This window comes from Hesperophylax consimilis, chromosome 17 (genome assembly GCF_061612785.1).
Source record: "Hesperophylax consimilis isolate HC1 chromosome 17, BYU_Hcon_1.0, whole genome shotgun sequence".
In the NCBI taxonomy this organism is placed as follows: domain Eukaryota; kingdom Metazoa; phylum Arthropoda; class Insecta; order Trichoptera; family Limnephilidae; genus Hesperophylax; species Hesperophylax consimilis.
Genome location: NC_142852.1, coordinates 3974323 through 4035270, shown reverse-complemented (window position 1 = coordinate 4035270; position 60948 = coordinate 3974323). Strand labels below are relative to the sequence as shown.

The 60948-nt window shown below is 33.7% G+C and overlaps 2 protein-coding genes and 1 long non-coding RNA gene across 4 annotated transcripts; 1 reads left to right on the top strand and 2 right to left on the bottom strand.

The window, feature by feature from the left end:
• The first annotated feature begins 22125 nt into the window (after positions 1 to 22125).
• Positions 22126 to 27354, top strand: LOC149415798 (uncharacterized). Of its 2 annotated transcripts, none has more exons than XM_089641796.1 (3): positions 22126 to 22393; positions 23552 to 23697; positions 25241 to 27354. In XM_089641796.1, exons 2-3 carry the CDS (start codon positions 23568 to 23570, stop codon positions 25645 to 25647), a joined length of 537 nt encoding a protein of 178 aa, XP_089497922.1. In that variant the 5' UTR covers positions 22126 to 22393; positions 23552 to 23567; the 3' UTR covers positions 25648 to 27354. The 2 variants fall into 2 exon arrangements, with proteins under 2 accessions (XP_089497922.1, XP_089497921.1); XM_089641795.1 differs by having other exon boundaries at positions 22126 to 22751; positions 23118 to 23697.
• On the bottom strand, positions 23711 to 28075 carry LOC149415797 (uncharacterized). Its single transcript, XM_089641793.1, has 3 exons — positions 27723 to 28075; positions 25092 to 25212; positions 23711 to 24928 (listed from the first exon to the last, which is right to left on the bottom strand). Exons 1-3 carry the CDS (start codon positions 28043 to 28045, stop codon positions 24134 to 24136), a joined length of 1239 nt encoding a protein of 412 aa, XP_089497919.1. The 5' UTR covers positions 28046 to 28075; the 3' UTR covers positions 23711 to 24133.
• Positions 28076 to 35290: 7215 nt separating this feature from the next.
• LOC149415796 (uncharacterized) lies at positions 35291 to 48824 on the bottom strand. Its single transcript, XR_016303586.1, has 3 exons — positions 48707 to 48824; positions 35542 to 35694; positions 35291 to 35388 (listed from the first exon to the last, which is right to left on the bottom strand). It is a non-coding gene; the product is annotated as an uncharacterized LOC149415796 (long non-coding RNA).
• Positions 48825 to 60948: the final 12124 nt, after the last annotated feature.

Here is a 60948-nt window from a genome sequence, read left to right as displayed (position 1 = left end):
AATGGTTTTTCTCCACTGTGAGTCATCATATGGCACTTCAATTGACCCTTTCTATAACATGCATATTTGCAAGCGGAACATGAAAAAGGTTTTTCTCCACTGTGAGTCAGCACATGGCTCTTCAGTTGACCCCTTTGGTTACATGCATAGTTGCAAGCGGAACATGAAAAAAGTTTTTCTCTACTGTGAGTCAGCATGTGCCCCTTCAGCTGACCCTTTCGACAACACGCATAGTTGCACATGGAACATGAAAATGGTTTTTCTCCACTGTGATTCATCATATGGCTTTTAAGTTGATCCTTTCTATAACATGCATAGTTGCAAGCGGAACATGAAAAAGGTTTTTCTCCACTGTGAGTCAGCATGTGGCTCTTTAAATGACCCTTATGATTACATGCATAGTTGCACAAGGAACATGAAAAAGGTTTTTCTCCCGTGTGAATAAGCATGTGGCTCTTTAAATCTCTGTAAAAATATTTTTCTCTTTCATGGGTGCGTTCGTTTATTGCAAAATTTGACTTAGGAGAGGAGGAGTAGTTGCTATGTGGAGGAGTGAATCCTTTTTCGACAAAATGCGTCTGAAGATCTGTCGACAAATTTGAAAAATAACATGGGTGAAAATGACTCAGTTAAATACACTTTTTATAAACTTAGAGTAAATAAGCGAAGTAAGTACGTAGAAAGGTTAAAAAAAAATAGGAGAGTCAGAATCGTTCAAGTTTACAGTGAAAAATTGGTTTTACCTGTTGCCTTGGTAATTCTTCCAAAGCGTTCTAAGCATTCCTCTTTTACATCCGGCAGATCTATGTCAATTTTCATATAAGTAAGTCCCGCTTCATCTTGCCGGGGTCCAAGATCCGCGTTTACGGTAACTTTCTCCACATAAATGCTTCCTGTAATAAAAAGGACGATAAATATAATGTATCTTTGCATGGCCAGCCCTGAACCAAACGGCGCCAGGTGCGAGTTGACTGCCCTAACAGTCTCAATCAGTACACGCCAAAGCAGGATATCACTGTAATCAATAAAATTATGATTTGTTTTTTTTTTGTAGCGCGGTATTTATCAAAAAAATAATATCAAAGGCGATGTGTTAGGTTGAGCACTCGACGCCCGGAGCGAACTGCTCCAATTGCACCAGAATAGGGCCAGCCCTGTATCTTCGTAAAATTGATATAAACGAGAATTTTTTTTAAATTGGAAAACAATAAACTATTTTTTTACGAATAAAGAAACCATTGATCAACGAGGTCAATGTCAGATAAAGAATGACCTCAGATGTCCGCTTCAGGGACCAATTCTTCAAAAAACAGAAACTTTCTCTAGAGCACCCGTAGTAGAGAGTTTGATTTTTTTCAGTCAATGGGATATTGTTTTACCAATCAATATTTATGTATTTTAACGTATAATAAATACGTGTTATTTACATCCTGTCCCAAATGAAATTAAGTGAAAATCGAGGAACTGAGAACTTATTGTGAATAATATAATAAAGTTTTATGAGTGCTGTATTTTGGTATTTTCCGGCAAGGACGCATATTAAGATAAATACCCAATACACCTTATGTATTATAAGAAAGGATGTTGTGAACAAGTATGTGTCCTGTTTGCACGACATTTCAAAAGAGATATTGATTCCGGACATCCGAATTTAAAGTTCTATATTTTACACGTATGCAATGCAACAAACTGACTGTCTGAGTACTATCCGCATATTGCAAGCATTCCTTCGTTACAACTAGGTGGTCGAAATCTTAATCTGAAAATGCAATTTCACCTCCATCTTCTTCCCGGAGACCTGGTTCCGTCTTGATGGATATAGTATCTGACTTCAGTAGATCCATGGTCTGCTTTGATAGAGTTTGGTTATTGGTTTAACACCAAAAATATATCTGAAACAGAACGTTGTTAAAATAAAATAAAATGATAAAAATCGAAAAGTAAAATTAAAACAGGATACACGATTTTAAGCTCAACTCGTTAAATTATTCCTCCTCATGTACACTTAAAAATTGAATATAACAACCTGCAAATCCTGATACATTGATAAACACCTAACTTTTAAACAGCATATTCAAGATATTAAAGATAAAATCAACCCTTTAATTAGCCTATTTAGCCTGATATCATATCTGTTACCAAATAAAATTAAAAAAGGTCTATATTATAGCCTCATACATTCACATTTAGACTACTTGATTGAAAGCTGGGGAAATACATCTGAAACATATATAAATGAACTACACGTAAAACAAAACAAAGTAATCAAAAAGCTGTTTCACTTCAAACCTAAAACTTTAACAGAAATATTATGCATGGAAACAAAACTATTAACATTAAGAAACTTTTTATGAATATAATACATGTCTCCTTATATGAAAAATAAATAATAAACTCATACATCCAAATACAGAAATCATTAAAACGTACCAAGTAAACACACACTTTACACGGCAACAAGATAAAATACATTTAAACACCATACTTACTCATTACGGTAAGCAATCCATTGGTTACGAGGGGAGCAACATACATAATTGCCTCCCAGATGAAATTAAAAATGATAAAAGTGTAGATAAATTTTTAAAAAAGTTGTTCAGTTTTATGATCGATCAACGAAACAATGATCGTGAATAAAATCGTAATGTAATATATTAATATGTAATCTATTTGTTTTTCTAGTTAAATAAGTGAATATGTAATTTTCTTTTATCTAGAATAAAAAAAAACATTAAAAAAATAAAATGTGGTTTCGCTTGGAATATCCTGTCAAAATAACGAAGTCGTGGCCAAAACACATATTTGAAAACCTTGAAGATATGACAACGGTTAAGAGAAACGTTGTTCATCGTGGAAAAACTATATTTATATATTTACAATGTTTACCGCCATTCCGCTTTTAACAAAATATCTGTTAACCATATGTTTTTTGTTGTGTAATTGTAAATGCCTTCTAAATACTAATCTAATAATCGATAGACGTCAAATTGACAGTTTAAACATTCTACTGTGACAAAACGCCTAATGATTCCCTAACTAAACTGGAATAACGGCAGCTACCAAATAAATAGCGATGAATATAAGTATGAGTACTTACTTTAACAATAACCATCACAGGCGTAGGATAGTGTGTTTAACGGGAAGAAACGGCTCTCGGAGAAGAAAGCACTTATTAGCACTTGTCAAAAAGATTTATAGGTTATGCATAGACAAGAATGAAGTCATAGACAATTATTATAATTTTCATGGCGACTCAAAGAAAAAAACATTTTCATCATGTGACTTTTGAACACATACATATTGTTAACATACATATTCATCATATGATAATTAATCACGGTAATTAATAAGAACGGTTATTATTAAGAACGATCGTTACTAAGAATAATGATTTTTAAGAACATTTCATATTCATCGCAAGTTGCGAGTCATTCCACGCGAGTGGTAACTTCTACCAATATATAGGAGGGAAAGCAAATTTAGCTATTATGTCTTTCAAAATTAGGAACAATTTTACCGATAGCCCATTTCTCTTGGGATATTAGGATATTAAACGAACTTTCAAAGAATTTGGATGTAAGTGACTGTTCTCTAAATGACTTAAAACAATTATTGAATAGTCACCTAGCTAAATGCTGAAAAATGTAAAATTGTACTGTAATTGAAAAAAAAATTCTGTTGCACAATAAAAAAAATATATAAAAAATATGCCAAACAACACTAAACCAACTGTCACCTTGTTCATGGTCACCGTCATGCCTCCGACTTCGTCCGACTAAAGCCTTTTACCCAAAATATGTTCTTCAATCAATTAATATTCTAATTTATTTAATAAAATGCTTAATTGGGACGATTCGATATTTTTGGCGCAATATAGGGGTATGTCAATAAAAATAAACAACAATGCAATCCGAAGACGAAGAGCGCTTTAAAATGAAAGAACAGTCGTCCCTTTCCCAGAGAGTTCTACAACAATTATTATAAAATAAATGTTTTATATGTGTCCAGTGTACCACTGCACAAACAAGCGTTTTTTTTAAATGCCTTACCTTTTAGTACAAAGTACCAACCTAAGTAGCAATCGCACTGGTCGGATGTCAGTGGCTTCACTACAGATATTATCAAAACTTATATTAAAAAGATTTTAAAGAAATTTTCGAAAAAATAAGATTATTCATTATTTTTAACATGTTTAATGATTCCTTATGAGCCCATGACTATTTGCGATTGGAACATGAAAAAGGTTTTTCTCCACTGTGGGTCAGCATGCGTTTCCTTTAATCTCCCATTCGAGAACATGAATTTTTGCAGTCGTCATATGAAAACGGTTTTTCTTTAATGTGATTCAGCATGTGGTTCTTTAAATATACCTTCTGAGAACATGAAAAATTGCAGTCTGAACATGATAAAGCTATGTATGCTCAAATGCGGTTCTACCATTGCCTTATAATTGGACGAATAGTTACAATTGGGACAAGCTAATCGTTTTTTCGTATCATGCTTGTCCAAGAAGCTGAATTAGTACAGATACTTACAAAGTAAATCGGCTTTACTTTGTAAAGCTTCCTCTTCTTCTCGGGGTCCTGGTTCCTTCTTGATGGTAACAGCCTCCACATTAATGCTACCTGGAAAAACAAAACAACAGTGTAGGTACAGTGATCATTTGCATGCCAATATGAAGAATTCACCTCCAATAACTTAACAAAATACATTTCAAATTATTATGATTGCTCTCTTCCAGAGATCCTGAACATGACTTAATTTTTATTTTTAGAGAAAAGATTTACAATAAAAATATCATTAAATAACCATGTATATGTGTGAATTTGGATAAGACACTAAAGAAATAAGAAGAACCCCAGATGTCCGCTTCAGGGACCAATGTCCCGAGAAGGAAAACCATTAGCTCTTGATATAAATTTTGAAATTTTGTTGTTTATGGCAGATGGAACAATGTTTTCTTGCAACACTGTTATGTGTATTTTCAATGTATAATACATGTAACTTATATCACGTCCAAATAAGTTTAGTAATTTTCTGTAAGATAAGTAAAAACGAATAATACCAAACGACCTTACGTATGGCGAAAGAGGTTCTGAATAAGCGTATTATGTATGCACTGCCTGCGATACATCTAAAAAAATAAATGGATTCCAAACATCGGAATTGAACATTTAGATTTTTGTACATATACAACCGAACTTACTGGCTGTGCGAGTATTCTCAGCACACCGCAAGCATTCCTTCTTTACATCTGGGAGGTCGACATCTCTATCCGTATAGGGTATTTCACCGCCGACTCCTTCCTGGTGCCCTGGTTCCGACTTGATGGAAACAGTATCTGAATATAATAGATCCATGACACTGCTGGGGTGAAGATCGGTAATTGGTTAAAGGCCAAAGAAACATACCTGAAAAGGAATATTGTGATGAAGGAACTTAAAATTGCGTGAGCTTTGCATATTTTGTATCGGTTGGAACATTCGGTCAAAAACTGTGAAGGCGTATGCATTAAAAACATTTGTCCTTATTGAAATTGTGACCTTGAAGTTAAATCTTTTGAGAACGGTTAAGACAGTAGTCGGATTACACTAAATGAGCAGGTATTGCAGTGAATTGGATCCGCCATACCATTTTTAATTAAAAATCTGCAATCCATATGCGTTATAATTTGAATCAAAGCCTTGAAAATACTAATCTAAAAATAAGTAGACGTCAAATTGACAATACGTTCCGCAAACAAAAAGCTAAGTGAATTCCCTTGGGCCAAACTTGCCGATTGGCACAAGTTAAGCTAGTTTACATTTAAAACGCTGCAATTTTCAACAGTGCAGCATTTGAGCAAACCGTAGTCTAAATTAAAGAAGAGTGGCCGCTTGGTTTGATTTGGAATAAGAGCCGCTGTCAAAATGAATACCTACCGTGATTAATACTCGTGTAGAAAAAGTCAGCATTAAAACTTACCAGTAACTATCACAAGCTAGTGATGAAACATATAACTGCCAGGGTAAAAATAGTGCAAGATTATTTTACTATAAATGGAAACAGGGTGAAACTATTTGCAGTGAAGTACAATGCATCAACCAGTTTAATATAAAAATGTATAGTCAGTGTTGCCCATTAGATTGTTAAAAATCCTTAATCGGGTACCTTGGTACGAACTACATGGAATTTCACAATTTCTAAACGGGCAAGCACTTCTGGGCATTCCGAAATTTGTTTTTTTAATTACATCAGTGAATATAATATGGCAAATAGTCAGTGCTGTTTTGTAACAGCTTTTTTTATGTGTCTGCTGTCAAATGTGTAAAGTAAGTTGTGCGTTTTTTTACCTCGATTAAAGTGAAGTCCTGCAAAAAGTTTGGTTATTACTAAGTTTCCAAGATTGATTTGTTAAACATTTTCGAAGGTTATTTTCACTGTTTTTTTTCCGGAAAAAATACTGTAATGTAGGAATTTTTATTTTAAACTTAAATTGTTAGAACTACTTTGCAATTAACTGCTGACAGAAAATCGATCGCTCATATAACGTAACTATTTTCGCAGCTTTTTTGGTTGGTAGATAATATTTTTAGTAATCATTTTACAATTACCAAAGAATAATTGCGTATTCTCAGTTTCCGTTGGATTTAAAATCAAAGGCAGTAGGTAACACAATGTACTACGGGAATAATATTAGGTTTTTCAAGCAATTCGAGTTATTTTTGACGTTTCTCCGAATTGGGAATCGATTTACGTTTTCGAGTGAATTTTGATTGTCTCGGACTGTGTGATGATTTTTGACAGAATCGTGTTTTACGTCGTATGAATCGAAATTTTACGATGGTCAAAAACATCGAGTTAATTAATCATCGATGATTCTTCGATTGTGCCCTACGCTGTACTGGAATCAAATAATAGAAATAAGCTTCATAATCTATGACTAATTATTATCTTTTTTACTTACATAACATATATTTGACGTATACCTAACCTTATATTTGGAGACAGTAGACACGTGCTCACGTGAGTGATTTATTTATATATGCATATGCTATGCTATCGTCACCTGCCAATCGTATCGTCCTGTTTTTCTGAACTATAATTATACATAATTTTTCTTTCACTGTTTAACCCACGCAGTTAAATTTATAATTCCATCCTTTGACAGTTATTGGTAAGTTCTAATGCTGATATTTTCTACCCAAGTATTCAGCATAATCAAATGCGGAACTGCGCTGTGTCTGACGCGACCATGCTTAACTTACATGACTTACACCAATCGGTACACGTAAGTTAGGAAATCCATTATTTTACATTCTGTTTGAGAAACTTTTAAATGTCAATTTGACGTAGAAGTACCTTTTTATTGATTTGTATTTCGAAGGATTCGATTAAAATTATCACAATTTCAAAAAAATACGGAATACTTGGTTGTACCGACATTTATTAAAAGCCGGTCGAATATACCGATTGTGTCATTTTGTATAGAGATGTAGAGCAAGACGGCATCAGATTACTTTAATAATAATAATAATATTTATATGATTTGTATAGCGCCGTTTTTGCGCAAAATCACCTCAAGGGCGCTGTACAATTATATAATACATTTATACAATGATCTATGTTATTACTAACTGTATATGAAGATAATATACAATACCATACTTGCCTGGTAGGTCACTTAAGATTAACACTTAATTAACATTAATAAATTGTTTATCAGCGAAATTTAGATACAGGATTTAGGACATTATTGGGCATTTGGATATAATTGGACTTTCTATCGGGAATGATAAATATATTTTAAGGGAAAGACAGCTATAAAATGTTAGTTTTTAGTTTAGTCCTGAATTCTGTTGGACGTGTTATGGTTCTTTGTTCCGGAGGAGATGCTCCGAAAGCGCGATCACCAAACTTAGTATTTGGTTGCGCTTAGGTTCCATCAGTCTGCCTACAGCTGCTGATGTTGCTGATCTAAGAGTTGACTGCCTCAGACCAGTGTTTTCCGGGACGCATAGATCAGAGATGTAGGGTGGGGCCATTTTATTGATGGATTTAATCTTACGATTGACGACGATTCTGTCAACCATTTTCAATTGTCTTAACTTGAATGTCTACTTAGTCAAACTTAAAACCTCTATTCCAATTATTTACTTACACTTATTATTTGTTTATACAAAATATTCTAACCTACATAAAATTTTCAAAGGTCATCAAATAAGAGTTGCGTTGTTGATACAACATTCTTTTTCCTGCAGTTTCAGGTGTATTTTTGGGATTAAACCTATTCCATAACCGTAACACAGTCTTGCCATGGATCTACTAAATCCAGAGAGTGTTTCCATCAAGATGGAACCAGGGCCCCAGGAAGAAGACGGAGGTGAAATGCCGAGTATGGATTGTGGCCTCCCAGATGTAAAGAAGGAATGTTTACAGTACGCGGAGTGTACTCTCACAGCCAGTAAGTTGCATTGCATAAGGGTGGATCGCCATTGTATGGAATTTTTTTTTTTATAAATCAGATTTCGCGGGGTGCGGAATAGATGCTCTAGGTACATACAATTAAGCATACAAAATATCAATTTAAAATTTTGATAGCAAGTACTGCCCCAAAGCAGTTGAATTATTTAAAATCTGGTAAAAAATTGTCCCTTTATAAAACAGTTTTGTGTCAATATTAATACTTTAATTTTTTCTTTTACATTTCATAATGAATAAAAATTGCCGCGCCTTAAATAATAATATTAAAAAAATGTGATAATATTTATTTTCCTGCGAAAATTTGACAAATTGCTGAGTCCACTTTCGTGCCTCGCTCGCGCACCGCGCATTTCCGCGCGCAGTGACGCGGGGCCGCGGGGGTGTTGCATGCGTTATTGCAATCATCAGTAAACAATTGTAATTAGCAGCTTGTATGTTACCAAGTTATGAAGACATGATGAAATATTTTATTCACGTCTCGCAAAGCACAGAAAAACGATTCCAGGATTTGGTAAGAGATACTGGTGAAATTGTTGCTACTAAAATAGAAAATATTTGGAAACGAGTTTCACTACCAATCGTGGAACATCTCACAATTTTGGCGCGAATAAAGGACTACGGTAGAAAGCATAGTGAGAGTTACCTTAAAAAACTGGATGATTTCAAAAGACGCAGCCAGACGTTATTTGATATCGCTGCTTGCAAATGAGGACCACGCTAGGACCACACTGAATGCCATCAATCAGCCCCATTTTGATTCGTGCATTTGCATATCGTTTGACGGTCGAAAGGATAAAACATTGATCATGGAGGATGGATGCAGAAAAGTTGTGATAGAAGAACATATCAGTCTTTTGAAAGAACCTGGCTCACAATACATTGACCACATAGGCGTTTAGTTTGGTGATGATAAAACAATAGCTCACAAATTGTTTGCATATTTTGTGGCAAAATTCATTGTTTTAGCGTGCATCGTGGAGAACGGGTGTGACGGAACAGCAGTTAATACTGGAACTAAGTCTGGCATTATTCAGTTACTTATCAAGAGAATAAACAAACTTATGGTTCTCTCAATCACAAGGAAACCAACAACAAATATTAGTGAAAAAGTGAATACATCACATAAGTGAAACTTTGTGCTTAATTCTATTTCTAAAGAATATCACCTTCCGGCATTATCTGCATTTAAAAATATACATTCAGTGACAAAACAGAGTGATTGTTCAATCTTATAATTCTACAAAAAACAATTTAACTCATATCAGTGAAGTACCTAGTGGACATACCATTTCAGTTGAACACATAATTCAAAAAAGAGTGCTCAAATCGATAAAATAATAAAAATAACAAACATTTAAATTTCGAAGCGTATCAAAGCGTCATTGTTTTTGTCAACACGCAAAGTACCTAGGTATATACTTATTTCCAGGCTGACCGACAAGTTAGCCATATTGCCTACTTGCCAGTTGACAGGCGCAAAATTTCTAAATCTAAGTGTGATTACAGTGCATTACTCCACAATCTATTGGAATTATTTAATTGTGTCATTACAAACATCATGTCAGCAACAAGATCCGCCATTGAACTTCAAAAAATCATGGACTCGCTCACCGAATACATTGATCGTAAACTGGGTGAGTTGAAATCACAATTGTTTACAAAATTAGAGACGGAATTAACCGATCTAAAAAAATCAACTCAATTTGTGAGCGATAGATATGATGACATAAATGAAAAATTAAATAAAATTCTCGACCTTCCGAAACAACACCAAAAAATAATGGAAGATTTGGAAAACAAAGAAAAAAGAATAGTTGCTCTTGAAACGAAAATATCTGAATCTGAACAAAGGGAATTAAAAACTTGTGTAGAAGTCAACGGATTCAGAGTATCGCCGAACGAACCACCACAAGAAATAGCCAACAGAATTAGCTCAGCCTTTGGAATTAATTTAGAAACAGTGGACCAATACAAATATATAAAACCTACTGAAATAAAACCACCACGTCTAATATTTACCTTCAAAGATGACACAAAAAAAATAACCATGATGAATGCCAGAAAAAATAACAATGTCTCCCTTCTTTTAGCAGATGTCAATAAAAAGGTTTACGTAAATGAAGCCCTGACGCCATACTACAAAAATCTTCTATGGAACACTAAAATAAGGGCAAAAGAAAAAAAATTCAAATTCATTTGGTTTAAAAATGGAAAATTACTCGCACGAAAATCCGAAGACTCTCCAATTTTTGAAATAAAAAATCATTACGACCTCGAAAATAAAATAATGTAAACAAACAATAAATTCCATAACCATCTATAATATATTGAACACTTATACCAAAAATGGATCCATTAACGGAGATTGAATTCGATTACCCTTCTCCCGAAACCATCACAACTTCAACAATACGAGAAATTAATGACTACATACAAAACAAAAAAACAAAAACATTAAAAATACTCCACCAGAATATTAGAAGCATCAACAAAAATTTCGTAGAGTTGACAGTGATGCTAGAGCAACTTGATGAGGAAATCGACATTATCATACTCACAGAATGTCGTATAAAAAAAGAAACATATTCACCAAAACATCTGGACAAATATAAGGTATATAACTCCACGCAACATAAAAGTCAGAATGACGGAGTGATAATTTATCTTAAAAATGAGATCCAAGGAATTGTAAAGGAAATTCAACTCAGAGACGCAAACTGTCTACTGATAAACATTAATAATGACATCTCAATATTCGGGATATACAGATCACCGTCAACAAGAGACATATCTCCCTTTCTTAATTCCCTGGATGATGAGCTAACCCTACTACGAGATGTTCGGAACGTGTACTTAATTGGGGACATTAATATTAATCTACTAAATACAGGACAGAAACACCCGCAGTGTGATGACTACCAACTACTTTTGCTGCATCATGGACTGATCAGTGCAGTTAATGTACCAACAAGATTAGGATATAACGAAAACGCTCAAACTGTATCTGCCTCCTGTATTGACCACATTATGGTAAAAACAAATAAACCATACTGTACCGCCGTTCACCAATCCAATATTACTGACCACTTTACACTACTACTCACCATTCAACTTCAAAATACACAAACATATATTAAAAACACACTTGTTAAAAAAAGAATTAATGTTAACAAATTAAAGGATTTACTAAAATCGGAAGATTGGGGAGAATTACTTAAAATTAAAGATTTTCAAGATTGCTGGCACTCATTTACAAACATTGTTCAAACAAATATTCATAAATGTTCAGAATCATTCACAACACAGACTTCACACAAACGTAAAATAAAAAAACCTTGGATTACTCAAGGACTTCTAAAAAGTATAAGAATTAGAGACAAATTACACTTGAAAACTAAAAAAAACCCACTTGATCTTTCATTACTAAATCTTTATAAACATTATAGAAATATGTGTTCCAAACTTCTGAAATATGCCAGAGGTAACTATTATAAAACTCAGATTCAAGACTGTAATAACGACCCTAAACTTGTCTGGAAAATTATTAGGGAGATGACATATACTAACAACAATACAAACAGTGATATTTCCGAACTGGATACACCAAAACAAAAATTAAATATGAAAGAACATCCAAGGGAAATAGTCCAATTTGTAAATGAATATTTCTCCAATGTCGGTTCTAATTTAGCTAAAAAAATCATTAAACCTCTTCGTACTGCTAATGAGAATAACAACGCACTTACTAATAATATCACCTTTAAATTAAATACAGTTACGGCAGATGACATTAAAATCATTATAGATTCATTGAAACCAACACTCACTTCCGGATCAGATGGCATTTCAATGAGAATAATTAAATCAACTAGAGATGAACTAATCCAACCACTTCTCCACCTTGTGAACAGATGTATCAAGGATGGTATCTTTCCTGCATCGCTTAAATTGGGTTCTGTTATACCAATCTTTAAAGCCGGAAATAAAGCGGATATAAGTAACTATAGACCGATAACAATATTGAATAATCTTTCAAAAATAGTAGAGAAAGTTATTAAGAAACAGCTCACTCAATATCTTGAAAAAAACCGCATACTATCTGAAAATCAATACGGCTTTAGAAAAAATATGGGAACTTCCGATGCCATCGCCTCTATTGTAAAAAGTATAAAACATAGTCTCGATAATGGTAATAAGTGTATCGGAATATTTTTAGATCTATGTAAAGCTTTCGATACAATTGATCATACATATCTTCTAGAAAAACTCAAAAAGATTGGAATCGTAGGTCGTGAACTGAATCTCATTCAAAGCTATATGTCAGAAAGGTCACAACTAGTCAGGATTAAAAATGAATCAAGTCAACCAATACCAATTCAATACGGAGTTCCACAAGGCAGTGTCTTAGGGCCGATTTTATTCCTGATATATATAAATGATCTATGTAATCTAAACTGTCACGGCTCAGTAATTAGTTTCGCAGACGACACAGTTCTTCTCTTCCATGGAAAGTCGTGGGAGACAGTATTCGTAAAAGCTGAAGAAGGGATGAATCAGGTAAAACAATGGCTTGATACAAATTCACTAACATTAAATGATACAAAAACTAAACATATTAAATTCAAAATTTACAACAAACAGACAGATAAAGTCAATTCAAACCTAAACATAAAAATTCATAAAAATTGTTTAACCGCGAACCATGAAATTCCTTGCAACTGCCCAAAATTGATTGAAATTCAAACAATAAAATACCTTGGGATAATTATTGATCAAAACTTAAATTGGAACTCCCAAATAGAAAATGTGAGCAACAAATTAAAAAAACTTACCTATTTCTTCAAAACAATAAGAAACATTTTAGATAAAGAACAATTAATTCAAATCTACTACGCATTAGCCCAATCTCAACTACAATATGGTCTTATCGGATGGGGAAGCTCATGCGATTCCACTATAAAACCAGTCCTCGTAACACAAAAGGCAATTCTAAAAATTATACTTAGGATCCCCATCAGAACTCCTACCGACTATGTTTTTAAAACCCTGAATGTAATGACACCAAAACAATTATACGCAAAAGATATACTAATTTACGCATTCAAAAACCAGGACAACTTTACACAGACAAACTCAGACAGACTCACAAGATCCACATTACAACACATGTTACACCAACCTACAACTAAAACAACTTTTGGACAAAGAAATATGCAGTATTATTCTATAAAATTATTTAATGTCCTCCCTTTTGAAATAAAAAACATTAAAAAAATAACTGACTTCAAAAGAAACATTAAGAAATGGATTATGTATAAGGGAAGGAAGAATATAGATATAATTTTGCAACCCAACAAAGACTAAAGCTTGTATTATGTTTTATTTTTTCTCTAAATATTGTTTTTTAATTTTCTATGTAGTATTTTAGCATATGTACTTATAATATTTCAAACATATAACCATGTACAATGTGACCTTAGAACGGGGTACCCCAGTAAGGACACATTATCTTATATAAAAAATTGTTAAATAAAAAAAAATAAAAATAAAATATTATTTGTAAATGAAATGTTAATTTTTTAAATATTTTAACTACTTTTATTGAGCAAAGATTAAACCCTTCTTTTTCTAGTTTCTCGCTGTTTTTTTTTTAATTTAAATTGACTTGGGGCAGTACTTGCACTCGAAATATCTTAATGCTGTCATAATGACTTTTAAAGGTATCCCCATAGAGCACCCATTCCACACCCCGCTACTAAGAAAAACAAAAAAACAAAAAATCGATCCACCCTGATGCATATGTAAAAATGTAGAATAAAAAAAAGTTGTATTCAAAATCCATTGTGATTGTTTCCCAGGAACGGCGTGATTTTTCAGTTTTGCATTTATTAATATTTTATTTTCTTTGCAATCTGACGATTTTAAGTAAAACAATAAATTGTGCAAGACAATCAATTGTTTTGAATACGTATAAAAGAACAATAACAGAATGTGATCCGTGGTTAATTTGGAAATAAATAAATAAACTTGAATTTACTTCGAAAGTGTTAATTAGTGTAGGTCATAAATTTACTTTTCTACATATTGTGAAATCATGAAAACTATTTTTTTCAACGAAAATAGGCAAGCAAATGTTTTTTAGACTGTAAAATAAATCGGTTTAAAGTTTGGAAGGGCCAAGACAGCTATTTCAAATAATATTTTTGAATCTTGTGATATATTTTACAACATTTTTTTATTTATTTTTTTTTTTTTTTTATTATGTCCATCTATATAAAAATGTTTACATATTTTTTTTTTTTACTTTGCCTGTCTCACTAGGAAATCCTGTGCCGAGACAGACTAGTTTACAAATATTTTATAATATTAAAGTATAGTACATTTTTCAATAAAGCAAAAATATTTGCCAAAAATTTTCAGGTTGGTAGGTAGTGGTAACAATAATGAGATAGAGGATTATATTTGGGTGAGGTGACTAATTATTGCACGACCTTTTTCGATGATCCATTGTTTGATAAGGATTTTGTATTTGTTAATATTATTCGATTTTCTTATTTTTTCAGGTAGGTTATTGTATATTTTTGACGCAATGTATTTGAAATTTCTTTGACCAAATGTTGTGTTTGTTTTAGGTGTTTGTATAAGTTCTTTGGTTTTGTGCCTCGTGTTTACAATATTTTGGGTATTTTCATAAAATGGATGTGTTTTATTTTGTAAGGCATAAGGCAACTTCTCGGTCACTGAACCAATGTCTAGTCTGTACTCGTTTGTTTTAATGTTGCAAACAAAACACCGCCGGTACGATGTTTGTCTCTTTGAGTTAAAAACAATAATATAAATAATAAAGTTCACATATCAAAGCATGACGAATTCTTTCAAATCTGAATGTTTAAAAACATAAAATAAAATCAAATTGTAAACAATCTCCGGTTACTGGCGCCCTAAAACTAGATCAAGATAATGGGTTCCCTGTGGTGTAAACAAACACACATCAAATGCGTGTAGCGACAAGCGACCGCGACGTGACCAATACACAGGCAAGCTCAAACGCAACTGTTGTGTGGCATATCTTCCGTTAAGAGATTTCTGTGAGATACTTGTTACAAAAAAAGCTTGTTTTTGAACAAAAACAAAAACACATTTTCTTCAGGGCCTCCTGTGTGGAGTTAATATAAAAATTAAAAAAAGTAAAGTTTAAAACCCTCAAGTAAGTGTTGACAAAGCATCAGGTAAATGGGAAATCCTTTTACTTTGGTCTTCAATCAGCAAATAAGAGTTAAACATAAAGACATCCACGCTCCGGGCCTGCGAATGTAGCCAGCCGTCCACTAGGCCAGAATTCTCTGATATAATGTAAGATGCATTAAAAACACATAAAATATCGATTAAAACATTATTTCTCTAGATTTATAAAACTCCGTACAGAATAAGCTCAAGAGTAGCTAGTACTTCCTTCCTGAAGCGGACATCGGGGGTCTTTGTTATTTCCTAAATTAAGCTGTTTGCCTTTTATCCAAATTCCCGCCTCTGCAGGGTAAATCAATGGTATCTTCAATCAATGCACTTTTTTTTAAATAAGAAAAGATTTTATCTTTTTTTTGTTATTTGTTTTTGGGGTATTATGCCGTGTTGCGCTAACTCCTTCTTTAGCCAACGTTTCGGACAGCATTGCAGTGTCCATCATCAGGGCAGATGTGTTATTTGAGGTTGTGTTAAAATGTGAGCTTATGTATGAGGTTGTGATACCGTGTTGCCAGCTCCAACCCTCTGAGCTAAACATTAACGTATCATTTTTTATTTAAAGTGGTTTTCTTCGTTTAGCTCTGGTGTATCCGTCAATTACCGGATACCAAGAACTATTAAGCGGAGCGGAACTTACGAAGCTGACCGATGCACTGGAGCGTAACGGCTACCCAGCAAGTCAGACAAGGCAAATCATAAGAGCCAAATCTGCACCAAACGAAGACAGAATTGAACAAGAGTCGAAAGGCTGTGCCTTCCTGCCTTATGTGCACAATGTGACAGACAGAATTGCCAGGCTATTGAGAAAGGAAAATATCAAGACTGTCTTCGGAACAACAACAAAGATACAGGACTTACTGAGGTCTGCAAAGACTAAGTTTCCTCTGGAAACAGATGGAGTGTATAAACTCAGCTGTTCCGGATGTGACAAGGTCTATGTAGGCCAGACAGAGCGGACTATCTCCAAAAGGATTTCAGAACATTTCAGAGCTTGTAAACTCGGCCACCCTGACAAATCGGCAATTGCCGAGCATTTGATTGACACCGGGCATTACTTTGGATTTGTTCCTGAAATCCTGGGGAGACCGAAAACTTATAGAGCACGGCTGATTACGGAGGCCATTGAAATTCATAAAAATCCCGTAAACATTAATAGAGACGATGGAGCTAAGCTTAATAGTTCTTGGTATCCGGTAATTGACGGATACACCAGAGCTAAACGAAGAAAACCACTTTAAATAAAAAAATGATACGTTAATGTTTAGCTCAGAGGGTTGGAGCTGGCAACACGGTATCACAACCTCATACATAAGCTCACATTTTAACACAACCTCAAATAACACATCTGCCCTGATGATGGACACTGCAATGCTGTCCGAAACGTTGGCTAAAGAAGGAGTTAGCGCAACACGGCATAATACCCCAAAAACAAATAACAAAAATACTTTTGGCCGTGAAAATCTTAAATCATATTTAAAGATTTTATCATTCACTCTTTCGTATGACTGTTATTTCGTTGCAAGCTGGGCATATCGATGTACGTATTGTTGTTTGGTTTTACTAGGTGACGTAAAAGTGGAGACTGTTACCTGCAATGTAGAACCAATACCACGAGAAGAAGGTGGAGAGGGAATTCCCTATGTGGAAACTCACAAAGAACTTACAGAAAAATAATGCCTAAAACACGTTCAAAGAATTACCCAGACAACAGGTAAATAACGAATCGTGCTATCTTTTTTTTTGTTTTTGTGAACGGTGCATAAACTTAGAGATTTACCTATTCGTTAACTTTTTCAGATTCATTTACAGTTCTAACGACACATCCTGAAAAACTATTATCTTGTCCCCATTGTAACTTAATCAAAATCTCTCGGAGAGGGCGATCGTAACAATTCAAAATGTATTTTGTAAATTTATTCGAGTTGTATTGTTCGTCTTGGAATGCAAATGATCACTGTACCTACTGTTGTTTTGTTTTCCCAGGTAGTACTAATGTGGAAACTGTTACCATCAAGAAGGAACCAGGAATTACTTACACAACAGGTATTAGGTTTATTTATTACATTTTTATGAACCAACGGTACTTTCAATTATACCTTTATTCGTTATCTTTTGCAGACACATTGACCGATTCGAAGACACATTCTGCGGAAAAACCATTATTTTGTCCCCATTGTAACTACGCCTGCTCTTATAAATCTAAGTTAGAACGTCACTTGCGCACCCATACTGGAGAAAAACCTTTTTCATGTTCTGACTGCAACTTTTCATGTTCTCAAAATGGAGCTTTGACAAGACACATGCTGATTCACAGTGGAAAAAAACTTTTTTCATGTTCCGACTGTAAATATTCATGCTCTCTAAAGGGATATTTGGCGAGACACAAACTGAATCACACAAAAGAAAAACGTTTTTCATGTTCCGATTGCAGCTATTAATGTTCTCAAAAGGGCAATTTGACGAGACACATGCTGACCCACAGTGGAGAAAAACCTTTTTCATGTTCTGATTGCAGTTATGCATGTTCTCAAAAGGAACAATTGACGAGTCACATGCTGACTCACAGTGGAGGAAAACCTTTTTCATGTTTTGACTGCAACTATATATGTTCACGAAGGGGACAATTGAAAAGACACATAATGTCTCACAGTAGAGAAAAACCTTTTTCATGTTCCAACTGCAGTTATGCATGTTCTCAAAAAGAACATTTGACGAGACACATGCTAACTCACAGAGGAAAACCTTTTTTACGTTAGAAATCCGGTTATTCAAGTTTTCATGAGAGCGATTTGACGAAATGCATGCATGCAACACATATACATATGCTGTCTCACAGTGGAGAAAAACATATTTCTCGTTCCGTGTGTTAGTATACATTTGCATAAAAGTGTGCCTTAGCAAGACACAACGGACCCATTTAAAGAATATACTTGCTCAAAACTAGCGATTATAAATTTTGTCTGTCGTAACACCAGGGATTCTCAAGTATTCAAATTTAATTTTTTGCTCTGCAGGTAAAGTGATAATGAATATATTTCAGTCATGCATTAATCAGCTGGATTCATCCGAATTATATTATTTGACGAAAGAGGGCACCACTATTCCTGTTTGGTCGATTTAAGACTAAAGGATTAAAATATTTTTGTCACAATAATGTGGCAGTACTTTTGGAATTACAATGTGCTAATTCAAGATTATTCTAAATTCTACTCTCTTGAGAGCTGTTCGTGATAGATTATAAGTTTTTGGTGCGAATGCAAGTTATTATTGTGCCGATTGCCGTCCGCTGCCGAATTTGGAGATTTAAGGAATCGCTGTAAACTCAATGCGAGTGATATTTTCGGTGAGTCTTCTGTTTTAATGTATTTGGTGGCTGGATTATAATTTATTATTTTTCCTGCAGAGTGAATTTTGTAATCAACCAATTTTTTCATGGGGAATTAATTATTCCCTGATGGTCTGTATGACTTACAAGCCAGATCAACACCAGAAACCATTATTTTCTAGTTTTTCTACGTCACAGTTCTAACATGAACCTTAAATATTTTGATTATATAATTATTATTATTTTATGGCACTTCTGAATTGAGTGTTATTTGTTTATGCTATAAGACCTAGTTCCATAGTTTGCAATTAATTATTTCCATAAAATATTCAATGTGTACGTGGATTGCTGACTTTTTAAGGGATATGTCGATTCAGGCGGTTGCTGATGGTTTCATCTCTTCCTCGCACTCCATAAATGCTGGCGTCCCACAGGGATCGGTTCTGTCTCCGACTTTGTTTTTGTTGCACATCAATGACTTTTTGACATATGCACCGATTCATTGTTACGCGGATGACAGTACAGTTCATGATAGCTTTTTGTTTGACAAGCCCCCAAAGGGCACACAAACTCCAACGGCTCGGAGGGCTTTGAAGCAGAGAATGGACGGTTATCTCGAGATTATTTCCTCCTGGGGTAAAAATAATCTCGTCGAATTTAATTTTTCAAAGACCCAATCCTGTCTGATTACGTCTAAAAGGGATTCAAATGATAATCTTGTCTCCTTCAACGGAAGCAATCTTCCGAACAGGCCTTCCATTGATATGCTTGGTGTAACTATAAGTGACCAGCTCAGGTACGGGGGCTCCATTGAAGCCAGAGTAAAGTTGGCCTCTCAGAAGCTGGGCGTACTGTACAGGGCCCGCAGATACTTTAATAATACACAACTACTGACCCTGTACAAATCGCAAGTGCGCCCTACTGTCGAATTTGGCAGCTATCTCTGGTCCGGAGCCCCTAAATACCTGGAAAAAAACCCTTGACTCTGTGCAAAAACGGGCGGTCCGTTTGATAGATTCCCCAATCTTAACAAACGGACTGCAATCTTTAGAGCACAGGCGTCAGGTAGGTATGCTGTCCTTGTTCTATCGGTATTACAATGGAAGATGCTCTGAGGAACTAGGGTCATTGATCCCTTCGGCACCGGTGCGTAGTCGGGATACACGCCAAACGCGCGCCCAACATTTGTACACAGTTGACACTTGTCACATGAGAACGGGTCGCTTCTACGATTCGTTCTTAAGTTCAACAGCTCGGCTGTGGAACGAACTGCCGGCCTCCGTGTTTCCTCCTTCCTACAACATGGGACTCTTCAAGACCCATGTTCACTCCTTCCTCTCCACAAAAAGACCCTCCACACAGCATCCCCAAAGATGACATAGGCCCTGAGGGAAATTATTTTCTTCAGGGCCTCCTGTGTGGAGTTAATATAAAAAAAAACAAAAATTCAACATATTTTCTATTTCTTTTAGATTTTTTTTGTGTATTTATATAGTATTACTTTATGTTTGTGATTACTCTATGTTTGCTTCACTCAAATGTAAATTATTATCCTCGATACAGGCTATGTTCTAGTGAAGTTGATTTTTGTGAGAAAAAAACAAGATTTTTCTATATTGAGATACAATTGTGGGGGCAAGAACTGTCTGCCAGCCTAAATTAATATTTTAATACGGAAACACTGTTTCACGGATGGCAACCCGACGTGAAACAGAGCTCGCTGCCAATTCATTACCGACGAGCATTCCTGTTTCTCTGATCTACCTTGGCGGTCGACATTTCTTGATTCCTACTAAATCCTTCTGATATTCAAATCGTGTAATAGTGTAACGTGTTTGCAATAAACTTAAATTATCAATTACATCTGTTTCACTTTATCACAACCTACACTATACACATTTATTGGCCGTTATACAGGTAAGTATAACACACACACACGCTAGCCAAATTGGTGACCCTTCGACTCAGAACAATATATCGACTTTAGTATTTTAAAATCATTTTGCAACATTCCGTCACTGCCAAGGATCAGAAAAGAGAAACAGCAATCCCGGGCAAGATCAGTAAGTAAAATCCAATTCATATATCTCTTACAAATCAATTTTTTAATATAAATGCTAGTAAATGTCCCGGTAATTTAAGGAAATATACACGTGGTATAGTTCCCATCAATACCCTATTTTGTCAATCAATCCCTAGCTTGAAATGTTTTACTATTTTTATGAAAATTAAGTGCGTGTTAAAATTAATTTCAGTGAGAACGATCCTGAAATCAGGCTGTCAACAACGTGGCTAACCATGGCATCATAATCTTGCGATGAATTACAACCTACCCACTACAACGGCAGCATCTACTCCCCGGACAAGGAAGATGACGCAACAATCCACGTGGACAACCTGCAGTTGAACAAGCCAACCTACCCACATATCTCAATCAAGTAACCTATATCACGATTTCTTATTGCCATTTCGCAAAACAATGAATTGTTCAGCATACCTACATAATCATGTTTTAGATGTACATTATTGTAGTGATATCAAGGTTATTGTCCAATAATTGCCAAACCTTACTTTGAGGTAATTTAACATCATACTATTTTGTAATAACAAATTTAAATTATTATTGCACTATATAATAATAGCGCCATATTTGCATATCGGTATTTCACAATAAAGTCTGGTACACACGCAAAGCTCACATCAACAGATAATATAAAGCACAATAGCGCTCGCCATACAATCCCATACAGACCCGACACACGTAAAAAGATAACGCGCTATAAGTGTGGTTCTGAACTTCGCTAACCGAATTTATTTTACGTATCCGCTCCCGAAGCGATATTTGAAAAGTTATGCGTCCCCCTCTCCGCCGTAAAAAGGAGAGGGGGTCATTTTAATTACGGAGCTACCAACTAAGTTCCGTGTTCCGTTTGACAGCCATGACCATTGGTTTATTTATGGCCATGACATAAGCAGCCTAATAATGCATTTCTTATTTATTATGTTAGCTCATATCGTCATGTGTGCTAGTAAATTTAGAAACATTAAAAAAACTTTATTTGGCAAACATACTTAACATATATTTAAAATATAATCAATATTTGAATTTGAAGTAAACAAATTTTCGCCCTTTCAAAATTAATCATATTTTTAATCTCAGTATGTTTATATGGTAATATCATTCGGTTTTTTTATAAAGTTGGACGGCCTGATACCTACATAGAGAAGCTTCTAGTTTGTTCGATTGTTGATTGTTTTCCTGGGTAATCTGGTTTGCTCTCGTCAGTTCTCGTGCTCTCTTCTCGTTCCCTGCCCTGGTGTTAGTCTTTGCCGCCTTTGCCTTCGACATTTTTGAAAATCGACGTGAGCTTATTTTACAATAATTTATTATATGTCGCTTTCGTCGATCGGCGTGCGAACTGCGAATTTCCTGATTCGACGGAGAGGTTATGTCAGGTTATGTGAAAATGCGCTATTTACGCGCAGATTGTTTAAAATCTAAAAAGTTTATAAATAGCATTTATAATTATATAGTTAATGTGCAGAAGTGTTCATCACGTAAAAATGGTAAATTACACGGTCTTCAATTGCAACATTTCGTTACGTGATTGTACCTAGGTAATGTCGAACAACGACGTACATAATATCGTTTCTCAAAACCTAATATTGCGTTGAAAATGGAAAGTACTGACGTTGACTTTACACCAACTAATATGCAAAGGTAAGTTCAATGTTTATGCAAATGAATGTATCAATTTTTAAGCAAATATCAATAACATTGGGGATTTTGTCCATAACCTCAATGTTTATTGACAGTGATTTTATAACTGTAATGTGATTATAGCACTCGTATTCATATTAATACGATTTTACAACGTCTAATTTCATAGTCTAGGTTTATTGTTTTTTATAGCTTTTTGCTAATAAGATAATACGTAGCCAAAACAATATAAATGCAATGTTTTGAATTAATTATTTGTTGTAAATACATTCACAGCGTGGACATCCGTTTGACTTTCTATGCCGATGTGGTTATAAATTTAATGCCAGATCTAGTGTGTATTACTAAAAGTTATTTTATTTTCAGGTCCATTTTACCTGAACCCCACCCATTATCCAGCCCAGCAGCTGATCTCTTTCCAGCAACTACATGACCCAGAACATATAATACGTAGCTACTTCAATATCAATATAATAATGTGAACATTAAATATGATCTATTCTAAATATTGTTGTGTGTGTTGCCGTAGAAATCTGTGTTCGGGTAGAAATCTTCTGCCATAGTTTTATAAGTTCCTACATGCTGTACTTACAATGTTGCATTTCAATAAAACTAAATAAATTTGTACTGAGAAACTTTCTTTTATTTTTATACATAGATACAATTTTCCCTATTTCTGTTTTATCATTTCACTCTGGTACTTGCTTAGTATTTAGTATAATATAATCTGTTGAAGTTACCGGCTGCTGTGTTTTTGTTTTTGGAAAGAAAATACATTATTTTTAATCATCCATATTCAGCGTTCCAGCCAACACCATGGAGCACCTCATTGAGAGTGTACGAAAATTCCCATGTTTATGGAGGATGGACTCTAATGAATACCGAAATAATGAATTGAAGGAAGAAGCATGGAGGAAGGTCGTCAAAGAGTGTGATTTGCCAGACGGTATGTAGTTTATTTTTAAAAAAAATTTTTAGACTGAATACAAGTTCGATAGGAACTGAAGAATTTTTTTTGACTCCCATTTTCCAATCGACTTTGTGAGGAAACCAAAAGAAATATGTATAACTCGTCATACATAATTATCAGATAGCATTTTTTAATAATGTTTCTGACTTCGTTCTGCCTAAATTTAGTAACAATTTTGTTAATTTTGGATACAAGTAAAACAATATAAAGGAAAAAGAAAAAGAGAGTAAAATTTTGGAACAAATGAAATAAAGGTGCTCGTAATACATAATTATCAGATAACATTTTTAAATGCAAGGTTTTAGATCTGAGAACTCTTATGGAGATTCAGATTTTCTCCGAAGAGTAACTGCTGACGGTGCTGACCCCAGGCGGAGTCCAAATGCCTCATGTTGTTGTGGGCGATAAGTACTCACTCTCTATCCAACCTTTCCTGAATGCGAGTCGCTTGCCATGGCACACTTCCCACAGTATTGAAATACCTGCAGAACTCTTCTCTTATGAAGAAGTTCTCATTCGAACTTCTATATCCCCTGTGCGTTAACTCAGTGAGTTGATTATCGCCTTCGACTGCAATTGTGTCATCACTAATGTTGTATTGCATATTGTTGTTATCTATCAGAAAATTATGTAACACACATGTGGCTTTGACAATTTTGTCGACCAGTTCAATCTTGCACTCGAATGGTCTCCTATACACCCTCCATCGTGCTGACAATATTCCAAAAGCGTTCTCAACTACTCTGCGTGCTCTACAGAGTCTATAATTAAAAATTTTGCGACTCTCTGTTAATCTTACTTTTGGATAAGCTCGCATTAAGTTAGTCATTAAAGGAAAGGCTTCATCACCCACAAAAACATAGGGCATTTGGACTCCGCCTGGGATCAGTGGTTCCTCTTCAGGCAATTGTAGATTACCGCTCTTTAGTTGTTGTCCAAAGTTGCTATCATTAAGAATTCCCCCATCGCTGAATTTTCCCATGGATCCAGTATCTATCATGATAAATTTTCTTCTCGCATCAGCCACTGCTAGTAAAACAGTTGAAAAGGCATGCTTGTAATTGTGGAAATCTGACCCCGAATTAGGTGGAGCCTTTATGACCACATGTTTTCCATCAATGGCTCCGACACAATGGTCAAATTGGCAAATTTCCTTGAAGTCTGCAGCGATTCTTTTCCACTCATCTCGGGTTGGTTCTGCCATTACCTGAAATCATCTCTAATTATTTATTTTCATTCTGCCTGACAAGAGAATTATTTCAGACTTGGAAGAGATTATTACAAACATAGAGTCCTAATCAACATATATTCTCTTCTTATAATCTATGTAAAAACCAAGATGGGCATAAAATCAAAATTTAAAAAATTACCGTTGGTTGGAGGTGCTTCCAAATAGCATCACATACCTCATCTACAATTTCTGAAACGGTTGATCTACCAATCCTATAATTGTATGCAATGGTCGTGAAACTATCGCCTGTTGCCAAGTACCTGTAAATCAATAAAAAATTTGTTTCAGTCAAAGAAGCCAAGAACCTCTGGAAGAAACTGAGGGATGGGTACCGGCAGGCAGCTGCCAGAAACAAAACATCCACCGGACAAGCGGCAACTTCCAATATCAAGTGGAGGTATTTTGACCTCATGGAATTTCTTCTCCCGACCGCCACTAACAGACCCCGTGAAACAAACTTCACACCCACACCCACGGAGGATACTGACACTGAAGAAATTGCAGTGCCTGCAAGAAAGCAGTCGGTTAGGACGCTTTTAGAAAATGAGAGAAGAAGACGGGAGAAGAGGTCGGAGGAGAGGGATCTTTTTAGAATGGAAATTTTAAATAGGTCTTCCGAGGAGGAGTCCTCTCTTAAAATTTTTTTAACAGCATGTACAAAGCGACAAGCGAGCTTAGAGAAGACCTTCAGATGAGGGTCCAGCATGATCTTTTTAGTACTGTTATGGAGGCTCGAAAAGAAAATGCTTGTCCGAATTATTTAGACCCAAGCACAGTAGTAACAACGGTGAGAGGCGATGTGCCGTTTCGGCTGCCAAAGCCAACTCCCCGTCCATCACGTGACCTGGATGAAATATTGCCGTTTTATTCTCCGGAAGAGCTAGAAGGCGATAGCCAGCATAGTGAAGCTGAAGTTGACTTGCGTACATATGTTGCACAAGTCAACTTCAGCGAATAGTTTTTTTTTTGTTTTAGTTTTTAGTTTAGTTTTAGGTATTCCCATATTCGACGTTGGGAAGTAAAAATGGCCAAAGCGCCATACAGCTGTGACAATAAATGAACCAACAAAATAAGCTATATTGTTTGTTTGTACTTGTGTTCATCTTTAATGTCAGAGCTGGATGGCGCTTTAGCCATTTTTACTTTCCAGCGTTGATATGATTATTTTGATCTTGCATCTGGATAATTTCTAGTACATTTTCTTTTCGAGCCTTCATAACTTCATAATATTAGTTTACATTTTGTTTTCTCTGGCCTCATTATAAATGTTGCTTAGTTTGAATAATATTCATATGTTTACAGTTGTTTAGTAATCTTCTTTTAATTATTTATTTTGTGTAATTAAAGGTACATACATACATGTACCGTACATAGATAAATAATATTTTTTGCTGAACTCTGATCTGAAGACTTAAAAAATATATATTTCTTATAGTATTTACCGTTAAGACAGAAATTGTGATCCGAAGACTGAAATAGATATATTTTTCTTATAGTATATTTACTGACAGAATTTGTGATCTGAAGACTGAAATTTTCTTCCTGAGCGTTCATAATTACCTAATATTAGTTAACATTTTGTTTTCTAAAGCCTCATTATAAATGTGGCTTAATTTTAATAATTTTCATATGTTTACAGTTGTTTAGTAATCTTCTTTTAATTATTTATTTTGTGTAATTAAAGGTACATACATACATGTACCGTACATAGATAAATAATATTTTTTGCTGAACTCTGATCTGAAGACTTATATATATATGCATGTCTTCCCCATCTTAACTATATTTTTGTTTTTTGGGTGTAAGAATATTTTTTCAAAAGAAAATTATAGGAAACTCATAGAATGTGTAATAAATTCACACACTCATGGTACTTGAAATGTGGAAATTGTTCTGATTTGTGCCAAAGTGAAAACCAATTTTTTATAATGTAATAAAATGTGTCATATTTTACACATAAAACATCACTAAATGGCCCAATAACTTCTGTTTGTATTATACAATGTAGTTTTTAATTATATTTAATATACATTTACAGTTGGGGTATGTGAATTATTTTCAAAGATATATATAGAAAAAGTGCCAATCCATTTTCCCTGAACGGGTTCCCTGTATTCGCCTGTGTTATTAAAAGAAACAAAATGTGTTAATAAAACAAAAATGTATCGAGATGTGTAACAAACCAATAATCTTTTTAATAAATATAAGTAAATCATATCTGTGTTCTTATTTTATTTATGCGTAATTAAAATAAAAAATGACTTTTATTTGTATATTGGGCAATGCAACTTGGTCGTTAAGCATTTAGGAAACAATTGATAAATAAAAAGCACAAGTATATGGACGCTGGAAAGGATAAATGGCTAAAGCGTACGGTGCTTCAGTCATTCTTATTTTCCAGCTACAATATGGTGCTTTAGCCATTTATCCTTTCCATAGAAATTGACTTCCATAGACTTGTTCTTGAGTTCAACAGCTTGGCTATGGATCGATTTGCCGGCCTCTGCGTTTCCTCCTTCCTACAACATGGGTCTCTTCAAGACCCATGTTCATTCCTTCCTCTCCTCAAAAAGATCCTCCACACAGCATCTTCAAAAGTGATATAGGCCCTAAGGGAAATTATTTTCCTCAGGGCCCCCTATGTGGGAGCTATTGCAAAAAAATATATACCAAGAATCATTTTGGGAACTCATCTCCCAAAAAGTGTATGTTGCATTAAAAGAAAAAATAAATAAACAGAGCACAACGAAAAATATTATTTTTTGGTTACCTTAAACAGATGGCTAGTATTTCTTGGGTACTGATGCTTTCACGCATAACAGTGTCCTCCTTCTTTACGTCGTCCATGATTAAATTATGTACATGGTGGAATGTCTCTCTACTCATTCGAAAATAATTAAAAAATTTCCCATCAGAGAGCTCGTAAAAAAGGTGGAACTCCCCATGTTCTTTTTTGAAAGGGATGTGTCGCTCCACCCACATCCGTCGATTAAGCATCGAACCCGCTAACGTCAACTGAGCACTGCTGGCGGCATCATCATCTGAGGATGAGCTGTCCAACAGATCCAGCAATAGGCGACAAGTATCATCCATTTCGAAAACGTGCTCAAGCTGTCAGTAAGTAAAGTTAAAATAAAATATTTAAATTCATGGAAAAAAAGTTTGAAGATTTATCGGAACAATTGATGAAATCTTTTAGAGAACAAATTAAAAATGAACTAAGAGATCTTAAGAAATCTGTAGAATTTTGTTGCAATAAAATTGATGAATATGAAGAAAATAATAAAAAGAAAGATACACTGATCAAACAACTGCAATCAGAAAACAACGAAATAAAACAGCAAATAAACAAACTGGAACAATTACACAAACAAAATAACATTGAGATACAAGGTATTCCTTTTAAAGAAAATGAAAACTTACCAAAAATAGTCAATAATATAATGGAAACCATAAAATGCGAAATGGAATCATCAAAAATAACAAATATATATCGTATCAGAAACAGAAACCCTTTAAACAAATATCCAGTCTTAATTGTATCATTCCAAAACAAAGAAACAAAGGACAAAATCATCGACCAAAAAAGAAAATATGGTGTCTTGTACACTAAAAATATAAATTTTCCGGAAGATAACAAAATTTTCATAAACGAACAATTAACGCAACTAAATAAACACCTCCTGTTTCTGGCAAAATCCTCAAGACTCGGCTACAAATTCATCTGGGCGAAAAACGGTAACGTTATGATGAGAAAAGATGAAACAGCTCCAATCATCCATATAAGGCAGCCGAATGACATCCCTTCAGAATAAAGGACCATCTAACCGCATTGCATGTGAAAATTACTTATATCCATCAAAATGTCTGATGAAAATTTTTTGTATGAAAATTACATTTGTAAAAACACGAGTGAACTAAATAATCACTTTAAGGACGTTAACTTTTCAATTCTTAATATGAATATTAGAAGCTTAAGAAGGCACTTTGATGAGCTTTGTATTCTTCTCGATAGTCTTGATTTTTCTCCTAGTATTATCAACAGAAACGCAAATGAAAGAAGTAATTCTCTGTAACTTGCCAGGATATGTAACTATTTCATCCGAATGTAAACATACTGGTCACGATGGAATCACTTTATTTATAAAAAATTGTCTTACAAAACCTGCCTTCGAAATTCTAGACTTTAAAACAGCTAACGCAATTAAATTAACATTTACCCATAGTAATTGCACTTATTTGCTATTAGCTATCTATAGATCACCTTCCTTAAATGAATCTCTATTCAATAATGAACTTAATTCACTTATAAAAATGACTAACAGAAATAACTTTTACTTTGCAATATTAACTGGTGATATTAATATAAACATAAATGAAAACAACAAAAGAACAAAATGTATAAATGAATACTTAGATTGTTTGTCACATGCAGGATATCAATCATACATAAACTCACCAACAAGAGAAAATCTAAATAATTCCACGACTCTAGATCACATATTTATCAAAACACACAAACACGTTATAACTAAATCTTCAACTCTAAAAACAAACATTACTGACCACTACCCAACATTCTACGGACACAACATCTTAACCACAAATTCATAAGTATACTCTAACACTGTTGAAATAAATGAAATTAATTACATCACATTAAACAATTTACTTCTTCAGAAAAATGGGACAACATACTATCAATAGCTAATCCAAATTCAGCATTAGAATTATTTTATAAAACTCTACAAGCTTATATTTCGAAGAGTACAAATAAAATTGTCATCGCTAAGAGAAATTATAAAAAAATTAAGCCTTGGATCACTGTAGGACTAATAGTCTCTATTAAACAAAGATATGTTAAATTATCAAAAAGCCTGTCAAAAAAATAACACAAGAATTATGCCTTTCATGAAAACGAAATATTTAATGTATAGAAATTTACTAAATAGGTTAATAAGAAATTGCAAAAAGAAGTATTATTGTGAACAAATTGATAGTGCAAAAAATGATATAAAAAAAACGTGGAATATTATTAACGAAATCACGAACAAAAAAAAAAAGTATCGACTGATGTCGATGAGATTATAATAAATGAAAATATTATAACTGACAAATCGGCCATTGCAGAAAACTTTAACAACTTTTTCACAGATCAAGTACTTGAATCTTCTAGTCAAATTGATAATACAATACCCGTAGACTCATATTTACACTTAGACTCAACTAACGATTCAATTAACTCCTTAGAATATTTTTCACCCATCACAACAGATGAAATTGATAAACACATTGACGGTCTAAAATCAACAAATTCTACAGGAATTGATGGTTTATCAGGTAACACACTTAAAAAAATAAAACATTACATTTTGACTCCATTGCTACATATTTTTAATATATCTTTAAAAGAGGGAAATTTTCCCGAACAATTAAAAACCTCTATCATAATACCAATCCACAAATCGGGAGAAACGCACATATAAGACAACTACAGACCCATTTCCTTGGTCTCAAACCTCTCAAAAATATTTGAAAAATGTATCAAAAATAGAATAATGAATTACCTAGAACAAAACAAAATTCTGTCCCAAAATCAATATGGCTTCAGAACAAAACTAAGCACTGAAGATGCAATATTCGATCTGACTAAAAAATTATACACATCTGTTGATCAAAATAAAAAAAGTTTAGCTATATTTCTAGACTTAAGAAAAGCTTTTGATACGGTAAATCACAATCTACTTATAAAAAAATGAATCAAATAGGTTTAAAAAATGATACACTAAAAATTCTTACTAGCTACCTCAAAGACAGAAAACAAAAAACAAAAATAGGGGATTTTTATAGTACTGAAACAGGAATAAAAAATGGAGTACCACAGGGAACTGTGCTTGGCCTAATTCTCTTTCTAATATACATAAACGATTTGTGTGATGTTATAATCCCTGGTAAAATTGTATCTTACGCTGATGATACAGTAATAATAGTGAATGGAAAATCCTGGCCTGAAACTTTTTTGAAGGCAACAAAATGCATTACATATGTCTCATCATGGCTAGAAAGTAATAGACTCTTCTTAAACTATAATAAAACATTTTACCTAACCTTTTCTAAAAATAGTAAAAATAAACCCCCCAATAACCTTAAAATTCGAATACATAACGTTAACTGTAATCAAGAAATATGCTCATCTTGCTTTGAACTCGGAAAACTTGAAAAGATTAAATATTTAGGTATTTTTATTGATACAAAATTAAATTGGCAGTCACAAATTAATAATACCGTCTGTAAATTAAGATATCTTACATACACATTTTACAGACTAAAAGAAGTGCTCAATGTTGAAAAACTGAAAATTATTTATTTTTCTCTGGTGCAATCTTCACTTATATACGGAATAATAGGATGGGGCGGTGCGCTTCATGCACATATCAAACCTTTACAAATAATTCAAAATTATATCATCAAAGTTATGTATAGTCGGAAAAGAACATTTTCAACAGATGAGTTATACAAAGAATCTAAAATATTCTGTCTCCGTAAACTATTTATTTTGCAAACTATGAAATACATCTTTAAAAACAAAAATAAATTCGAAATAAATGAAAACAGAACCAACATTAGAAATAATAATGTATTTTATACCCCCCAAACGAACACGAAACAAATGCAAACACACTGCAGTTTCATTGGACCTCGTACTTTCAATCTTTTACCGAAAAATATTCAAGTGATTACTAAACTTCCTCAATATTTAAAAGAATTAAAATTATGGCTTTTCGAAACAGCAGTTGAAACTTGTTTTATTTAATTTGTATCAATTTATGTTTCTCATAAAATATTCAGCATATATTACACTAAACACTTATAACTTCACTATACACTATTATAAACACTTTTTATACAAACCGCTTAGACAAAATGTAATCTTGTTTTTATTATAATTTTTGTTTATTTCTAGGTACAATAAAATAATAATTTAAATATATTACCCACGCACAGGCTGCGCCTTAGTGGGTTCCCATTATTCATATTGATTTATATAATATTGTATGTAATTAATGTAAAAATTGGGAAAAATAAAGGAATTAAAAAAAAAACAAAAAAACAAAAAAACAAAAAAAAACAAATAGTATAAAGAAGAAATAAAAACCCACTAAGGTACTGCCTGAGTGTGGGTAATATAAAAACGATTACTATTTTTCCATGTACCTAAAGTATAAAATAAAAAAGTACGAAAATGTTTTTTTTTTTTTAGTTATTTTAAAAAGTAAAGAGAAAGCAATATGTACTTCAGTTTAGAAAGTTACAGAAAAGTAAGCCCCAATTTGTAATATTTAAGTATTGAAGACAGTATTTGCAATTTACTCGAAAACGAAAGCTCAAATAAAAAAAAATTATTCTACAAAATCGACTCCAAATGTGATGTAGATTCATCAGTTTCCCGCTTGTACAACGAGTTTCCGGACACCGTGTATACATAGTTTTTTTACTTGCTGTACCCCTGTCTCATATATTATTCTGTTTGTGCAGATAGAGAAAAAATAGCGCGTTATACTTTTACGTCCAACATATGGCATTTTTCATGTCACAGGTGACATTTTATAATATAAGTATATAAAAACACAAGAGTATTCTATAAAACATTAAATAACGGATTAAATTCGGTTATTTTGTTAAAAATAGATAAATGTTATATTGGCTACGTTCCAAATAATTGCATGACACCAAAAAGTTGGTGTAAATTGGGCAAACTTAGTGTCGTACAACCTTCAGTATCACAGAAACCATGCAACCATCTATGTACGTTTAAAGTTTTTTCTGCAATGAACAATGTTTTGTATACATAATATGGCGATGTACAAAATAAAGAAAAGACTGTCACGACAGAAAATACGGTGTTGTATTCTGGGATGGTTATGAAAAAAGCGTCTGGATTAAACTTTGAATAAGCATATGAAGATCCTGAAAGCTATAAAAACTAAGTTCCTGTTAACTTCTTTTTATAATTTTACTGAACAAATTTCCCTACAACATATCTAACAGGATAAAAAATGTCGGGAAGCATTGCTACAAAAATTGAAACTATAAATTACGCTAAGATATTTAAAAACTGAAAATAATTATTGTCGACGTAATATTTAGTGTTTCAATATTTTTGCATGAGGTGCTCTGGAATATTATTTTACTAAATAAATGTTATTTTTCAAATGACATCTTTTACAGTTTCCATTTCCACGGCTCTAATAGTTGCCTTGAAGGGCGCTTCACGGGAATCTATATTTTCGTACTGAAGCTGCTTTAAATCTTTAACAGCACCACAGCGTTGATTTGTTATTTTCGATGGTAAAATGGTGGTAAAGCTCTCACGTAATTACAAGGAACCCATACGCCAGCTCAGCTGAAATGCTTTCACGACACTAGTTGGCATAAATAAACTACTTTCCTAGTTGCATCACATTTTTACACTACACAATTAATTGCATTAGTGTGTGATGCCATAATTTCGCGGTAGCGCGATTCTTATTTTGTTGCATTAAACTATGTTAATAGGTTGTATCAGAAGTACAACTAATGTCATAAACAACTTGAGCGCAACTAGTTGCGTAGTGAAAATTCAGCTTTAAACAGAGCGGTTCTGCATTTCAGCGTGCAAAATACTTGACTAGAAAATATCTGTATTAAAACTTATCAACAAAAATATCACAAGCATTGTGTTTGCTTTTGAAATGACAAAATACATAGTTCTTACCAGATTGTCATTTATCCAATACGCAAATCCCATCCCCAAACTCCACCTTGCTGAATAAGAATTTGAAATTAAGAACAAGGACAAGAATACTTTGCAATTTTCGAGTGTTATTATTTGGGATAGACCAGAAGAAGAATTGTACGCAAGTCGTTGATGTTAATCGTGCGTATAATCTTTACCTATATCGAAAGTACTTATACATTCGTTGTGTTGTGGACACAATTATTACACCGAGGTATTGCGGTGGAACTCATGTGATTGTGTTGTGCTTGAACTAACTACATTATGATTTGTGCTTCTTCGTGGTCAGTGATTGGCCGCCTTCCTTTTTTTCTTCTTTCATAACTTATTTCGGATGCGACATATATGATGATAAATTTAACTGCGTGGGTTAAACAATGTAAGGGATGTTATGTAAAATTAGCCCTTAGAAACAAGATGAAACGATTGGAAGATGACGAAAGCATGTTTGTCCACAATGTTAGGTTATGTTAATAACAACATAATTAGTCATAGTCTATAATTATTTTATAATTAATTCAATCGAGTAGGTACTGAAGACAAAGATCTGTGAAAATGACACTTCTTCACTTTTTTGTGAGGCCCGCTTATGAACTGTTTTTTGATTTTTTTTTTAGAAAATAAGGACCCAGAAGCACATTTTATTTAAAAAAAATACTTTTTATCAGGTTAACAATAAAGAGAAGTAAGTATTTCTGTTTCTGGTAAAGGAAAATAATGTATTTTAAAGTTATTTAGCTAAACATATAATAATTTGACTCTTTTATCCACGTCTTGTTTTGACATTAAATTAAAACAATATTCAATTTTTTTAAAACACACTTTGTGACGAATCAGTTTTTATGATTGAATAAATGAAAGCCAACCAGCAATCTTTTTTTTTTTTTTTTTTGACTGTGCAAAAGTTAAACAAATTAAAAAAATCACTCCAATAAATATAACTATTAAATGCAATGGGAACCTTTTTCTCAGCTGTGAGTCAGCTTGTGTTTCGTCAAATTACTCTTTCGAAAACACGAATAATTGCATTCGGAACATGAAAAAGGTTTTTCTCTACTGTGGGTCAGCATGTGTTTTGTCAATGCTCCCTTTTGACAACATGAATAGTTGCAGCCAGAACACGAAAAAGGTTTTTCTCCACCGTGAGTCAGCATGTGTCTTTTCAAATTTTTATTTCGAGAACATGAAAAGTTGCACTCGGAACATGAAAAAAGTTTTTCTGCACCGTGAGACACCATGTGACTCGTCAAATATGTCTTTCGTGAACATGAAAAGTTGCAGTGTGAACATGAAAAAGGTTTCCCTCCACTGTGAGTCAGCATGTGTATCTTCAAATGACCCCTTCGAGAACATGAATACTTGCACACAGAACATGAAAAGGGTTTTTCTTCACTGTGTGTCAGCATGTGGCTCGTCAGATAACGCTTTTGAGAACATGAATAGTTGCACTTGGAACACGAAAAAGGTTTTTCTCCACTGTGGTTCAGCATGTGTCTTTTCAAAGCTCCTTTTAGACCACATGAATAGTTGCAGTCAGAACACGAAAAAGGTTTTTCTTTACTGTGAGTCAGCATGTGTCTTGCCAAATTTGATTTATGAGAGCATGAGTAGTTACAATGAGGACATGATAATCGCTTTTCCACAGGATGCGTCTTCAGATCTGTAGATAAATTCAAAAAAATACGAATTAAGGCTCAATAAGTCTTATTACCAACACAAAGTGCGGATAAGCGCAGTAAATTCGTCAAAACGTAAACGTAAGTAAAATAGTAAAGCACGAATTGATAGATCATACAATGAAAATCGGTGTTACCTGCTGTCTTGGCAATTCTTTCAAATCGTTCTAAGCATTCCTTTTTAACATCCGGCAGGTCTATGTCAATTTCCATATTTGGACATCCCCTTTCATCTTCTTCTCGGTGTCCTGGTTCTGCCTTGATGGTAACAGGCCCCGAATTAAAGCTACCTGGAAAAACAATATAATAATTCGTACATTAATAATTGATACGAAACGAAACATATTTTAAGAAAAAAAGCAATATCCATTTAAATAACGAATAAAGATACCATTAATTAACCACGTAGAAGCGGGATTTTGTATAAAAGTCTTTAAGGTCAATTGACGATAACATAAGAACACAGACACACTCACTGACAAATAGGGTGCATCATCTGGGTAACAAGTAAGGGGGCACTATTGAAATATTTATTGACCCCATTTATAGAATTATGCTTAATCTATACCAACGCTTTGTTGAATCCTACAAAGTAGAGTAGCATTGGTTACGTAGTTTTAGTGCTTTGTCTTATATGTAGTGTTATTTTAATCTCTATTTTTTTATGTTATTCTTACGTTTTACTAATATTTTGGTATTTAGTTTTTTTTTTAAATTATTTTGAAATATATTCTATTATACTTGTAATCACAATTTTACATTTGTGTATTCATAGATATATGTTGTACGTGCTTAGTAATAGATTACACCTATATACTGTTAGTATTTCGTATGTTATACATATATTCTCAAATAAACACTGCTCTTTGTATAAATTTATTTAAAAGCATTTTAGGCGTACAGATAAATGAATAAGAATGACCCCAGATGTCTCCAGCGACCGATGTTTCAATAAAAAAAGCACTGCTCTTGAGCGCTTTCAATATGGTTGTTTTAAGACGATTAAATCTAGCGTCAATCAATGTAATGTACAAATACACGTGTGTTTAAGGTATTCTACTTCCTTATTTCACACTAATTTTCGTATGAAATAAGGAAGTTCCCGAACTGAACCACGTAAAATAACACTTGAAAGTTACCTCATATCCCAAATAAAACGAGGTGAAACGTAAGGAATCGACAACTTATTTGGAGCAATATAATTAAGTTAAAACAGTACTCTAATTTGGCAGATTCCAGCAAGGACGAATTTTAAGATACATACCAAATAAACTCATGTACGACAAGAGAGGGTATTGTGCACAAGCATAATCTGTCCTGTTCTCACGACATTTCTAAACGGACTTGGTTTCCGAATATCCAAATTAAACATCCTACATTTTCAATATATTCAATGAAACTAACTGGCTGACCGACTACAATTCGCATATTGCGAACATTCCTTTTTTAGATCTGGGAGGTCGAAATCCATATCCGTATAGGACATTTCACCTCCGCCTTCTTCTTTGGGCCCTGGTTCCGTCTTGATAGATATAGTCTCTGGATTTAGTAGATCCATGGCACTGCTGTGGTAGCGTTTGGTAATTGGTTTGATCTCAAACAAATATACCTGAAACAGAACAAAGATGTAACGGCACACTAATTTGAATGAGATTTTAAAATTTGGTTACGATTGGAATATTCTGTCAAAACAATGACTTATTTAGAAAAAAATGATACAAATTGTGACTTTTAAGTTATGACAAAGGTTGAGAGAATCGTTTGGAATATAAACAATCCTTCTTACTAATAACCATCACAATTTGGGATTAAGTTAAACAGAGTTTAGTTACAGGAAGTACCTACTGTCGGTTTAGAAAACATACGTCAACAAAATTTGCAGGTTATGCATAGAAGATAATGAAATCATAGACATAGACTATATATGCGACAAGGTTTTTATGCATAGCACAAAGGACAACAAATTATTACGACCATTAATTACTCGCCTGAAATATCCATTCCCGTCGGCAGCGTTTATTTTTACTCGGGAGATATTTTCAATTTGTATGGATATTTCAGGCGAGTAATTAATGCTTATAATAATTTGTTATTTTTTATTTATTTTACTTGCTGACGTGTACCCGGCATCGCTGGGGGTTATTTACGATTTGATTACAAAACATCGACTCTTCTCTGCTTTCTATAAATATAACATGCGTGTATTATAACAACTAATAACCAGCGTATGACAACTGTTAGGTACTTGCAACTAGTGATTTATAACTAACATAAGAAGTGAACTAACGCAATTTTAAATGGTTTAGTTTGTGGGTTTTTTTATATATTTAAATATTGAACTCAATCAAACATTTATGTGTTGAAATTTTGAAATAAAACGAAAATATTGCAGGGAAATTTGGCGTTACGAGATAAAATCCTTTCTAGGTCTTTTTGTATCTCAGCGTTAATTACTGAGTTGGCAACACTGAATATCAATATAAAATTTATGACGCATGGTTTCTTCACGGCCAACGGTTTCATCCTGTTTCCAAATCTATTTCTACATAATATACATTACACTGCTTAACCCTGGAAGTTAAATTTATCACCACATGCATAAGAATTACTGGTAAGCGTTAAAGATGATATATATTTTCTAATGACGCTATTCGTTTTGGCAGCGCCACTTATTCCAAGTCAATCTGAGCCTATTTTCTGAACACTATTCTTTAATTTGAACTGAGGCTACTAAACAAACAACTGCGCTATGTCTAACGCTAACGTGAACTAGCTTATAGCACTAATCGGTAAGTTATGGAATATATTTAGTTTGATGAACTGTCAATGTGACCTGTGAATCAATATGTCAGCTAAGATAACAAAAACAGTCTACCCAACACAAACTACGGAGTTCCTCAAGGATCCACAATCGGGCCACTCCTTTTTCAAATATATGTAAATGACATATGTCATTTAAATCTAAATGGCGTAATTGACTTAAACGCACATGATACTGCTATATTTTACTTGGTCAACAACTTACTAGAAAATAAAAACTGGATTTTAACACATTAAACAACTGGCGAATCGAAAATATTGAATATCCATTTTCGTTTGTTCAGAAGAGCTTTGGCAGTGTTTAAGAGCTATTTTGAACTCCTTCCTTTTTCGTTTTCTTTCATCCGCAATGGGACCAAGTAATGGTCTCCCATTCTTAATCTACTCCATCAACGCCGATCTGGAATTTTCGTAGTGTTCCTTAACTTGTTGATTCCACCCAGCAATGTCACGACGTGTTTTTTGTTTGCTTTGATCGCTCTCCCGATGAAATACAGTATAGGCAGCCCTACTTAAGGCTTTAACGATGTCTGTGTACATATTTTCCATGTTTTGTATATGGTCGCATCTGTCACATATAGTATCCGAATTACAAATGGATTCGGAGTGTCTTTGATAGATCACACTAAGTAATGCTTCTGCTACAGACTCATATTCAATGATTTTCTTATTATTATTCCTTCTCCATATTATGTTATTAGGCTGTTGTGGAATATTAAAAATAGTTGCAGGTAATTTTTCAGCAGCGATTACGCAAGAAGTCGGACGGTGATTGGACCAGTCGGTATCATAGTGTATTTTCAGACTGTCTATTTTGTTCTTAAGATTATTAGTGCATATACAGTGATCGAGCCAGGAAGTGGTATTGTGTGCATCGCTAATATATGTATACGTGTCATTCGGTAGTCTTTCAATATCGATACAATTATAGTTATTTTCGGTGGAGAAATGAGAGAGTTCTTTCCCGAATATGGAGGATGGGTGAACGTTGAAATCTCCCATAACAATGGTTTCAGAGTGTTCGTTATCTTGGATGATCGTATGTATTTTGGGAAGGTAGTTGGTGAAGTCGGTAAGGTTGTCCGCATGACATACCGGCACGTAGAAAGTCAGTATGCTTATCGTCCTTTCGTTGGTGGTTATCTGAATATCAGCGATGCGGTCATCTCCACACGGTATTATTGAAGCTTGCAGCTCGTTTCTCCGAAGTACTGGGTCGGTCTCGTAGTGGTCCGTTTGATAAGGTACCCCATCCCTGGAAGTTCCGATAAATTTTGGATAGATTCGATGTTTCGTTTTGTAATAACCACGTTTCTTGCAAAAGTATTACATCGTAGATATCGCACATATCTATAACGAAGTTGATGTTTCGTTTAAAACTTTTGCAGTTTATTGAAATTATCTTAATTTTGTTCTATTCCATTGTATTTTTTTTAATAAATATTCGGAAAACATTACCAGTCGGCCAAAATTCTTTGTTCATGTAGGTTTTGATATCCGTATTCAGTATAGTCAACTTGAAAGATCCAAACTACGTGGGATTTCGTTGTATTACTTTTTCTATTTGGATATTACTTCCTTTTATTATATAATTGATAAAGTTTCGAATATTGTCCTCAGTTACACTATTGTCGAACCTCGACACATAGAGCGTTTTTTTAACTCAGCTATTTTGAGGGAGTTCTCCATTGCTGTTCCAGTTGCAATAATATTTCTCGATCTCCTTAGTTTTCTTGTAAAGCCGCGTCCAAATACGTGGCAAGCCTCTGCAAGCGTCCACAAGTCCCAGCGTCTGGTGCCGCGCGTGTGGCTTGGCTTGCGTAGGCTTGCAAGAGCTTGCGAGAGCTTGCCGCCGATCCGATCGAGGTCGGATATTTTGGCCCAAGCGGCAAGCGCTTGCGGCAAACGCTGGCGTGGCATCCACACGTTGGTACAACTTACGGACTAATAAACAAAAATTAGAATTTTTTTGGGAAGGTAGTTGGTGAAGGTTTTTATTATCCAAAGTATTTTCATTATTTTACCATCAAATTTTATGTTTTTAAAGGTTTCTATTATCCAAAGTACTGTTATTATTTTACCATCAAATTTTACTGTTATAAATATTTTTTATTATCCATAGTTTTTGAATTATTCTACCATCAAACTTTAAGGTTTAAAGGGATTCTATTTTACTATCCACAGTATTCTAATTATTTTACCATGAAATTTTATGTTTTAAAAGGTTTTCATTATCCAATGTTTTTTTATTATTATACCATCAAATGCTATTGCTTAAAATGTTTTAATTATCCTAAGTATTTGAATTATTTTACCATCATTATTACCATATTACTTTATTGTTCTAAAAGTTTTTATTATCCAAATTATTCAACTTATTTTTCCATCAAATTATATTGTACCAAAGGTTTTTTTTATCCAAAGTATTTGAATAATATTACTGTCAAATTTCGTTGTTTTAAAGGTTTTTATTATTCAAAGTACTTAAATTATTTCCCTTTAAAATTTTATGCTTTTCAAGGTGTTTATTATCCAAAGTATTTTCATTATTTTACCATCCATTTTTATGTTTTTAAAGGTTTCTATTATCCAAAATACTGCTATTATTTTAACATCAAATGTAACTGTTTTAAATATTTTTTATTATCCAAAATCTTTGAATTATTTTACCATCGAATTTTATGGTTTAAAAGGATTTTATTTTATTATCCAAAGTATTCTAATTATTTTACCATGAAATTTTATGTTTTTAAAAGTTTATATTATCCAAAGTATTTGATTAATTTTACTCTCAATTTTTACTCCTATACTACTCATTATTTACCACCACTAGCAAAATGTGTGAACTTTGTATGGATCAACTTATGTAACTTCGCAACCGCAACATGATCACTCAACTTAATATTGATACAGAAACATTTAACAACTCAGAACACACTTTTGACAAAGCGACAGAATTTAATTCTCTGTTTACAGAAAAACACAACTTAAACATAATTTCCCAAAACATTAGAAGTATTCGAAAGAACTTCGATAATTTCTCGGTCCTCTTAAACGAAATAAACATAAGCTTCGACATTATTATCTTGACTGAATGCTGGTTAGATGATTCGTACACAAACCTAAACTTAAAAGACTATACAACTCTCCATTCCACTAAACATCTAAATCAAAACGACGGTATAGTAATCTTTGCCAAAGATTCACTAAACCCATCAATAACAGAAATCAACCTAACCGAAGCAAACTGTATCCAAATCTCCCTCGGAACAGACATCTCCATATTTGCCGTCTACAGACCCCCAAGCTATAACAATCTCTCACCTTTTCTCAACTCCTTAAATAAACTTCTCGATAAAAATAAAAAAACACAACAATTAATTATTGCAGGGGATATGAATATTAACTTACTAAACGGGCAACCAATAACCACAGAATACTTAAGTCTACTTACTCACTATGGATTAAATTCGACAATCAACTCACCAACAAGAATTACGTCAAACTCTGAATCCTGTATTGACCATATATTTGTTAAAACTAGGAAAAAAACATCGTCATCCATTATTCGATCAAAGGTCACAGATCATTTCACTACTACACTTAGCATACATCATAACGAGAAACAAAAAGATGAAAAAAACAACTCCGTACAAGACAAAATTAATTTTAAGTGCCTAATAGAGGACATACATAAGGAATCTTGGTCAAATGTAATAAATGAACCCGACCCAAACAACGCGCTGAACACATTTATGAACACAGTTGGAACCTACATTGCTAAACATACAACAAAAAATACCCCGAAAAACTACTCACATAAAGAAAAAAAAATAACACCCTGGATCACGAAAGGATTAGTAAACAGCATTCATAAAAGAGACACAATGCACATGCAAGTGCGCAAAAACCCATATGACGACAAACTAAAAAATAATTACCTGCTATATAGAAACCTTTGTAATAAATTAATCAAACAAGCCAAATACAAGTACTACAAAAAAGAAATAAAATCCGCCAAAAACGATCCCAAAAAAATCTGGAAAATCGTCAAAGATATTACTTTCTCCAATCCGAAAAAAGACTCGAAGATCAAAGTACTGTTAATAAATGGAAACAAAACCCTTACAAAAAATGAACCTGGTAAAATAGCTAATTTTATTAACTCCCAATTTGCAAAAGTCGGATCTAACTTAGCTGAAAAAATTCTTCTAAAAAACGGCACAACAGAAGACTCTTTAACCAAACTATCCTCTACCATACAACCAAATCATTCGTTTTATGCTCACAAAATAACTAAAAAGGAAATCTCAGATTTAATTATTTCTCTCAAACCAAATTGCGCTGTGGGCCCAGATAACCTCTCCAATCATATACTGATTAGTCTCCGAGAATATATACTTATACCACTTCAACATATTTTCAACCAAAGTTTCAGCCTCGGCATTGTCCCCGATCACCTAAAAATAGGTTGTATTACTCCAATACATAAATCGGGAGACAAAACGCTTATCTTAAATTACAGACCAATCACTCTGCTAAATTCGCTATCGAAACTACTAGAAAAAACTATGAAAAAAAGACTGCTCGCATACCTTGATAAACACAAACTGATCTCCACCCGTCAATTCGGGTTTAGAGCGAAAATGGGAACAGAAGACGCCTTATCGGAACTAACCACCTACATAGTGAAAAACCTAGATGGCGGTTCAAAGGTGTTAGGAGTGTTCTTAGACCTAGCAAAAGCTTTCGACACCATCTCACACAAATTACTCCAACAAAAACTCAAAAACATTGGCATAACAGGTCCACCACTAAAATGGTTCATTAGCTACATTGAAAATAGACAACAAATTGTAAAAATAAATAATCAAGAAAGTGACAAAGTAGGCAACAGGTATGGAGTACCCCAAGGCAGCGTCTTGGGTCCCATACTGTTTCTCATCTACATTAACAGTCTAACTGAGATAAGCCTAGGGAACATAGAGTACAAAGTAATCAGTTATGCAGATGACACTGTAATTTTATTCAAAGCCCAATCATGGGAAAACGTCTTCAAACACACGGAAACAGGGATGACTGAAGTAAATAGATGGCTAATAAATAATCTACTGACACTAAATATTTCTAAAACTAAATACTTAACTTTCAGTAAAACATTAGCTGGTCAGCCAGATAGTCACCCACAACTTCATCTTCACCCCTGCACAGTTACCTCATTAACTAACTCACGCTGTGTTTGTGACAAAATTGATTATGCGCAAAATATTAAATATCTCGGTTTAACTGTTGACAATAACTTAAAATGGGATCTCCAAATCAACCTAATTACAAAAAAAATACGGAAACTCTCTTACATCTTCAAAACAATTCGAAACATTATGTCACTACCTCAGCTAAAAAATATATATTTTGCACTCTGTCAAAGTATTCTTATGTATGGTATTTCAGTATGGGGAGCAGCAGCAGAGACTCATCTCAAATCACTTAAAATTAATCATAAAACAATAATCAGAATTATGTTCAGAAAGCCTTATCAACATCCGACAGAACAGCTAATGATCAACAATAACCTATTAGACATAAATAAACTATTCATAAAGAAGATCATCTACAAAAACTGCATAAAAATATCACCACACTTCATAACTCACTCGCAAAACACAAGAGCAAACACACACAATCAATTACAAGTACCATATATCAAATCAAATTTTGCCAAAAAACATGAATCTTACTTGGCACCACATATATTCAATAAGTTTGTAGCCCAAACAAAGACCTATGTCGCATCTAATAATTTGAATTGGGTATTCAAAAGATTTTTAAACTGGTTGAATGTCAAAGAAAGAAGAGAGATAAGTAATATTCTTAATATCTAAAATTATATATTTTCTTTTTTCTAGTCTGTTTCTAATTTCTGATTTTCCTCTTATTTTATTATTATTATTTTTACTATAATATTTATATTTCTTTTTTTTCTTTTTTAACCACTTATTTGTTTTTATGTAATTAGAAATTGTTAGTTACCAGCCTCAGAACAGACTTTGTCTAGTGAGGAGGGTAAGGAGAAAAATCATGTATGTACATAACTAATAATAAATAAACGCCCGGGTTGCCGGCACTGAATTGAGAAAGAATATTAAATGAATTATTTGGTACGCTTTCTATGGATTTTAATCATCCACCATCTTCTCTTTCGAATTCTTCGCTTTCTTTCGTTTTGTTTCGCTTTAAAATAGAAATAGGTTAGCGCAAAAATGACAGCTGATAACAGCTGCTTCGACGTCCGCCATCTTTGGGCGCTGCGAATAGTGCAAATGTACTGGCGCGCTTGCAAGTGTGGGGTCGCCAGCCATTCGCTTGCCAGAGCTTGCCTGAGCTTGCGACAAGCAGCTTGTCGCAAGGATCTGGACGTAGCATAACAGTTTTATAACCATCCGTATTAAAATTGGTTGTCTCTGGTTTAAATGTATTTTTGTGAGATTTTGTGCGTGCAACTTTGGCTAGTTCATCCATACCCGGTTGATGTACCTGTGATGTCTGTAGTATGACCTGTTGCTGTTGTGTGAGAAATCTAGACGCCGCTACTTTATTCCATGATTGAGGAGAGTGCATGACAGGTGGGGCAGGTAATGCGAGGGGCGCGGGCGGGGTTATCACATTACTGCAGTGCGCATTGTTGTCGAAATGTAATTCATTAGTTGGCGACCGTGAGTTTGAGCGGTTCTTATCTACCGCTACCGGTATGGTGACCTTCAATGTGTTCAAGGACGGCGATGTGTTTACGTCTTGATTCGGGATACGGTTATGTTTATTTATTTTCACTTCATTCCTTATTTCAGAGCGCAACACTTCCAGATCGCTTCATTTGGACATTTGTGACTGAATTGTGGTTAGTTCACCCTTTAATGCCATGATATCTTTAAGGAGACATGTGACATCTACGTGATCGAAATTGACAGGCGGTAGTTTGAGTAGATTCTGAGCCAGAAATGTCGGTAGAGCTTCATTATCTGTTTCCTTCAGTATTTTAATGATATCATATTAACCAATTAACCAATTACTTCTTAACTTAAGATTGGAAACGAATTATAAAAAATTCAAAAGCTCAATAAAAACACTTTATCAATAGCATATTAAAATCGTTTATACTTAAAAATACAATATAATCTCTCAATTATTATTATTTATTTATTAACGCCGATTATAGCGGCTTTTACAAAAGAATAACAATTGTTTTACTTATTATAAATACAGAATATACATAGATAAAAAAATATGAATATAAAATACATAAAAAGAACAATAGTAATAGTTATTATAAATACAATACAACAATATGTATATATAAATATATAAACAATTAATTTACAATAAATCCCGGATAAACTAATACTCGTACTTTAAAACTGTATTTGGTTATAGTCAATCAGAGAAGCGCTAACATACAGTTTTAATTAAGTGGTGTTTGTATGAGGATAAACTAGTAATGTTTATAGATTCACCCAAAACATATTTATTACCAAGTACATGTAGGCGATTCATTATGGATTTGAGTTCAGCGTTAGATCCTGCATTGTTGCAATGATAGGGTAATTTGAAACGAACTGATCGACTAGGTACACGGAAACATATTAACGAAAGAAGTTCAGGGGAGTTCAACAGGTTGGTAACGATTTTAAATAAATAAAATAGGTCAAAACAAATTCTTCTTTCTTTTAATGTATCGAGTCCCAATAATTGTAACAGAGAGGGGTAATTAATGTTTTCGATGAATATTCCCAATTTAAAATTAATATAACGTAAAAATTTATGTTGGACTCGCTCAAGGGAATTCTCATGTACACTGTAGTAAGGACTCCAAATGGTGGTGTTAAATTCTAGTTGGCTTCTAACAAGTGAAGTGTAAAGTAATTTGACAGTTTTTAAATTTTTAAAATCCTTTGAAATCCGTAAGACAAATCCTAACATTTGCATTGCTTTACTGTTTATATTATTAATATGTTTAATGAATGTTAATTTAGTGTCAAAGGTTATACCAAGGTCTCTTATTTCATCAACAGATAATAAGGTGTGATTATTGAGAAAGTAGGTGAACAACAATGGGTTTTTTTTCTGTGGAATCTCATAAGTTGACATTTTTTTACATTAAGTGTTAATTTGTTTTTAAGACACCAATCGTTAAAGCTATTAATATTAGATTGAAGTGTTAGACAGTCCTCGATATTGTCAATAATTCTATATATCTTCATATCATCAGCGAACATTACAATGAGAACACGGGTGAATATGTTTGTTACGTCGTTAATGAATAAATTAAAAAGTATAGGACCAAGATGCGAACCCTGGGGTACGCCACTGGTAGCTTCGAACATGTAGGATAAGTGATCATTAATACAGACAGTTAAATGACGCCTAAGTAAGTAACTCTTAAACCAAGATAAAAGGTTTCCATTAATTCCGAGTTTCAAAAGTTTATTAATGATGATTTTATGACAGACCTTATCAAACGCCTTACTGAAGTCGGTATATATAGAATCAACTTGTTGTTTGTTGGCAAGTGCATTGGAAATAAAATTTTCATATAATGTTAGGTTAGTCAAAGTTGATCTGCCGGAGATAAAGCCGTGTTGACAAGTTGCGATACAAGAGTTTACAAAGAAGCTGATTTTCTTAAGAATCAATTTCTCAAAAAGTTTAGGTCTGGACGATTGAATACAGATAGGCCGATAATTTTCAGCAAAGGATTTATCACCACTTTTAAATACAGGAGTTAGGTAGCTAATTTTCCATATTTGTGGGAAGTGTCCTGTGGAGAGTGACTTATTAAACAGTATATTAAGCGGAACAGATAAACTTTGGACACAATTCTTAAGTAAGATGGAGGGAATCTTATTAGGTCCCGAGCTTGTTTTAGGTTCAAGTGATTTAATACAGACTATAATGTCTTCAATATCAATGTGTATTTGCGATAAGTGTAAATTTATATCCGAATTGAAGTAAGGAATTAAGTCATCTGGAATATCAGGTTCATACACGTCCTTAAAGTAATCAGCAAACATGTTAACAATTTTTGTTGTTTGTTTTTGGGGTGTTATGCCGTGTTGCGCTAACTCCTTCTTTAGCCGACGTTTCGGACAGCGTTGCAGTGTCCATCATCAGGGCAGATCAATCTGCCCTGATGATGGACACTGCAACTCTGTCCGAAACGTCGGCTAAAGAAGGAGTTAGCGCAACACGGCATAACACCCCAAAAACAAACAACAAAAATGCTTTTGGCCGTGAGAATCTAAAAACTTACATGTTAACAATTTCATAAATTTTACTGGAGCTATTTTGTCTGTAACGTATATTACCAGAAATACCAGCATCATTCTTTTTCATTGATTTTGTGTATTTCCAAAAGTATTTTACATCATGAAGTATCGTGTTCTCAACCGAATGAATGTAATTTTTATAACATCTTTTTGTCATTTTTTTGCAATCTCTTCTAATATTGTTGAATGCCATATAGTTGGGAATTGTTCTGTGTTCTTTATATTTTTTATGTGTTTCTTTTTTAATAACAATTAACTGAATTAATTCTTTGCTGAACCATATCGGATACTTACGTACTTTATGATGAATTAGAGGAATTGTGTCGGAAATGATACTATTCAGTTGAGAGTAAAATAGTTCTATGCTATAGTTGAGATCACCTTCCTTGAGAAAAGACCAATTTACTTTGTTTAGTGCATGATTAATGTCCTGGTAATTAGCATTAATGAAATTACGACTACAATTTTTAATTAGGGGGTCACACTCTATTGTAATAGGTACTAGTATTGTAAGTGGAGGGTGGTGATTATCAATTGGGTCAAAGGATTCGGCTGACTCATAGACTTTTATATCCTCATCAGTAGAGAAAATTAAATCAAGTGTCCGATTACTACAATTCAGCACATTGTTAGATTGAAATAGACCTAAATAGTTCGACATGTCTAAAATTTCTCTCTCGCACGCCGTTAATGGTAAGTAATCCAAATCATTAAATTTACAATTAGGTAGGTTATAATCACCGCAAATTATAATATTATGATTAGGGTGGTTAGATTTGAGTAGCTCGACATCTTCACAATGATTTTTATACATTATTATATTAGAATTTGGTGGAATATACACGGTGTCCGGAAACTCGTAGTATAAGCGGACAACTGGTGAACCTACATCACATAGAGAACCCAAATAAACATAAAGATTTTCTATTTAAGCATTTTTAAATTTAAAATTAAAAAAAAAAAAATATTTAAAAAAAATTTCGGCTTTTTTAGGGTTAAATTTTTTCAGAAACGCGGAAATGTCACGATGACAGATGACAGATACTATTCTAAAATTATTTATAAGTTGCTAAATCTAATCTCTTTTCGTGTACATAGTTTATTTATTTTCATTTCTAATTTCACCTCTTCTAAGCATTACAATTATGGTTAATTAGCGTACCTGTTTAATTTGATAGCAGCCAGTCATCTCGTTGTTTTACAAGGCAAAAACACAACACAAACATTGTCGCCAATTTTTCAACTTTATCACAATTAATAATCAAGGACATTGGAGGTTACCCACCACATTCCCGCCATGGTTACTCCTTCAAGGCTCACGCAAGGACTCTGATTTCTTTGAAAGAACGAATCTACATTTAATTTTGAACGAATCTAGACCCCCAGTGTCCCTGATTATTAGCGTATTAGATTATTAACAGGTATTTCACACACTTATTATTAACACAGGTATTTCACACACTTATTATTAACACAGGTATTTCACACACTAATTATTAACACAGGTATTTCACACACTTATTATTAACGAAGGTATTTATTTCACACGCACAGCTAGTCCACACACTTCTAAGCAAAACTTACAAAAACACATCACACAAACTGTTCAAAAATGATCACCATTATCTAAACGCAATAATACCAAGTACGTAAGGTCATTTATTTACACAGGTAAATACAAAACACATCACAAAAATTGTTCAAAGTTATCACCATTACATTCTAAGCACAGTTGGGCCCGTCGAATTATTGATTGTTGAACTCTTCGAATAATATTTGGGTTAATTTTCAGCTGGTCAAAAGCGTCAATGATACGCAATCTTAAAGTATCAATATCGGGACATTCTGTCCTGTAGACTTTGCTTTTAATATAACTCCACATAAAAAAGTCCATTGGTGTCAGATCCGGTGACCTTGCTGGCCATGCGACAGGTCCAGCACGTCCTATCCACCGACCTCCGAACTCTTCATTTAGATATCTTCGAACTTGAAGCCCAAAATGTGGTGGAGCACCATCTTGCTGGAACCACAAATTCCTTATGGTTATTAAAGGAATATCTTCAAGAAGTTCCTGCAGTTCAATCTGTAAAAAACGCAAATAAAGTTCTGAACTCATTCTTGCTGGAAGAAAACACGGCCCCAGCACCCTATCGCCAATCAACCCACCCCACACGTTTAAAGACCACCGGTGTTGGAAATGTCTTGGCCGCTTTGCATGAGGATTGACATGTGCCCACTGGTGTTCATTTCGAGAGTTGAACATGCCATCTCGACTGAAGGTTGACTCGTCTGTCCACAGAATATGTTCGATAAATGCCACATTTTCTATCTCCATCTCAATAATCCATTCACAAAATTCTCTCCTATGGATATTATCTATTGGCAATAGCGCCTGGACGCAACGGTAATGATACGGATGTTGTCCATCATTCTTGAGGGTATTCCAGACTACCTGGTGTCGAATATTTAATTCTCTCCCAACGGATCGAACGCTTCGTCCTGGCTGTTGATTAAAACTTCTTAATATGTTTTCTTCCATGCGTGGATTACGTAATGCTGGACGTCCAGTATCAGCCATATTCGGCCGCATATTTCCCGTAAGGTGTAGTCTTTGCGCCAAACCATCAATAACCCTTCGATCTGGGCGTCTCCTATGTGGGAATCTCTCCATGTAGTCGATGGCAGCTCCGGTTGAGTTTCCGTTTGCGCGACCTAAGCACATCAGCATATCGTAATATTCGGCGTTACTGTATTCCATTTTAAACCACAATAATAATTAAAATTTTCAACGAGTAACTCACACTTTTTTTAATATATCAAAATAACACATACTTTGATTAAATGTTTGTTAATTAATCTGAAAACAAAAAAAGGGTTAATTATAGCTTGTTGACACAACCACTTCACAATAGCGTTATCAGCAAACTGAAGACAAATAGAATATCCTCGCGAATATTTTGTCGCGTGGGTGGTCCAAAACCGGACGTAGCCATTGTCTTGGCTTCAGCCCATCAGTAATACGGGTATAAGTCCAAAATTTGAAGAAATTAGTTTTTTTTTTTCAATGTTAAAAAACTAAAATTCCGCCTAATTAGTATTTACCTAACAAGAATGCATTGCGTGCATTGTGATTGAAATTTAATAGCTTGATTTTTTTTACATTAAAATCTCTAATCGCGCGGGCGTTTTTTTTAATGTTAAAAAACTAAAATTCCGCCTAATTAGTATTTACCTAATAAGAATGCATTGCGTGCATTGTGATTGAAATTTAATAGCTTGATTTTTTTTTACATTAAAATCTCTAATCGCGCGGGCGTTTTTTTAATCTTAAAAAACTAAAATTCCGCCTAATTAGTATTTACCTAATAAGAATGCATTGCGTGCATTGTGATTGAAATTTAATAGCTTGATTTTTTTTACATTAAAATCTCTAATCGCGCGGGCGTTTTTTTTAATGTTAAAAAACTAAAATTCCGCCTAATTAGTATTTACCTAACAAGCATGCATTGCGTGCGTTGATTAAAATTTATTAGCTTGAATTTTTTTTTTACATTAAAATTTTATTTTTGTAAGTGAAATATTTCTGCGATGTTGAGCGGCTACGCTAAGTTTGTGTGACATGATTTATGATACAAAATAAAGTGCCTCCTTTATACCACCTGCTCGCGTCAAGGCAAGAAAAACATCCCAGTTTTCAAGTAGTTTAACGGCTACGCTAGGTTTGTGTGACATGGTTTTTGATACAAAAGTGAATGTATTAAAAAATAATTACCGAAATTAAAAACATGTTACATGTTAAACACTTACCTAATTTTCCAGACTTCGTAGTATCTTCAAAATCTTCTAGCCGTTCGTTATACATTCAAGTGTATCAGGAATACCAACAAACCAAAGTGACAGCGAATGAACTAATGGCGTACAATCTCACAAGACGAAAGCTAATTTTAACTTTACGTAATTGAAATTTAGAATGAAATATTTTCCACTTCCCCCAATGCAAATAGTTGTCTTTTAATGTAATTAAGGTGAATCAAAAGATTTTTTAATAAATAATAATAATTATATCACTACACTTAAATTACTGTTCAAGTATTCTTTTTCTCTGCAATAAAGAGAAAATGAAAAAAATGCAAATACTGCAAAATAAAGCAATGCGAATAATACTTAAGCGCAACATATACACACGGATAAGAGACATGTTAAAGGAGCTGAATATTTTGACGGTGAAGCAAACTGTGTATTTGAATGTACTTATTTTTATACATAAAATTAACTTAGGGATGATGTCTAAGGAACTGAAAAGAAAAATAAATTACAATAACGAGATGCACGGACACGGGACGAGAAATTCTAAACAAATTAGATTGCCAACAAGAAAAAAAACAAGCACCCAAAAATCTCTGATGTACCAAGCCGTTCAACTCTATAACAAAATCCCGAAGGAAATTGCTGTGATAGAAAATATTAATAAGTTCAAAAATGAATTAAGAAAATATGTCTATCTCAATTATTAATGTTTCTTTTTTTGTGACTTTATTGAAATATTTAAAGAAAGATTATGTTTGCCAAACAATGTATTTGTTTATATGTTTATAAAACTATTAGCACACACGAAGATGTGAGCTAACTTAAGATTAATAAATAAATAAATAAATAAATAAAAGCGTATTAACCATTGACAGCGATCTCTAAAAATTACCGTAAATTATCATGTTTATCATATCTTTATTATTTTAATTAGGTACAGATCTGACAATGATATCCATGAGAAAACTATATTATGTCTTAAATTTGCAATATCATGTGCGCGACAAATGGACGAATAACTTAATATTACGCCAACCGATTTCGATGATTCTTTTTTGAAGTAAAACTTCTTTACGCACGCTCGACACTTAGTGGGTAAGCTGGTGAATGCGTTACGAAAAGTGGTGCTTGTTACGAAAAATGTCTTGCGAAAGGTAATCGATGCGAACGGTAATCGATGCGATCACTAAAAATAAAACAAAAATTTTGACAAAACAAAAAACGACTTCAAAAATGAACTAAAAGTAAAAAAATAATTTCGCATTCTTCTACAACTTATTAAGTTTGGCTCTCCTGAACATTTATCTTTTTGGACTTGCATCCGTATGCTTCTCGGGTACAGAATTTGTTGAAGGATACGGATGTGCGATCTGCTTCGTGTTATTTTATGGAAACTATAGTTCGTCTCTCTTGCACGTGCTTCTTGAACCGAGCAAATAGAAACAGCTATAATTTTGTCATATTTTGACGATAGCTACGTCTGTCGACCTCCTAACATCTGTTGAAATGTTTTTAACCGTGGAGCGACCGAATATTTTATTATTACAAAGAATTAAATGATGGGCGATTTCAAAATTATGCTTTAAATCCTCAATTCTTTGTTTGTTTTTCTTTTAAATAGTTTTAATTAGTTAGGTACTTTGATCGTCACTAATAATTCACAAGAATTTGACCAAAAAAAAAATCAACTTCTGACTCGATTTACTCGAAAACGAAAGCTCAAATCAAAAAAAGTTATACCACAAAATCGACTCCAAATGTGATGTAGATTCCCCAGTTTCCCGCTTGTACTACGAGTTTCCGGACACCTTGTATACACATCCGATGATAGTTTTTTTGGATTTATTGTTTAACATTAAAAAAATTTGCTCAACATCATTTTTTTTGATTTTTAAAAATTTCGATGAAATTTTTTTATTTACTGCTATCAAGACGCCTCCTCCTCTTGATTTGGAGCTGGTGTTCCGATTTCGGTCAACTCGGTAGATACTGTGGTTAGGAGGACCGAGCTCCGCTGAGTATATCGATAGTTCCAGCCAGGTCTCAGAGAGTATTATGATGTCCTGTGTGATGGTGGGTGCATTAGTTCTAAAGTCACTGAGTTTAGTCCGAAGTCCCCTGACGTTCTGGTAGAAGATGTAACGTGGCGCGGTTATAAGTTTTGTGGTATATTTGTTATAATTTTGGGTCTATTGTTGATATATTTGATAGTTAAATTATTTTCTCCCTTGATTTTCGATCCTCCAGCTCCTTCCACAAGTTTTGTACTTCTTGCCGTTGAAGCATTGTTAAGTCGTTCTTGGTCTTGATAATTAAATTTCCATACGGTATTCCTTTTTTCTGTAGAACAGTTCTGGCTTGATATTTATCGGACAGTTCGACCTTGATGGGGCGTGTTTTATTAGTGTCCTTCTTACCCAATCGATACACTTTAATTAGCGAGGTATCTACATTATCAACATGGTTAAGAACATTCTTGACATTATTCAGGTCTTCGCTCATTGTTGCAGTTTGAGAACTACCCGAGCTTTCAGGAACATTGAACATTATTACATTTTTAGATCGCGATTTTCTCTCGTCCATTTCATTCAAAGTTTCGCAAATTCCTGTTAGTTGTTCCGTTTCGATGTTGGTAGTTGACAAATTTTTGGAATGATTAGGTGAAATGTTCCTGTAGGCATTCAATTCACCTTCAAGAAAACCAACTTTTGTGGAAATCAAACTAATATTGCCTAATAGCACTGAGAGTTGAGGCGTTAATTTACCCATTTGTTCTTTAGTAAATTTATTAGTGGGATCCATGATGGTCGTATTTAAATCACGTATAATATTGTTTGCTAATGTGATGAATGCATATGTATCGCAGGAGTCCATGATAAAATAGCTGGCGAGAAAGGTTTAGCTGCCCTGACTTGTGTCGGCGGGAAGGAGTGAGTACTTGCGCTGAGCGGCTAGTACGGATACACACACAGTCACACTAGAGTAGTAAGTCGCGCTCGGTGGAATTAGGTACCTAACTTAGGTTTCGAGTTAACACAACACGTATGTGGAGTAATGCACTACTTTCACTGCACTGTTACTAAATTAGCACTAGAGTAACGTATTACTTATGATCAGGGTCTATTTAAATTAGTTATTTTTTTTAATATTTTAGCAGGAGCTGATTATATTATATTGAATTCCTTTTCTTTTATTTCTTTTTCTTATCGTTTTCTTTCTTTTACATCCTATTCTCTTTTCTATTTGATATAATTCTGTCATATGTAAAAAAAAATAAAAATTCTTTTCATTATTTTTACACTCTCTGAAAAAATATGTTAAATTATTATTTACACGCGTTTCTCCGCCTTTTTAACACGAGCATTTGCTCTTAAAAAAAGGTGTATCACGATGTACTGTAATGTTTCTTACGCCGATGACACGGCAGTAATGGTGGATGGTAATAATTGGACAGAAACTTTTTCGAAAGCAACTGAATGTATTTCACTTGTTTCAAAATGGTTAAAATACAACAAACTTGTCTTAAACCACAGCAAAACATTTTACTTACCTTTTTACGAAAACATAAAAAACAAACCAAAAGACAACCTTAAAATTAGAATCCATAATACAACTTGCAATCAAGAAATGTGCTTCCTGTGCAACGAACTCGCTAATGTCAAAAATATAAAATATTTAGGAGTATCAATAGATATTAATCTAAATTGGAAATCACATATTAATCAAACCACTTCTAAACTAAGATATCTTACCTACATATTTTATAGACTCAAGGAAATTTTAAACGCTGAAAAATTGAAAATGATCTACTTCTCCCTGGTGCAATCTGCAATCACTTATGGCATAATAGGATGGGGTGGTGCACCTGATACATTTATTAAGCCCCTACAAATAATTCAAAAACACATACTTAAAGTCATATATAACAAAAATAAAACATTCTCGACCGACCTATTATACAAAGAATCTAAATTATTTAGCATTCGTAAATTATTTATATCACAAACAGTGAAATATTTATTTAAAAACAAAAATAATTTCAAAATAAATGAAAACAGAATGAGCAAAAGAACAAATAATATATTTTACACCCCCCAAACAAATACTAAATTAATGCAGACACATAGCAGTTTCATTGGTCCTCGTACATTTAACCTTCTACCACTGCAAACTCAACAAAACAATAGAATATGTTAAGGAGGTAAAATTATGGCTGAATGACGCAGATATTGAAACGCTTTTTATATAAATGTATTGATCCTTTCTACAACTCACTTGCTGAAACTTTTTAAACCATTGTACATAATGTTTTATCTTTACTTTTATAATAACTATAAACAAAAAAAAAAAACTTTTTCTACTTATATATTATGCTTAGGTACTTGAAATATAGTAATGGTTTTATATTACCCACACTCAGGCAGTGCCTTAGTGGGTTTTCATTTCTTTTTATACAATTTTGGTAATATATATTATGTTACTATTTTCTGTCTATTATTATGTATAATATATGTAAAGAAATGAAAATAAATAAAGTAAAAAAAATAAAAATGTATTAAAAAGAAAACAAACTTAATGTAATGTAATAACATGTAATTGTAAATTTAATATTAAATAACGAAAAAAAATATATATATAAATTATTATTTATTTTTTATTAAAACACAAATAACTTAGTTTACATCACTTTATTTCGATACAAAATCTCAACATGTTTCGTGAACCAAGTTCACATCATCAGGAGCACAAGTATACTAAAGTTATAATTAAAAATTAGGTCTAGAAAGAAGAGGTAGAAGGAGCGGGGAGGGGTAAGAGTGGGGGAGGGTTATTCAAAGTAGGAATTAAAATGTCATTAGACGGGAAAGACCGGGTAATTGGGAAAATATTTAAAATGGGGTTAATAAAAAATTTTTGTTTATTAATAATATCTGCTTTCATATTCACGTGTTTTCTCATTTCTAAGATTTCAAAATTATTGATTTGAGATACCTTGTAACCAGAATGTAGTATTTTAAAACCTGAATTAATATCGAAAGTATGGTCGTTATTTAATAAATGATCCGCAAATTCTGATTCACAGTTTCCCTTTAAAGCCCTAAGATGTTCTATAATATTTCTTATAATATTTCTATTTATTTCTTTCTAAAATATTTTCCCAATTACCCGGTCTTTCCCGTCTAATGACATTTTAATTCCTACTTTGAATAACCCTCCCCCACTCTTACCCCTCCCCGCTCCTTCTACCTCTTCTTTCTAGACCTAATTTTTAATTATAACTTTAGTATACTTGTGCTCCTGATGATGTGAACTTGGTTCACGAAACATGTTGAGATTTTGTATCGAAATAAAGTGATGTAAACTAAGTTATTTGTGTTTTAATAAAAAATAAATAATGTCATCACAAAGTGAAAAGCAGTTAGAAGAAGTTTTCTTCGAAAAATTATAAATTATTACACTTCCTACCTTCGCCTTTCCTCATAATCCTGCGTTCAACTGTTTCACTGCACAGAATATCTTTCGCAGCCTCCACTTCGTCTTCTGAGAAATGATTGGAGCATATTTGAATCGCGGTTAGTTCGTCTAAGACATCGATTGTGTTTTGAAGAAACGTTAGAAGTTCATTAATAATTAATTTATCAATTTTTTTCGTAATATTCATATTGTTTTCGTAAGCTGCGGCAGCGTATGCAATTCGATCCTGCGCACGATCAGTTCCGATCCTGCGCACGAGCAGATTGTCCCTGATATTATGGAATATGATGGACAAAACGTTTACCTCTCTGAAAGTAGTATAATGAAGGCCATAATAGGCACTAAGGCTGGTAAGTCTCCGGGACATGTTAATCTAAGTATTGAACACATAATACTGACACCAAATATTGAATGCTCATACAAATGAATGTTTCATTATGACAATGTCCTGTTTCAGGTATATTTCTTTGGGATTAAACCAATTACCATACGTTACCCCAGCAGTGCAATGGATCTATTAAATTCAGATACTGTTTCAATCAAGACGGAACCAGGACCCCAGGAAGTAGTCGGGGGTGAAATATCATATACGAATATAGAATTTGACCTGTCAAAAGTAAAGAAGGAATTTTCGCAGTATGCGGAGAGTACTTGCGCAACCAGTAAGTTGCATCGTATATTATGAAAAAAAATGTTAAATTGAAATGTTCGGAATCCATGTCCATTTTGAAATGTCGCGCAGACAGGACATGTGCTTATTTAGAACGTCCTCTTTTGCCATGTATTAGTTACTTTTATATTTTCATTTTAATTTATCTTTACAGAAATCTGTCAAACTAAGGCAAATATTTATCTTGCTAATAAAATTACTCGATTTCTCAAGTTTTTCATCTAAAAAACCCTTGTTCCATTCTCTGTAAACAACAAAACTCCGTGCAGGTGAAGGTGCTCAAGAGCTAATGGTTTTTACTTCTTGAAACATTGGTCCCTTAAGCGGATATCTTGAGTACCTACTTATTATTTCTTATAGTCTCTTATCCAATTTCCCCCATCTAAGGAGTTATTCAGTTGTATCTCTAAATTGTATTTAATAAACATTTTACTGCAGATCTCTCGCAGAGGGGCAATCGTAATCCTAAATGCATTGCTTGAAGTTATTGATGTGCGTCTCTGTATTATTCATATGATCATCTGATCTCTTTATGTATTGTTTGTTTTGTTTTTCCAGGTAGCTTTAGTACGGAGACTGTACCATCAAGGTGGAACCAGAACCCCGAGAAGAAGATGAAGGGGCAGCTCCTTATGAAATCGAAATTGACATAGACCTGCCGGGTGTTAAAACTGAACGCTTAAAACGCTCTGAAAGAATTGCACAGTCAGCAGGTAAAACCGATTTACTTTGTTTCATTCGACAATTCGTTCAATTCGCATAGTAAAACCGATATATCTATCCCTGATTCAGTTGTGAATGGTAGACCAAAGTAAATCAAATACTTGAATCGGGTCATGTCAAAAGTCAGAATAATAGAAGATTATGTATGAGGCGATATTTGAATGTGACAAGACATAGTGTGTTCTGTTGAGGTCCATTCTCACTGCCTATCTCTGTGGAAAAACGGTGTCATGGTTAGTTACTTAAACTCTGTGGTCAACTTTTAGGATCGCTGGCCATGCTCAGTAAGTATTTTGTTGAAAAAATCCATTTGACTCAACTTAATTACTATAAAAGACAACTATTTGCACAACCTTCTTGAAACATTGGCCTATTTTATTTCTTATAGTCTCTTATCCAATTTTTTTCATGTACATAGTTATTCAGTTGTATATTTAAGCGTAGTAATAAAAAAAATAATAATTGCAGATCCCGCAGTGGGGCGATCGGAATCTTAAATGCTTTATTTGTTGTTATTGATGTTCGTCTTGGCATTCATATGATCATTTGATCAGTGTTTGTATTGTTGTTTTGTTTTTCCAGGTAGCCTTAATAAGGAGACTGTAACCATCAAGCCTGAACCAGAACCCCGAGAAGAATATGAAGGGAGAGTTTATTATAAAGTTGAAATTGACATAGACCTGCCGGGTGTTAAAAATGAATGCTCAAAACGCTCTGAAAGCATTACACATTTAGCAAGTAAAACCAACTTACTTTGTTTCATTCAACAATTTCGTTTCTTTTTCACATTTGTTAAGCTTTATCCGTAATCATTTCCTGAGTTATTGACAGATCTAAAAAAGCATACTACGGGAAAACTATTATCTTCTCCCCATTGTTACTACTCGTGCTCTTATAAGTCAGAGTTAGAACAGAACTTGCGCTCCCATACTGGAGAATAACCCTTTTCCTGTTATTGCTTTTCTAATAAATAAAAATATGTTTCCTTTCGTATCAATGATCAATGTACAAATTATTGTTTTGTTTTTCCAGGTAGCTTTAATGTGGGAACTGTTACCATCAATGCGGATTCAGGACTCCAAGAAGAAGATGAAAGGGGATGTCCTAATATGGAAATTGACATAGACCTGCCGGATGTTGAAATGGAATGCTTAGAACGTTTTAAAAAAATTGCCCAGACAGCAGGTAACAACGGTTTTCATTGTATTATCTATCAATTCGCGCTTTCCTATTTTATTAAATTTTTTACAAATTTACTGTAAAATAACCTAACATTTTTGTAGGTGATAAAACTTGTTGCGCCTTTATCGTTTTTTTTTCAATTTTTATTGACAGATTCGAAGACAGATCCTGTGGAAAAACGATCATCTTGTCCTCATTGTAACTACTCCTGCTCTCGTAAGTCATCTTTGACAAGACACATGCTGACTCACAGTAGAGAAAAACCTTTTTCATGTTCTGAGTGCAACTATTCATGTTCTCGAAAGGTTTATTTGTCGACACACATGCTGACTCACAGTGGTGAAAAACCTTTTTCCTGTTCCAATTGTAACTACTCATGTTCTCGAAAGGAACAATTGACGAGACACATGCTGACTCACAGTGGTGAAAAACCATTTTCATGTTTCGATTGTAAATATTTATGTTCTCGAAAGGGAGATTTGAAGAGACACATGATGACTCACAGTCGAGAAAAGCCTTTTACGTGTTCAGATTGTAACTATTCATGTTCTCAAATGGGACAATTGACGATACACATGTTGACTCACGGTGGAGAAAAACCTTTTCCATGTTGCACTTGTAACTATTCATGTTCTCGAAGGGCAGATTTAAAGAGACACATGCTGACTCACAGTCGAAACAAGCCTTCGTAATGTTCCGATTGTAACTATTCATGTTCTCAAAGGGGACAATTGATATGACACTTGCTGACTCAGAGCCGAGAAAAACCTTTTTTGTATTCCGACTGCAGTTATCCATGTTATTTAATGGGCAAATTGACGAAACACACGATGATTCACGGTGGAGATAAACCTTTTACTTCTTCCAACTGTAACTATTAATAATATTGGAAGAGAGATTTGAGAGACGTATTCTGACACAGCGATACAACCCTTTCCATGATTCGAATGTATCTATGTATGATCTCAAAAGGGACAATTGACGAGACACATTCTGAAATATGTGGAATACTGACATACAAATATGTCTGTATGGCCGTTGTCCCTTACAAAAGAAAATTTTCGTAGGCACAATTTCGTCAAAATACTGGCGACATGCAACAGCAGGGGCCGCTAGAGCCGCCAATGATTGTAATACGAGGCCATGCCTTTCGAATTGTATGTAAAGCCTTATTTGACTATCAATGCATGAATTTTGTGTCTGAGATTTACATTATTTATTGGATTTTTTAATTGAATTTGTTTAAATTTGAAGTCTGAAAATAGTATCTGTCCGTACGTGATATTTGTATTTTCACTTTGATTTGAATGCCTTGTTTCGTAATTGTGTTGTGCAGTACGATGGCTCACTTTGTCTCTTGGGAAAGTATACTGACAATAAATTGTTACTAATCAAGTTAATATTGATGATTATATTAGAATCTGTAAAAATACAAAACTAGATTCACAATCTAGATTCTAAGATTGAAGAAAGTTTTTATGATTTTTGCATTAGATTTTTAAATAATTAAAAATACAGTCGTGTAATTCTTGTAGATTCTTTCCAAA

Bases quoted from the DNA above. Each gene is read 5' to 3' on its own strand.
- LOC149415797 (XM_089641793.1), bottom strand. From the start codon at position 28,045: ATGGATGATACTTGTCGCCTATTGCTGGATCTGTTGGACAGCTCATCC. The intron at 25,213-27,722 runs GTAACCAAAAAA...ATTGATTTACAG, and splicing joins ATACTAGCCATCTGTTTAAG to GTACTTGGCAACAGGCGATA. The intron at 24,929-25,091 runs GTAATTTTTTAA...AGATGATTTCAG, and splicing joins GGAAGCACCTCCAACCAACG to GTAATGGCAGAACCAACCCG.
- LOC149415798 (XM_089641796.1), top strand. From the start codon at position 23,568: ATGGAGCACCTCATTGAGAGTGTACGAAAATTCCCATGTTTATGGAGG. The intron at 23,698-25,240 runs GTATGTAGTTTA...AATTTGTTTCAG, and splicing joins AGAGTGTGATTTGCCAGACG to TCAAAGAAGCCAAGAACCTC.